We start from the raw sequence: 72089 nt of genomic DNA, 5'->3' as shown, positions 1-72089 counted from the left end.
TGCTCCGCTCAGTCGGCCTCAATGACACTGTGTTCTCCTGGTTCTCCTCTTATCTCTCAGACCGCACTTTCAGTGTATCATTTGCGGGCTCTGTTTCCTCCCCTCTTTCCCTTGCTGTTGGGGTTCCTCAGGGCTCGGTCCTAGGCCCCCTGCTCTTTTCTCTCTACACAGCCCCCATTGGACAAACCATCGCCAGATTTGGCTTCAGGTACCATCTTTATGCTGATGACACCCAATTATACACATCTTCCCGGGACATCACCCCTGCACTCATACAGAACACCAGCAACTGTCTCTCTGCTGTCTCAAATATCATGTCCTCACTCTATCTGAAACTAAATCTCTCCAAGACTGAGCTACTACTGTTTCCACCATCTAATAGATCTGTCCCTGATATATCCATTGCAGTCTCAGGCCTTACTATAACTCCTAGGCAGCAGGCCCGCTGCCTCGGGGTCATGTTTGATGCAGACCTTTCCTTCACCCCTCATACTGAATCACTCGCACGTTCATGTCACCTCCACCTCAACAACATCTCCAGAATACGCCCTTTCCTTACCAGAGATAAACTAAAGACACTTATTGTCTCTCTGATTCATTCTCGCCTTGACTACTGTAACTCCTTACTAATCGGTCTTCCCCTCACTAAACTCTCCCCTCTACAATCTATTCTGAATGCAGCGGCCAGGCTCATCTATCAGGCTAGACGCTACAGCGATGCCTCTGGTCTGTGCCAGTCACTACACTGGCTGCCTATTCATTATAGAATAAAATATAAAGTTATCACTCTCATCCACAAGGCTCTCCATAATGCCGCACCTCCATACATTTTCTCCCTCATCTCTGTCTACCGCCCAACCCGTGCTCTCCGCTCACTCAATGACCTAACACTTACATCCTCTATTATCAGAACCTCCCACGCTCGTATACAAGACTTCTCCTGAGTTGCACCACTTCTCTGGAATGCTCTACCCCGGACAATCAGATTAACTCCCAATTTCTACAGTTTCAAACGCAAACTAAAGACGCATCTTTTCAGACAGGCCTATCACAATGTCTAACGTACACCCTTAACCCTCCTCTGTCCCCGCTCCCACACTTCCCCACATGATATGATGTCATCTAAGGATAACTTTATCTGTCCAAGCTCCATCCACATGTTATAGGACACGACTGTCGACTGCTCATAAAGTCTTATGTTTATGCAATGACAGTCACCTCTATTACAAAAGTGTCTGACCTCTGCATAAGCAATGCCGCCCCTGCTACCTCTTGTGTCACCCCCTCTACCTTATAGATTGTAAGCTCTTGCGAGCAGGGCCCTCAGTCCCATTGTGTGAAATGATTTTCTTTGTAATGTAACTTTCTGTCTGGATTTGAACCCTACAAATTGTACAGTGCTGCGGAATATGTTGGCGCTATATAAATAAAATTTATTATTATTATATATTATAGAGCAGATTAATGTCACTGAAAAGGGAATACCTAAAGGGCCTAAAGGAGACATGCAGGATCCCCATCTCTATGTTTCAATGTAGCCATCTATGCAACATACAGTGAAGGTTCCTGAAGGTGCACAAAACATTTCCTTATCTTATAATGATATGGCAAACGGTTACTACTACTAGACTTACCGTGGTCTTAAAGAGGACCTTTCATCAGATCGGGCACAAGCAGTTCCAAATACTGCTGGAAAGCTGACAGTGTGCTGAATTCAGCGCACTATCGGCTTTCCCGATCTGTGCCCGGTGTAAAGCGCTATCGGTCCCGGTACCGTAGGGCTTTACAGTCAGAAGGGCGTTTCTGACACTTAGCCAGGGACACCCTTCTGCCCAGCAGCGCCTATCGCGCTGTACTGTGTGAGCGGGGAGTAACGCCCCATCCCTCTGCTCACAGTGCTCGTCTATAGACGAGTATTATCAAGAGCGGGAGGGGGGAGTTACTCCCCGCTCCACAGTACAGCGCGATAGGCACTGCTGGGCAGAAGGGCGTCCCTGGCTAAGTGTCAGAAACGCCCTTCTGACCGTAAAGCACTACGGTACCGGGACCGATAGCGCTTTACACCGGGCACAGATCGGGAAAGCCGATAGTGCGCTGAATTCAGCGCACTGTCAGCTTTCCAGCAGTATATAGAACTGCATGTGCCCAGTCTGATGAAAGGTCCTCTTTAAGATCCCAATCTATATGTATGATATATGATAGTTTCTTCATAAATAACTGTAAAGGAGGTTACATCCCGGAGCGACAGCCTCAGTGAGCAAGTTGGAGTCTATATAACTAATGCAGGATCCCTTGAGCACATGATTTGTGAGGCATCTGATTGTGAAGACAATATTCCTGTCCCAGAAATTTCATAGAACTGAACACCCCTATAGAGTGCCGCTTCTCAGTTTTTGTATCTTCAACATGTTGTTCAGCTGTATATAACTAATTTGTAATGCAAGGTAATATATGAGCAATGCCACCATTGCAAATACATTTCTTGGAGAAAAAAAAAGTCACTGGTAAAGCCTTATACGAATGTGCAAGCCTGCATGTATTTCACTCATATTCCAACTGCCATACACATGGTTACATGTCCCTTATCAGCCAATAGAAGCTCACAGGTGCTTAGTCTCCACATGCACACAGCTTTACTCCAGATTTCTATAACAACCCAGCCATTTTTCTTCACTGCTGTAGTTCAACTTTAAAGGCGCAGGGCACTATTGATGAGACTGTTATGCAAGTCCGCATACACAAAGCTATAATCCAGGTTTCCATAACAACCGATCGCAGATTTTTCAACGATATCCAAACTGAGATACACATGATCACATGACACTTATGGACCAATGAAAACCAGCAGGCTCTTCAGTCTTCACATGCACACAGCTTTACACCAGGTGTCCATAGCAACCAAACTATTCTCATGGGGCCCCTACATAAACAAAAAATGTAATTTACCTGTGCGAAGACGAGTCCTTCTGCTAGTATGTATATAAAACTGGAATATTTTTGCTTTAAATCCTGAAATAGTAAGTAGGCACTTCTCGGTAGTATAAAGCAGATCCTCATCCACACTATCATCTTGAATGTATGGGTTATGGACAAAGAGTCAAAGGATTAAGTTTAGCTTTTTTTTAATCTTCTTTTTTCTACTTTTTTCAATCTTCTGTACTTTTTCGTATTTTTTTTAAATATATGGAATAAAAGTTAATTCTTAATTGAACATCGTTGCTAACCCGTTACTGCTACACAATTTGGATATTTAATATGAGGGGGCAGGGATTCTAAACTCATGTCCAAATAATTGTATAAGGGCACAGACACAGCTTTGGTAGTAATTTTAGTAAACTGAGGTGTTATGGATCCAGTCTCTAACCACTCTCATGTTTGCAGTCAAGTTGTAAGCAAGAATATTTGAAAAGTTAATTACACCATTCAATGTTGTCTACTTTCAAAGGTAAAAAGCCATTCAGAGTGGTGACCCCTCAAAATATATATACGGTAAATAGTTAACCTAAGTGACATTGCTTGGCCACAGGGAGATCATAGTAACAGCATCATGAACAATAGTTTACCAAACTCAGACATTTTAATAAATTATAAAGTATGGTGTCATATAAGAATAGTTTGTTCCAGGGAGTGTGTATACTGCTACATGTTGGCCTAGTATAGTTGTGTGGGGAGCCTGGTGACACCATTTAAATTGGAATGGAACAGTCCTTAAAGGTTTATTAGGATCCTTTAACAATAGTGCTCCTGTTTCCTCAGAATTGAGTGTGTAACCAGACAGCTGACCTATGTCAGTCAGATCATCCATCAGAAGTTGTAAAGAGGTTTTGGGGTCTGAAACCACCAGCAGCAGATTATCTGCAAATGCAGCCAGTCTGAACTCTCTAGTGATTACTGCGATTCCTCTAAAACTAGAAATGGAGTGCAGATAATAAAGGGTCCAAGGAAAGGATAAACAGAAGACGAGGGAATAGACATCCCTGTCTGGTGACATTGGATATGTTCAATGTGGAAAATTCCTACGATTGAGTGTTATAACTGATTAGCAGGGTATTTAAACACTGGAAAACCTATTAAAGGTTCGGTGAGCCTGAGGCATCCAGGCCAAACAGTAGGGAGGCCAGACTAGAAGGGGCCTGAGCCACCACTGTGGCTGCAATGGCTTGTCGTTTCTCCTGCATGAAGCCCACCTGTGTCGGATGTAGGATATAAGGCTAGATATTTCGCTACTGTGTGGCCCGGATTTTCATCCTGAGTTTATAATTGTGGTTCAGCAATGTGATGGGACAATATTATTTCAGCTTATTGGGAACTTTGTTGGGTTTCCAGCAGGAGAATGGTCCTAAAGTCAGTAAATAAATCTGCTAAAATGCCATCATGGCAGGTCTTATTGTGAAGATTGGTAAAAATCTGAATTATATCAATTATCAGGATTTTATATTCTTCCTAGGGTAGACCATCAGGACCTGGCATTTTGCTATTGTGGGCCACTCTTATGGCCGGCAATGCCATTCTTAACTTTATCTTTTGTGATAGGTGTTTCTAAGATCACTGTTCATCTTTAACATTTGTACAGAAAGGGAAGTCTAGGGGGCGTTGATTTTATCTGCAATTTGCATTTTAGGCTTGAAAAAGCGTCTGTTTGGACGCAAAACAGCTGTTGCCATTTTTCTGCCAATATGCTGTCACTCCCTCCCTGAATTTTATCCATGCACCCAATAAAGGATCTACTTTTATCTAGAAGATTGTACTGATTGGTGAGTGCCCACCCCTACATTTTCTTTTCCTTCATATGATTTAAACTATTACATGCTCTCTCATAATTACTTAAAATATTGCTCACATCATCTTGAAATTTTGTCCGATTTATTTTTTTTAAGGTTTCATTTATTTTTCACCTATTCTCATTACCAAGTGCTGCTTTCCAGGTAAAAAACAAAAAACAAAACAAATTAAGCCAGGTAAGCAATACAGAGTACAGGGTAACATAGAGAGATCAAGACAAAAAAATGGGGATATACAGTAATGTGAATATATCTGAGAATTAGCCACTGCATGATCAAATGTATAGGGACATTTGCTACTCAGGTGTAACAACTGATAAAGTGGGATGCATTTATTAATTATTTGAAGCCAATGCTCAAGAGATGGTATATCTGGAGATTTCCATGCCATAATGATGAGTATAACTAAAGAATATCTTGTCATAGAAGCCATCCACAATATAATTCAGTATAGTAAGGAGGCAAACCTGTGGAGTAAGTATCCGAGGGAAACTACAGTGCTCTTATACAAAGCACAGGACAGTTGACCAAAAGTGAGAAACCTTAGGACAGGATCTTACAGTGTATGAAGCTTACCAATTTAGCCTGACATTGGAAACCATTGGAGGAAACCACTCTATGTAGCCTAACAGGTGTATAGTAGATGCAGTGGAGTAAGTGGGATGGATCAAAAAATGTCTAGTAATCACCACAGTATCAAAAAAGGAGAACTTGACCTCTCCGAAATCTTTACCTGTTAGTTCAGGGATATCTCATTCGTCCAGTTTATGTTTTAAGTAGTTTTGGAAGTCCTCTGGCTTTGACAGATACATGGGGAATATCCACAAGCACAATCTAATTTGTGTGGGAAGAATATCTAGAGTTAAAAAGGTTATCAACTAGAGATGAGCGAACAGTGTTCTATCGAACACATGTTCGATCGGATATCAGGGTGTTCGCCATGTTCGAATCGAATCGAACACCGCGTGGTAAAGTGCGCCAAAATTCGATTCCCCTCCCACCTTCCCTGGTGCCTTTTTTGCACCAATAACAGCGCAGGGGAGGTGGGACAGGAACTACGACACCGGGGGCATTGAAAAAAAATTGGAAAAAGTCATTTGCTGCCAAAATCAGGTGACCTCCATTTTAGACGAATAGTGGATTTCAAATCCGGGTCATATGAGAATGTGAACTTTGTGACTATGAGACAGGGATAGCTGTACAGGCAGGGATGGCTAGGGATAACCTTTATTTAGGGGGGAATGTCATTAAAAATAACTTTTTGGGGCTCTATCGGGTGTGTAATTGTGATTTTTATGAGATAAACTTTTTCCCATAGGGATGCATTGGCCAGCGCTGATTGGCCGAATTCCATACTTTGGCCAATCAGCGCTGGCTCTGCTGGAGGAGGCGGAGTCTAAGATCGCTCCACACCAGTCTCCATTCTGGTCCGACCTTAGACTCCGCCTTCTCCAGCAGAGCCAGCGCTGATTGGCCGAATTCCGTACTCTGGCCAATCAGTGCTGGCCAATGCATTCTATTGGCGTGATGAAGCAGTGCTGAATGTGTGTGTTTAGCTCAACTACACCGGTGGAGTAGTTGAGCTAAGCACACAGATTCAGCTCTGCTTCAATCAGCGCTGGCCAATGCATTCTATTAGCTTGATGAAGCAGAGTGTGCACAAGGGTTCAAGCGCACCCTGGGCTCTGATGTAGCAGAGCCGAGGCTGCACAAGGGTTCAAGCGCACCCTCGGCTCTGATGTAGCAGAGCCGAGGGTGCACTTGAACCCTTGTGCACCCTCGGCTCTGCTACATCAGAGCCAAGGGTGCGCTTGAACCCTTGTGCACCCTCGGCTCTGCTACATCAGAGCCGAGGGTGCGCTTGAACCCTTGTGCAGCCTCGGCTCTGCTACATCAGAGCCGAGGGGGCGCTTGAACCCTTGTGCACACTCTGCTTCATCAAGCTAATAGAATGCATTGGCCAGCGCTGATTGAAGCAGAGCTGAATCTGTGTGCTTAGCTCAACTACTCCACCGGTGTAGTTGAGCTAAACACACACATTCAGCACTGCTTCATCACGCCAATAGAATGCATTGGCCAGCACTGATTGGCCAGAGTACGGAATTCGTCCAATCAGCGCTGGCTCTGCTGGAGGAGGCGGAGTCTAAGGTCGGACCTGAATGGAGACTGGTGTGGAGCGATCTTAGACTCCGCCTCCCCCAGCAGAGCCAGCGCTGATTGGTCAAGTTCCGTACTCTGGCCAATCAGCGCTGGCCAATGCATTCTATTAGCCCGATGAAGTAGAGCTGAATGTGTGTGCTAAGCACACACATTCAGCTCTACTTCATCGGGCTAATAGAATGCATTGGCCAATCAGCGCTGGCCAATGCATTCTATTAGCGTGAACTGAGTTTGCACAGGGGTTCTAGTGCACCCTCGGCTCTGCTACATCAGATTGCTACATCTGATGTAGCAGTGCCGAGTGTGCATCAGATGTGTAGTTGAGCAGAACTGGCTCAGCACTGCTAAGTCTCTGCATTCGCATAGGAATGCATTGGCCAGCCTTCGGCCAATCAGCGCTGGCTCTGCCGGAGGAGGCGGAGTCTAAGGTCGGACCTGAATGGAGACTGGTGTGGAGCGATCTTAGACTCCGCCTCCTCCAGCAGAGCCAGCGCTGATTGGTCGAGTTCCGTACTCTGGCCAATCAGCACTGGCCAATGCATTTCTATGGGGAAAAGTTAGCTTGCGAAAATCGCAAACTGACAGGGATTTCCATGAAATAAGTGACTTTTATGCCCCCAGACATGCTTCCCCTGCTGCCCCAGTGTCATTCCAGGGTGTTGGTATCATTTCCTGGGGTGTCATAGTGGACTTGGTGACCCTCCAGACACGGATTTGGGTTTCCCCCTTAAAGAGTATATGTTCCCCATAGACTATAATGGGGTTCGAAACCCGTTCGAACACTCGAACAGTGAGCGGCTGTTCGAATCGAATTTCGAACCTCGAACATTTTAGTGTTCGCTCATCTCTATTATCAACCTTTCTAATACTGACTGGCCCATCCTTAGGAAACGCCATCAATTTTAGATAAGTGGGAGGGAGGTGCAGACAGCTGAGACCTCTATAGATTAGTGGTTTCGGGAAAGCGATCAGTAATATTTACATGCTGGCAGCACTGCCCCATACATTTAAACTGATACTCCAATACAATACCTAAAGCCTATCATTACACATTGTATGAGTTCCACTGTCCCAGAATAGGTAATCTGTTAATAATAAATATATTTAACCTATATGGTGAATACCACAAATACAAAATGCACAAGAAAATGGACAAATGCAATTTATTTATTTTTTTAAAATCTACCACATTCTGAATTTTTATTCCAGTATATCATGCACAATATTGAATGATACCATTACAAATTACAATTTGTCCTGCAAAAAACAGAGGTCTGTGAACGGAATAATATAAATGTTTTTGCAGGGAGTAAAAGAATGAAACATGGCTGCAGCAGGAAGGCATTAAAGTGATTATCCAAGGGAAAAAAAAAGTAGACATTTCTATTGCCACACCTACTACCATGGAAGACACTGTGAATAAGCACTGGAGCTCCAAGCATGCAAACAATGCCAGAAGCTGTGGACACATAAAACCATTGAACTGTGGGGGTCCTGGTAGTTAGTCAACCACTGATATAAAATTGATGACTTGCTGTGAGGATAGGTCATCAATTTTATGGACATGGATACATGGATAATCCATTTAACAGTGTCCTATATGACTATCCTAGTATATGATGTGGGTGCAGCTGCCAGGGGTTAATTCACTCCACTCACTCAATTTTGCACTTACCCTTCACTCAGGCTGCAAACTGACTGTAAATCACACCCCAACACAGTCCATGCACCCCAGATATACCCTAGATTTTACTACTACTGACTTTTAATGGGCTCAGTAGAAACCCCACTCACATATGCACAAATCTCTCTAACAGATGCAAACACAAACAAAAAGGAAATGGGTTCATAGAGCATACATCAATCACCATGAAGTTGAATAATTTAATTCCCAAAGGTTTTAGTGCTATATATAAAAAAAAGAAATAAGGGTATCAAAACAAGCAAAACAGTTTTCAAAATATAAGGGAGAAAAGACAGAAAAACCTTGTAAATTATAGTCCTTTTGTTTCCGTAATGCTTGGAGGTGCTCAGAAGGGCTGGGCACACTCAGCATTTTGCTGGCTTCCAAAGCATGACAAAGTTCTCAAAGAGTCCACAGTTTTTGTAAAGGTGAACTTCCTGTCTCATACTCGGCCATACCCACTGCTAGGGTCCCTTCCTCTTACTTTTTTGAGGTGGCGATGAATGCTTCTATTCCTCATCAGGGAAAGCTGGGGAATGAATAATTCACTTCTGCCTGGGAAATCTGAATACCTGCAGGCCTCCGAGATCAACTCTGATCACAACCCACCCCCCCAACCCCCTTTTGTGTGAATGATTCCTGATAGTGTCAGAGTGTCGTTAAGCAATAAAATTGGCCTATCCTGATCCTGTACTACTTCAAAGAGCGTGCTGCCAGAATGGGTTATAAAACGTCAGGGGATCCGATCTATAGATAACAGAAAGGAAATGCCTCACTCATGACCATTCTCAGACATTACATATATACACACACACACACACATTGATGGAACATACACAATATTATTATATCACTAAAGATACATACAAGTATAGTGCCCATTCACCACAAACAGATTAGCAAATAACCACAATGCTGTTAATGACTTAGTTTACTGAAACTTTATTTCTTTTTTATTAGCTCGTACTCAATTAGCCACAACTTTCTATATAAAGGACACAAATAAATAGAAATCTGCATGTTCCACAGCACTGTACAGATATACAGATACAGTGATGGGAAATACAAAGTACACTACCTTTGAATTCTATAGTTTTACGTATCCAGACTTAATTGAAAAAATAAAAAACATTTGATCTATAGAAAGTTTAAAAATTAGGCAAATGTAACTTCACAACACCATCCAACATATTCCCCTTTTTACTTTTTTTTAAACAAAAATTAAGCCAAAATCGAATTGTCACATGTGAAAAACTAAGTGCATCCTATGAATCAATCTTTTTCAGCTACTCTGTTCTACATTTGCTGGTGTATGTGGGTTCATTGTCCTTTTGCATGACCTAGTTTCAGCCAAGCTTTAGCCATTGGGTAGATGGCCTCACATTTGGCTAGAATACTTTGGTATACGGAGAGGTTCATGATCGACTCAAGTACATTGTCTAAATTATCATTGCTCCTCCACTATGATTGACACATGGTACACTTGGTACAAGGTGTTTGTGCTAATATTCTGTGTTTGTTTTTTGCCAAAAGTGGCATTGTGCATTATGGCCAAAGATCTCCACTTTGATCTTGTCTGTCCAAAAGATATTGGGTCCAATTTCTTAAGTCCAGAACTTGGTTTTGTGACTTTTTCCTGCCTAGAAAACTGTGTCCAAAGCTTGACAAATCAGCCCTACTTTTCAAGAAGTCTTGTGGTTTCTTCAGATGCAACTCTGCAAACTTAAGTCATACTGCCAAGTCATACTGTTTTTAGAAAGAATGTGCATGTGCATGTGCATATGTGGGAGTTACCCGACTATCATCTTTTTCTCACAGGTGCTTTAGCATTCAGTATTAAATCAAGTATTAAATCATTTTTTCCTAGCTGCAACAGAAATGGATTCTCCATACATTGACTTCCTGGTGAGCCTGTAACAGACTTCTGTTTGTATACAGCAGTCCAGCTGAAGAAGCAGACCTGCAGAGGAAGGAAGCAGCAACCAACCTCTGACACAGGAGATGTCTGAGACAACCTCCAACTCCCTGTGGGTACTAGATAACCTACAGTCACACTGTGGAAACTAAATAGCAGGTAAGCATCATGTATAGGTACATACACAAATCATACTTCAGGTCATTGCTAGACTGGCACTTTAACTACTTAAGGACCAACAATATGTAAAATATACATCCCTCACTAAGAGGCTTTAAACCTTTGCATGGCATTTTGCACCATAGCCATATACAGCAGGCAGTTTCTATTATTGGAGACCACTTTATTCATAGACAATTAGCCCCTTAAATGGTGGTCAAGTGCAACTATGGCATCTGAGATGTTATTTTCATGTTCAGTCTTCTGTTTGGTTAGGGAATACCAATCCCACGGGGAGATCAATGGACCCATTCCATTGTTATGGCAGGATCCTTCTGATGCCAATGCTATATGGTTTCTCAGACCTGTGTGTGGCAGGCCCAATAGTAACACAAGGATTTTACCATAGAATGCAATGCTGTAGTAATGCAGTCTATGGTATATGCAATCTAATGATTAGTAGTTCAAGTCCACTATGGTGGCTAAAGAATAAGCAAATGAATATTTTAAAAAAGTTTGAAAAACACAAAAATATAAAAATTCTTATCAACCCCCTTTTCCTAGATTATATATAAAATTTAATGAACCAAAATAAACATAAACAAATTGGGTATCCCCACATCTGAAATTGCTAATATTAAAATATAAAAATATGTATTCCATTCACTAAACACTGCAACGGGAAAGGAAATCAAAATGGCTGAATCTTGCCCAGCAAAAAAACTATTCAACAAAAATTAGCAAAACATCACACATTCTCCAAAACAGTACCACTAAAAACTAGATCTTGTCCTGCAAAAAAAGAGACGATACACAGTTTTGTACACAGAACTATAGAAAAGTTATAAACAAAACCCATAAATATGATATAATTTTGATATTGTTGTGATGGCAGTGACCTCAAGAATATATGCAATGTGATATTTTCACCGGACAGTGCACACCTTTAAAGCAAAACCAGAAAGAAAACTGGTCATCTATGTTTTTCCTCCCAAATTTACCACATTGTGATTTTTTTCAGCTTCTCATGGCATTGCACAGAATGATAAATAGTGCCATTAGAAAGTACAATTTGTCCTGCAAAAAATAAGCCATCATACAACTCTGTGAATGGAAAAATAAAAAAAAAGTTATGGCTTTTGGAAGAAGGAGGTAAGACAAAAACACAAAACTGAAAAATGTCATGGTCCTGAAACAGGTAAAGGGAGTCTGTCATCAGGAAATTTTAGATAGGCACCAATTTCCTTGAAAAGAGCATTTTCAGAAACATTTCAGAGCCTCCAAGGGCTCTGTATTCAGGTTTGGCACGCCCCATGGAACTTAAACCTGAGTTGCATGTTTATAAGAATGACTTTTCAAGGACATAGTGCATCTACAGGCCTATCTAAAAGTATGATGGTGCTTAGCAAAATATCTGCTACAATGCACTGTGGCTGGGTTGATATTGAGTTTCCTAGTAACAGGCTACCTGTATGGCACCAGTTTAAGATACATGTCATGGCCACTCTTCCAAAGATAATCTTGGGCACAGTCGCTTTTTGTTGAAGCAGTCACAAGATTTTCCTTTGTTGCAGAATAATTAATACTGCTACGTAATCCGTATGGGGGAGTCCGCATGGACTACCGAACGCATTTGCAGTGAAAGCACACAGAACCCCATAGACCATAATGGGATCCATGTGCTTGCCATGAGATCTCCACAGGGAACATACGGACAGGAAAGTACTTCACAATCTACTTTTCTGTCCGCATGACTCGTGCAGACACCACATGGACCTCATTATAGTCTATGGGGTCCGTGTGCTGTCATAAGCTCACCGCTTGCCAATGCATTCGATATTCTGTTCGGGGGGGGGTCCTCATGCAAACTCCCCGCACTGATTACCAAACGCAGATGTGAACCAAGGGTTAGAAGAGCACTACATAAATCAATGACAACTGTGAAGTGTGCTGCATAACGGTGTTAGTATTACAGGGTGGTTGAAGACATAAAGTAACAAGCAATGATTATCCATGCTGCTGTATGCTTGTAAATTATTCAGTATTCATTGTTTTTTTTTATTTTCTGCATTCTTGTGGAAATGCTTTTGCTGTATATCCCACAAAAAAGCAAAGCATAACATAATAAACCTGTCAACAGTAAGACTTGAAGTATACTAGAAATTTGCCTGCACCATTTAAATTGCCTACAGGAAAGACATACCAGTGGAAAAAGATGTGGCAATATTCACAATGTCAAACAGCTACTAATATTACCAAACCTATAACAACCTGCAAGGCCACACTACTATTAGCAATACAAAAAAGTCCCAGATTCAGTGGCAGAGCTGCGGTGTGTGTTTAAAAGCCTCTTCTTTCCTTATGTAACGTACAATCTCAGTTTACATATACCATGCAACGACAAACAAGATCACAGGAAAAGCTGATACTGTGATTTGAACCAGGTTTACCCTGGGAATGTTCTTAATCTCTGAAACTCCTCAGTCTACTCTAATTATAATTCCACACTCCATGCACAGCCTTTAAATATAGACAATGATACTTTATACTGTCCGCAATCCATACAAAGAGCAGCCCTCCTGCAGAATATTCTTACTCAATGTGCTTGCATTGATTTGCTATAGTTGCTTTCTTTTACATGTACTCTATTGAGCGTGTATAACTTTGTTGCCTATATAAAAAGTCTACATTGTTATAGTTCTATAGAATGTGAATGGTGAATGTATTGGGTTCCATTTTATGCTTTGAAAGTTGCTGTTTCTTTTCGCTCCCTGTAATGGTATAGATCTTGATATTTTCAAGGATTCTGTAATGTATCTGGTCGGAATGCTGCTGCTCAGTCCTCACAGCTGAAAGCATAAAACATGCTCATAGCTCCCTCTCATGATGACTGAGATTTGCACAAGTTTTTTTTTCTTCCTCTTCTTCGTGCTTTCAGCTGCTGAGTGGTTAGATCTAATTGCTTCAGTGAGGTCACCAAAAGGTATTTATCGAAAAGCATTGAACAACAACAGGCTTAACACAGACACACAGAGAAAACCCCTCTTGCACGTTGATTTATGGAAACAATTAGGATTGTACTACAGTTCTTTCTGGGTTGAGAAATCTTGTTGCTACAGACTCATGTTGCAGAAAGCAGGCAGCAGAAATGGAATACACATATATCCAGCTGTTATCATCGAGAACAAGTAAGTTATCTCTGCTATTTCAGGAGGAATTAGTCTTGTGGACTTGCAGAACTTTACCTCCACAATACAAGGGGATACACACTGCTTTAGGTAGCAGAATGCAATGTACTTTTAGGTGAATGTCTCTGTAACACAGTACATAGTGAGCAGAGTATTCTTGACAGCTCAGCTCAGCACAGCTCACATGCTGCTGTCCATAAGGCATGTCTGGGAGAGAGTTCCCAGCTCTTCACTGTGCTATGTATTACAGTATTTTCCTGCATGAACAAAATCACATTAGCACTAAAGCCAAGTAAGATAACTCAATGACACACATGTAGAAATTGTTTAATTACTTTTTATCTATTTCCTGATTTATTTAGCCTGTATCAGAGTATTTAGAAAGAAAACTTTTAGCAGTCTAGATTAGGACTGTGAATACTACCTATAAACTTTATCATATCTTTACAGTTCTGTTACATTTGCATTCAACAGTATGTCCAAGTGGTCTTGAATATTATTCCCAAGGTCATCCCATTCTCATCTTCTGAGGATACTGTGGAGAAAGATCAGTTTTGTAAAGTCCACAGTTTATGGCAAAGACACAAGACAGCACTACAAGTCTGGAGTTATACTGAGTTGTTTCCGCTACACTTATAGCAAGGTGTACGACCAGTTCTTGGACCTAGAAAAACAGATCCACCTGAGATTTACGTTTCATTATGATGTTCATGAACACCCAGATCACTGCACTATAATGCGCAAATGGATACTAACTTGGATCCTGCCAACTTTGCTCTACATACCATATCTTTACACTTTATTTCTCTTGGGCACGCTCTCACTAGCCTGCAATGACATGACTACAGAGCAAACGGCTGCAAATGTGAACTGTTCCAGCCTTGAGCGGCACACCAGAAGTTATGAATTTATGAAAGGGAGTGATGTAAGAATAAGAAAACTTTTTTGTCGAACGCAGTGGTATCTGTTGATTGATAAGCGTGGTAATGTGAAGGGCACACAGGATCCAAACAACAGCTACAGTAAGTATTCACCACTTTTTTACCATTTGTAATACTGTAATACTGTGAAGTTGGGTCTGCTGTAAAGTTGGACAATAGGATAATGGCACTGTGATTGGTCATGAGTCGTACATAATCTAAGGTAGATCAGGTTTGAGTTTCATTCTCATAGGAAGACATTTGGAATTCATTTACAACTTAAGACAATACAATGCAGACTGGCCGCAATCATTTTGCAGGTCTTTTTCTTTAATTTGGTAATAACTGTCTAATGTGGTTAAACCTGACAAAAAGGGAAGTAATGTCTATAGGAATAAATCAATGTTCTAGCTAATAGTTTTGGAATGTACTTTTTAATATACATTATTGTGCAATATGCAGATGGATGAGAATATGAAAATTGACAATGTAATATAAAGTTCAATACTGTTTCCAATATGTATTTATAGCATTGGGATAGCTTGTGGTTTTAGCAGAGACCTGTCTAGAAGAGAACATAACGCAATTATATCCCATTTGTTTTGGAAAAGACCATATGTGACGGCAAAAGATTCAATATAGGATATTTACAATTATGCACATAAGACAGACGACTTTTTCCAATGCAGATTTGACCATAAACCTGCAGGGAAACCCACATGTCGCAGGTTTTGCTTCAATTTGTGCTGGTGATTTGCTGCAGATTTCACCTTATGCATGAAAAGGTTGACATTCACTGTTAACGGTTAAAACTTCAATGCATGCTCATACATCTGTCAGGAATTCTTGAGCTATGTGTGCATGGTGTCTTGGAAAGCCTGTTCACATGTATTGTACTGTGAACTGCAATGAATTAATCCGTGGCAATTCTGTTATGTCTGAGTGGCTTTACAGTCAAACAGTCACATATGAAATACATACCCTAACTCAAGAGGTAGGAAGGCAGATACAACTGAAGCATGCAAGTAAAGGTATTGTGCTTTCTATACGTCTAGCCTTGTCTTTTTCATATGTCAATATGTAACTATATAGTTTGAATTAGGGAAACTGAATATATTGTAGTATACTGTCAAAGGATGTCTTTTACTAATGTACCAATGTTAATAATCCTATATACTAGAATGTTTTGCATTGAAGGGCAGGTGCAGCAAAAGTACCGACTCTCGGTGTCTCACGCCATTTTAATAGTATTATTATGTTTATGTAACAAAGCCATGAGACGTGTATTTTCTCACCAACAGTGATATATCTAAGGGAGTTAACAAAATGATTAATAGAATAGGTCACTTAAAGGAAAAGATGACGCATCTATAATGTAACCGAGTAAAAAAAACTCTAAAGGTATAATTTAGAATTATGAATAGGGTAATAAATACTGGAGTCACTAACTGGGTATTTAAAAGCAGTGTAACACATCAAATGCAACCAGACAGGAGGGATACTGGGTGTGTAAAGTAATGCATCATCCAGAAAAATAGAGAATACGAGAAGACTTGTTTCTATTCAAGATGTCAGGACACTTTAAAGTCAATTACTATAGAAGGTGTCTGGCGAGACAAGAAAATCTGAAACCATCAGATACGATGACACAGGAGTGCATATCTGCTTTAACCATAGCAACTTATCAGCAGTAAGCCTCTAACTGTCTGGAATGTGTAGCGTGACATAACATCAATGGCTACAGGTGGCCAAACATCTAACATATAATAAGACTATAAATGAACATGCATGTATAGGTTACTGACATGTTACAATTAAAAAAATTACATCATATTGTCACTTTTTCTTTGATTAATTTTACAAATGAGAAAGGTGTATTGAAAAGTGGAGTTTATGATGCAGTAGTGGTTTGTTAATATGTAACATGTATGCAACGTGATCTCTACATGGTCAAACTGTGTTGTACATAAAATTTAGTTTAGTTCAGCCTTATAGATTTTGTCCCCCAATCGAAACAATGTCAACCTAGACAATAGAAAAGGATTTAATTGAAATTTGTACCATCAAAGTTGCCTTTTTGTCTGAAAATGATCATTTTCATAACTGTGACTATAGAACCAAGGGTTGTGTTTTGATAAGATAGAAGAAAAAGTTCTGCTAGAATTATCCCAGTCCTACAATAATATATCAGCCTTGTCATTGGTCAAGCTAAGGCCAACATCTATGCATTTAATCAACCTTCAGCCATTTCAAAGCACAGCTGAACTTCTAGACAAGGTATATAAGCAATTTTCAAAGTATTTGTATTCACTATGGTACCAACCTGGTGACACACCTTATGTAAAGACCCAACCAAGTCATATGGTAAAGTGGTAAGCACATCAAATACTCATATTTTATAAAATATATATTCTATTAACACTCTACTGCACAGAGAATCTACTGGAAGAAAAGCATGAGCAGGGAGCTGTTACTTCAGTTCTTCCTTGGGAGTTGTATGTGGCCAGAGCCGCTATAACATCTTCCTTCACCAATCATTCATCTGCAATTTGTCTCTGCAGAAAACTTTTGGGAGTATGTACTGCAAAGTGTACACCCTTCATGTGCTTATTATTGTAACAAAGATAGACATCAGTGCAGAATATGTTTAATAAAAGTGTTTAAACTTTGGTCCCTACGCCTTAGGGGATGCTATACAGAGGCACTACAATTAAAGGTCTCAGTGTAGCTAAGTATTACATGGTCACTCATCATTGAATGAGCGGCATGTAATGCCCCATTTCCTGTTGTGTATCTCTAAATAACAGCTTATTGTGGAGGTTCCAGCAAGGTACTAATATTGTAATCAAAGGAAAAAATGAGACCATAATAACTAAATATACATTTTCTTGAAATGAACCTTCACGAATGCAAAAAGTGGACACCAACCACAAACATGCACATTACCTATATCTATACAGGGTCTCAAACAGTGGTTGTCCAGTACTTTTACTGATCATAAACGATCTAATTGTATTATAAAATACACAGGGTAATACATATCTGTTCCTCACTTTATAGATTTATATAGCATGGAGTTCTAACTATTTATTTTGAAATATTTTTTACATGTCACTTTTTAAGTTTAGAATCAAAAATCACTTGTTAGGGTGTCCTGAACGCTAGACAAAACCAAGGTAGATTTTATGTTGGCGAAACACATTGCTGCTACTGTGGTGTAAAGGTTACAGCAGAATTAATGCCACACAACCCACTGGAATGTGCTTTTCTTGGCAGTCAAAGCAAAAGAGTATTTGCAAGGAAGTATCCTACATCACCGCTGGTGGTTTAAAGGCAGTGCAAACTGATAGAAAAGGCAAAGTCATGAAAAACATTTGTCAGAAACCATGTCCAAGAATTTAAAGTTGTCAATTCCTAGTTACCTTTCTTTTTTTAGTATTATAAACTATTTATAATAGTCTAAATTTAATTTGAGCTTTTTTCTTTATATAGTATATACTCAGTATTTTTAGTGCTGCAGATATTAAATAGTTAATGGGATATAGGCTGGTCTAGCTTATGGATTTTAGAGCTGATTTCCCCACGCAACTAGCCTGGGTTTTAATCCACAGCCAAACGGCATGCACTGTGCTCAATACCCGAAGTACTAGACACTTTGCACTGCAGGATTTTTTTCTGTATTGTGTTGAAATCCCATCTACTACACTTGTACTGTACTTCACAGCAGGTTAACCGATGGCGATTTCACAGCGGATAACCCACTGTGAACTCACAGCATATGCTCTTAGCCTAAAAGGGACCTGTCAACATGTATGACATATCTGTTTTAGGAAATGCTTGTGCTACCTATAGTATAACACCTCTGGAGCAGCTTTTATATATTGTAGTTTTGTGTTGTACTGCTCCTGTGTTATCACTAGTGTATAAATAGTTTAGACATTTCAGATTTCATTGACAACTGGGTGTAACCAATTGAGGGTGTGTTCAGACACACTTATTTTATCATGGGAATGGTAACACCCAGTTGTCAATTTATTCAGAATTTATTTCTAGGAGAAATAAAAAACAATGAATGGCACAACACAGAGATATAAGAATAGATGGTATTTCATTGGGAATGCAATTATTTACTACACCTGCCATTACAGATCAGAAGTTCTCTTTAAAGCTTAAGGACAATGTTAAGAAAGACACTAAAGAAACGCTTGTCTAGACCAAATTAGTTTGAAGATTCTTTACTACCATTACTAACACACTTTTCTCTAAAATGTCTACATCTTGCAAACTGACAGGACCCCTTTATTTACATAAAATAATTAGTTATCCAAATGTGACACATGAAATACTGCAAAATGACAATAGTTCCACAAGATAGAAAGGAAAATGGTATTTTGGTTGGTAGTCAAAATAAAAAAGTAAATATTGCGAAATTTGTAGGGTTCCAAACAGACTCTTCTTATGTCCTATTTAATAAAATTTATACATTATCCAACAATATAATCTGAATTGATAAATTATTTGAAGTGATGAAAATTATTTATCTATGTTGAATGGATTGTCTCATGAAACCAACCCATGTCCATAAGCCATATTATTGCCTACAGAAATCAAAAAGGTTCCATGTCCATGACTTCCCTCTATGATCCAGAACTTACTAAAGTATCACCTGCTATGGTGGACTCAAGCTATCTCTTATGGATGACTAGCTGGCCAGAACTTCCATCGGCCTAACCAATTATTTTATGCCAGGGATGGCAGGAACATGGACATTCAGCTGTTCACCCCAGCAGCTGCATTTTGAGAAGGTTATATCATCTAGATGCAAATTCAAATCATAGGTTTTTCCAGTGTTTGGTTAATCTACACTACAGTTATGGCTTGTCTATGGCTTGGAACAATGTTATATCAGTAGGGTTTCATAGTGAAATGAGTTTATTTAGTACTAAGCAAGGCAATTAACATTACTGTTGTATCTTGCTATTGCTGAAGGGAACAAGCCTTAGGCAATGGATTCCTCTAAACCTTGAAAATGCATAATTAGTAACCTAATTACAAGCTTGAGACGGAATCTCCTTGTAATGAATTTCTAATTGTTCCATTTTACCATGCTCGGAGCTAATGCAGGGTGACAAGAGGGACATTACATTTTGGCAACACATGAGAATGAAATCAAAATACAGTAGGAAAACATCTGGTCACCTTTCCTCTTAAAAATGGTACTTGAACATCTAGGATCAGATACTTTTACAATTTTTCAGCTTAAAAAATCTTCTAGTGTAAAAAGGTAAAATAAATTGCTCTTTATAATTCCTTATTATCTTGTCTTCAAGAATTCTATTAAAGTAGAACATATTCTTTATGGAGGTTTTATTTTAATTGCAAGAAAGAACTAGAATAACTGGGGCTAGTAGAATGCTTAAAAATAGCAATAGCTGTAAATGAGGTTTACAATATAAAAGGCGATCCAGAAACCTTGTCACACTACAGAGTCAATTTTTCATGTATTACATCCAGCTGCACTAACTTCCCTGGGTAGAGCCCCTAAGCCAGGGTTGTAGCTATTAGGGGTGCAGAGGTAGCAGTTGGACCTTGTGGAAGCCCCAAAGCTCCCTCTGTCCCATAAAATATACTAGTATTCTCAATGGCATAAGGTAGGTAAGGACCTCATTACAGCCTTTGCAATGGGGCTCAGGACCTTCAAGTTACATCCATGCCCCTAGCAAATCTTACCAGGAATCAGAGGAGAGAAATACTAAATGATATATAGGGTCCATAATAAATATATTCATTTAAACATATTAAGCAATGCAATACTTGTCTCCATCCACAATGGTCCATAATATCCATATTGGATGACTGGGATGTCCATAGGGACTTCACAACCATATGCTCCAGGATACAGTCCCTTATGCAAGGTTAAAGAGAACCTGTCACCAGGTATAAAACACCCAATAACATACATGGCCTGAGCATTCTGGCGTCTTGTTTATCCAAATCTGTTCAACCATACTATAGATATAAGTCCTTTTAATGCTTATACAAATTAGGGTATAATAGCCAAGCGGTCAGTAACACGGTCATTTCTCTGTGTGCGATATGTCATGAACTGTTACCGCCCTCTTGGCCAGTATACCCTAATTTACCTTAATGCTAGAAATTTATAATGGATGAAGGAAATTGGATGATCAAAAAACCAAAATGCTCAGGGTGACAGCACTTATCAGATGATTTATGTCATTGGGCTCTTCAGGCCTGGTGACAGGTCCTCTTTAAGTGATTCTGAATAGTAGTTTCCCTAATCCTCCCTTCTTTTTTGTTACTTCCTTTTACGCCAACCCCTTTCTCACACCCTCTCACTTACCGTACTCATATGTCCTGTTCTTATAAATGTTGATGATGTAGACTCTCAGGGGATGTGGATCTTCATACTGATAAGAGACAAAGCTGTCCTCATTCTACATGCTGGATTAACATTTATATTGGTTTATCACTTAATATGCTATCACTATTTTTGTGTTAGTTTATATTTACTTATATAATAAATAAAAATGGATTTGCTATAATATCTACATTTGGAATCACTAATAAATGCAAGCAGGTTTTATAACATATTAATTCATACAGTGAATTTACAAGCTGATAGTCTACTATTCCTCAATTTAGATTTCATTGTTACAAACATGACTGGGACTAGATCCCATGTGTCTCGTCACCATTTTATAAGACAGCAGGTCCTCTAACGTAATATTGAGGCAATAGTGTTACAACCACCCTGTAAAATTAGCAAGTAGTTTTGGTCACACATGTGCTACTCAGCTACGAAGAGGAAATCCATTTCTAATACTGTTCAAGTAGACAGAAGACCCCACACACTGGTAGAAATATGATATAATTCCCCTAACCAGTGTTCATTTAGCAGACCCATAGAAGATTAATCATAGGAATAACATTTGCAGCCATTCTCCATATCCACTGACCCTTTAAAGAAAACATCACACATCCAACAGAACGGCATCATTATGCTTCCTAAATAGTCTAGCTGCCAGTAGCTGCCTCTCATCTATACATGACAGATATAAATAGCACATCATTTAGGCTAATGCATCAGTAGGAAATGTAAACATTTACCTATAAATACTCTATCATTTTGCCAAATAAATAAATTAGGTTACATAATAGCCTAAGGGTTATTGCTAACCACAGACGTGGGAAAATTGCTTGGAACAAACAAACCATTATAGCCGCAAAATAGCAGCATTTTGGTTATTACTTCCTGACAAATCAGTACGTTTAGTGAAACCTTTAGGTAATAAGAAATAGACTGTCTTTTTATCACACAATGGCGTTATAAAGAATTCCCAAGAGAAATGCTATTTCATTAAATCTACAACCCTATTTTATAACTAGTAAAATGAATATGTTTTTCTGTTGTCATAATCAACATAATTCTAGATGGACATTTTGTTCCTTCCAAGTCCATGTCCAGAGCTTCTGGCACAGGATCCGGCAGAAATCCCAGCTGAAAAAGTCCCGCAAGCCTAACTTGTTTTTCCAGCCATGTCTGAAAAGATAAGCCAAAGGACCTTATTATAGTGAATACTGTCTGTCATTAGATGGACCATTCTTATGGTCCTGCAATGGATTACAAGAACATAGGAAACATTGTAGATTTCAATGTAGCCTCACATTCTGCCGTTTCTTTAAACCCATTACAGTGTAATGTTAGACAATCTAATGACGTGCCTAATCTGACTGAATAAATAACAACCATAATGACCGGGAGAAAAAAGTGGGTAAGCAAATAGCCACAGAAAAATAAACTAAACCTAGGAACAGTTTAATAAATGAGCAAAGCCTGCAATCACCAGTCTGGAAATGCTTTCCTTCACGTATGTAGGAATAATGATTTTGTGACAAAAATGAGTCAAACCACTAAATAGCTGTGAATAACCACGTCATCTGGAATTTCAGCACAAAGCAAGGAAGTTAAAACATTTTGTTTTGGGATAAAATTTATTTAAGAAACATCAAACTGTCAGAGACTGGACTAAAGAAATTACTTTGGAACTTGGAGTCACATTTGTATGGTATTTTTAAAGATAAAGTTGTGTACTATCGTCCATATAGTTAGACAAACAGAATTATCAATTTCTTAGTAATTAGTTTAACATATAATACATTTCAATCAATAGGACAAGAATAGGTTAAGGTTCCATCACATTGCGGTTTTTCTCGAAGCGCTTTTCATAGAAAGTCCACTGAGGTTTCCTATTCTACTTCTAGAGAAACTGCCGGTGTTTCCATAGTTATAATTGACATGCTGCCATTTCCAAAACTATTTCTAAATTGCAGTGTCTACACTGCACATATTTTTCTGCAAAGTGGGAATGAGATTTGTTAGAATCCTATCCACTTTGTTGCGACTGTAAAACAACGTGGTTTTTTCCCCAAAGTGTTTTCACCATGGGCAAACCAATGTTTAACGCCATGTGGGCACTGGTCTTAAAAACACAGCCCACTTGTAATATAGCTGAATGCCATAGGTCTGATAGCTATAACCTGTAGAATTTAATGGACATCTCTGAGTGAAGCTGCTATACAATTCCAACACCACCTGTGTTACAACAACAGCTATATATGCAGGTAAAATTAATATATATATTTTACAGTGAAATTTTTGAGTTGTAAAGTCAACAAAATTGCATGTATAAATGGTCTTCCAGAAAATGACCAGTAGTATATGATAGGACTGTCTCCGAAAATCTATTCTGGATAATTTTTCCCACAGTGGGGGTGTTTTGGAGAGGTTACACTGTGCACAGACATATTTTCTGGAGTCTGGTTTGGAGCCTGACCAATGACATTGGCCATGAGATTTTTTGGCATGTGCTTCCCCTGGATACTCTGGTTCTTCCCAAACTGCAAACAAAAACTTACTTATGAAGCAAATCTGTAACCCAACTATACTGCCTTCTGCAAGGACAGTATGTTACAGGTTTTTTGGCATATTTGCCCAAAAGAGATAATTTGGCTAATCATAGTAGACACACAAAATACAGCGGACTCTTCCTCCAAATACAGCAGACAAACAAAATACAAAGCTCCTCTCATGAATACAGTAGACTTCTATGAACCCACTGTATTATCTGATCACTCTTATTAGCCAACCATGTGTATCACTGTGTGAGCAATTAAAACATAACTTTTATTAGACATTGCATTAAAAATAGACCTATTAGTGAATAGTGAGTCCAGGATACTTCATGATAAAGGTGTGGACTAAAACTAACACCTCTTCAAAATGCTGTGAGAAAAAGGCAGTCCAGTATACCTCAATTTATTTTATCTTCAGAGAGATAACTAGTCTGAAGTATTAAGTATATACTATGGCCACAATAAGTGTCAATGGGGTCCACACCAAGAGCATGCTGTAAACAGATCCCAATAAACGGATAAACACAGCTAAAACATGCTGCACTGGCAAGTTAGATAACCAATATCAAAATGTTGGTAGAAATTCCCCTGGGACGATAATTAGTGCTAGGGTCTCTACTGCGCGGTTGCATGCGCAGTAGCATGCTGCTACTACTACTACTGCGCATGCACCCGCGCCATTTTTTATCAATGGCAGTTCGCGAGCGTCGGAGGAAGACGGGACCCGAGGACATCGCTGGAAGAGGAGGCGTGGCTGATGATGTGGGACCCTGAATGCCCGCCACCGTACATGATAGAGAAGATTAACATATTATTTTTCAGGGTTTTATTTTAAAACTGGGGGGTAGTTTAATATAACTTTAGCGGTGCCTGAATAGCCTTTTTAAAGGCTATTCACGCATATGAGGGGCTCTATCAGCATAATTTTGCTGATAGAGCCCCTTTAATGTGTGACACCAAAATTTTACCACATTTTTTGTCAGAAACCAAGCCAACAAATAAGGTATGCTATGTTTATCAAACAACATCAGCCATTTTGATCAGTCTGGAGCAGTAAAGGCTAGTTTAAATGTGCACGCTCTAAAATTTGGATAGTCTAAAATCTATAAAATGTAATTGTCTCTATAATGTGTTCTCACATACAGGGCAACATATTCAGGTGACAGATTCACTGGCCATGCATAATGTAGAGCTGTTGGACGAACACTCATTCGGCCTTCAACTATCTTGTTCAACTTTCCTATACAAAGGCAAGCTGAGTTCGGCCAAGCAAAGCATGTGCACTGAACTGGGAGAGTAGAGATCCAGCATCAGCTATGGATTATATATGTGTTCTCTAAAGGAAGAGAAGAGAATGTCAGTGCCAGATTCCTCTGGGCTTGGCAGGTGAAATGTGGCAGAAATGGGACAGAATTTTGGGTGACCCCCATATTAGATGGTTGACCAAACCCAATGATATTGACAGGTTGTCGGAAACACATCTAATTTGTATGGCAAACTTAAATCTGGAAATTAGATTGTAAAACAACTGGAGATAGGAAGTGATATAAATGCAGTATAACAATATGAAATATTAAAGAATTTAAAAAGATATATAAATTGTCATGTCTATTTTTGGCTCCAGCTGTTGTAAATGTTAATTGCAAGGGAGAAATTTATCCAGGTTAGGTTGTGAAAAAATGAATCATAACTAATACATTCTCCAACCAAAGAACCGACAGACCCCATGAACGTCAGATTGTTTGGAGGGGTTACATTTAATAAGCCTGATGTTACATCTGCAGACAGGACTTTATTGCCTATAGTTAGCTTCTAACAAACAGAAGCCATAAACTTCCAGGAATATATCAGATGCCACACAAAGCTAATAGTTTACTCTCTGTTATTAAGAAGATTTCCAGACAGGCATACATCATTTGTACAGTACTTGTGCTATTGAGTGGTGGGAATCCCTGTCTATGTTTTTAATGTCTTTGTCTTGTTGTGTTTGGAAGGGAGGGATATGGCAAGCCTTGGATAATTACATTACATATAGCTGCAGGCAAAGAAGCTTTTGTAAATCGTAGTGTTCTATAGGATCAAAAGAACACGTAAAATTGTACCCATTAATCAGAGCATCAGGCTAATTGATTTAGATATATTATATCTTTTTTGAATGATGTCTTATCCATCTGGTTTCTGTGAGACACTTTGAAATTCACATACCTATATAAGAACACCTGTAACATTAGACAGACTAGCCAGTAGGTATATACTACTCAATCCTCACCTAACTAGGTGTATAGAATGTGTGCTAGGTGTCGTTTCCTTGGTGAAATTTCCAGTCCCATAATTAGATTCCTCTTATTATTTTTATTATTTCATTTAAGAAGTTGATATAGTACTGGGATGACATATAACATTTATGCATCATGTGGCAGTTTTGGAAGACTTTTTTTTGCAGATAAAACATTGTGTTTAGATAAATGAATGCCTTAAGTAAAATAAAGAAAATATCTACGTTTAACTTTTTTCCTTAAAATCGAGGGGTTTAAGCATTAGTATAGGTAGCATGTAGTGCATTTTTGGGTTTGGTGCCATTCATTTTAAATGTATTATACTAGTGATATTAAGCTTTTAGGTTAAAGGGATTCTACCACTAAAACACTTTTTTTTCTAGTTACCACGTCGGAATAGCCTTTAAAAAGGCTATTCGTCTCTTATCTGTGGAAGTGCTCTCCGCCGCGCCGTTCGTTCAAAATACCGGTTTGTACCGGTATGCTAATTAGTTCTCTCGCAGCGATGGGGGCGTCCCCATCGCAGGAGCAGCGATGGGGGCGTCCCCATTGCAGCTCGAAAACCGACCGCAGCGCCGCCTCTCTGGTCTTCGGTGTCCTCCCCTTGCCTCTTCAGCGTCTGTCAGACGCCTGCGCAGTATGCTCTCTGTTCGGCGAAGCCTGCCGAACGTACTGCGCATGCGCGAAAGTGCGGTGCCCGCACTATGGCTGGGACCGCAATTTCGCGCATGCGCAGTACGTTCGGCAATCTTTGCCGAACAGAGCGTACTGCGCAGGTGTCCGACAGACGCTGAAGAAGGAAGGGGAGGACACCGAAGACCAGAGAGGCGGCGCTGCAGTCGGTTTTCGAGCTGCAATGGGGACGCCCCCATCGCTGCGAGAGAACTAATTAGCATACCGGTACAAACCGGTATTTTGAACGAACGGCGCGGCGGAGAGCACTTCCACAGGTAAGAGACGAATAGCCTTTTTAAAGGCTATTCCGACGTGGTAACTAGAAAAAAAAGTGTTTTAGTGGTAGAATCCCTTTAAGTTCCCACATAGCAGGCCACAGTAAGAAAGCGCTGCGGGAAAAACCGCAGCAACGCATCACAGCTTTACCCACATCAAACCTCTGCAGACTTTCTGCTTTCCTTATTCCTATAGGGAAGCTGTTTCTGTAGGAATAATTGACATGATGCAATTTTTGAAACCGTGCTGGTTCTGGAAATCATTGGGTGTCTTCAGCAGAGCATATTTTATCGCAAACTGGGGATGGGATTCCCATCCACTTTGCTGTGACTATAAAACGCCGCAGTATTTTCCCGCAATGTGGCACTTTGCAGGGACTGTAAAGCACTGTGTTTTTTGTTTTCACGGCCAAATCACTGGCATTTACGCCACGTGGGCCCGCGGCCTTACACACATATTTTCTCCATATGGCAGGTATAATACTTGGACAAAATGTCACAAGACATACTGCTAAATGTGTAGGATATGCCATAAAATACTTTATAGTGCAGGTCTTTATTTACAAGCTTTTTAAACATCAATAAAAGCGTTGTGTAAATATGTCCTAAATGTAAAAAAAAAAAAATCTAATGAGATACATATTATATAGTCTGTCCAAGAGCCATTGCCTCAATCGAGTCACCCCACAACTATTCTAACAGGATATATAAAGAGTGCATTACATGTTCCATTTATATTGCTGGCTGTCTTATTATTACCAGCGCCGCACCTCTAATGAGGCGACGTGAGGCGGCCGCTTCGGGCAGCGCACGGGAGGGGGGCGGCGCACAGGCAAATTTTTTTTTTTTTCTACTTTGAACCAGCGCAGGAGAGCTGCTTCTCTCTGCGCAGGTTCAGACGTCTGCGTAGGCGGCGTCACTAGGCCGCCTACGCACGCTGATACGTACTCAGACGCCTAGGTATCAGCGTGGGCAGCGTCATCACGTGATGACGCTCGCTGATACCTAGACGTCTGAGTACTTACATTGTTCCAGCAACCCCCCCCCCTGCTGTCTTTGGCTGACGATCAAAAGATGGGGGGGGCGTCTTTCGATCGTCTGCCTCAGGCAGCAGAGAGGCTAGGTTCACCACTGATTATTACTCGAGTTATTCACATATTTCATATTGGATCAGTATATCTCATAAGCATTTTCAAGACATATATCCTAAACATGGGGAAGCACAGTATAAGGCTACGGCCCCACGTTGCGGAAATGCAGCTTTTTTTGTTGTAGATTTTGTTGTGGTTTTTTGAGGCAAATTCAAAAGTGGACTGAGCGGACAGTAGAAGTATAAGCATTATATATATATATATATATATATATATATATATATATATATCCCATTCCTCTTGCAGCCATTCTTCTCAAAAAAACGCAACAAAATCTGCAACAAAAAGAAAATCTGATTCAGCAATGTGGGCCTTAGCCTATGAGAAAGATCACTGCTGGTGTTTGTGAGTTCATTGTGAATAAGGCTTAACTCTACACAGTATTACACATATGTAGATAAAGAATTATCATTTTTCTGTATAAAAGTTTCTAGCAACAATTTTTCATTCACTATAATTTGTTATTTTCATTCCTTGACCAAATAAAGTAAAGCATAATATCTGAAAAGAAATCCCTAAACATTGTGTTTTTTTTATTTTTCGCACAGTCCAGATGGGAACTGTCTCTTTGAAGTCAATTGTGTGTAGTTATACTACAAAATCATTCAATTATACGTAATTAACATTTTAAGGGTACAGTTTTAACAGATCTATATTGAATCCAGTAATTTAGAAAATAGTTGGTTTCAGCTGAACTTGCTTTGCTTCACTCTTTGAACATAACATTTCAATTCACATTGAAGAACAATGACAGGGCTATCAGTTTTCGTCACCAACTCAGATGTACTGTAATACAGGCACATATACACAATGACCATGTTATATCCTTAAAATGGCAGCTACAACAACAGTGGTAAAAAGTTCATAAACTAGATTAACAAATTTCAAAATGAAAAACTCACTCATACAAGAGAGGAGGTCTGATATCTAAAAGGTTACCATCTACCATAGACAGCTGTAGGTTAAATGCCGCTTCAGCTGTTTGCTAATCCTTCCAACTCTCCCACAGACAGTCATGCTTGGCCTGGTGCGTTCTCAACTGGGAAAGGGGAATAAGCTGCTGATAAACACCTCTGGCAAAGACAAGGATTAGAAATGCTGGATTTCATCTGTCCCTTAGCAAAGACTGAGCTCCATAACAAACTTTTGACTTGGGCTCCTCCGCCTCCATACGACATAGTGCCCCCTTTCCTGGTGCCACACAGCATAACATTCCATTTACACACACTATAATATCATGAGACATTTGTAATATCATTGAAGAGGGCCGAAGAGGTTACCATTGTTTTTTATGTTTGACCACCACCCCTTGGATTCAATTACCACAAACACGTTAAAATAAACCATTCAAGCAAGAAATGACTAACCTGTAAAAAGCCATGACAGCCCACCATCAATCTATAGATCCTTTCTGCCTCAGACTTTATAAAAAGGAGTACAGTGTTTTTTATATTTGTTACATTTTGTATTAATACAACAGAAAAATAGTGCCATGACCCATTACAGGATTTCTTAAATACATAGCTTTGCTGTACTATATGCTGGAAGATGGACTGGCACTTACTCTATAGTAAGCCATGTGCATGTGTTCAGGCCTTAGCGTGAAATCCCAGTTGCAAAAAAGGCTCCCATTGACTTCAATGGGAGCCACTCGCTTTTTTTGCCGCTAGCGGGAAAAAGAAGCAAGATGCCCCTTCTTCCCACGGATTCCATAGTGGAGACAGCCGTGGAGTCTGCGATGCGAGTCTCCCTCCTGATTAGGCCTATTCATTTGGGCCTAATCAGGAGTGGAATGCCACGACGGGATGCCAGTGCACTGTATCAGCATCCCGTCGTGGCTAGCCGCGCGGAAAGTTGACACGCGGAATTTGGTTTCTGCTGTGTGAAAATACCCTTATAACATTCTATCATACTGTATCTAAAACATAATGGAACATAATGGCTAAAGCCACCGTATTTATAACAAAGATTTATAATGGTCTAAAAGCAAACATGTCTTAGTTGCCAATAACAAACAATCACAATACAGGTTTCATTTTTTAGTAGCAGAATACAAAGTTACATTTGTAATGCAATTGGTTGCTATGGGCAACTAAAACAGTTTTGCTTTTAGGCCATTATAAATCTGTCTCGATATCTTTATTATAAATATGGTGGTTTTAGTTGGAAGAAACTGTACAAAGTAGAAAGGTATATTCAGTAAAATTAATTTCACACAAGAGAAATATACTGTAGTCCGCTGACCTCAGAAGATTTACTAGGAGACCAATGATCAGAAGCTTGTGTTAACAAAAAGCAGAGATCACAATTTGTCTAAAATTATAGAAAATGTCTAAATAAAAAAAAAAAAAGTTGACACAAAAACAAAATGAAAGAAGTATATACAAGGCCAACAATAATTGACCTGGAAAAGTAATTGTATGCCGATATGCCGGTAGATAGTGTCAGAAGACTGGTGTGCCAATAAGTTACTGGCTTTGCTTTCTTGTATCATGGTATTGTTTTGTGGTAGTACCTTAATAAAACAGCCAGAGTGCTGCTGTAAGAATTATCATTTCTTAATATATTACATTTCTTGACTTACACAACAAATTGCCATCAGGAGGAAAAACTTCTTTGCCTTTAATCTTTAAGGCTAAAGCCCCATGTAGCGGACTGCAGCTGAAAAACCCTACGGAAAAGACTGTGGTGGAAACACATCAGAGTTTCTCAGCAGCACTTGTCACAGAAAGTCCAGAGGGGAAAACTGTGTGGCCTTCCTGATTCTATTATACCTATACTACCCTCTGGTGCGGCTTCGTCTGCATGTTGTCGGCGTTGATAATCCGCCTATATTCAGCAAATTGCTGTCGTCAATGGTTTACCTGCATTTTGACAGCTCTCAAACTGTCCTGCTGCTGAACTTGTTCCTCAAGCCGTGCCTGTGATTGTTCTGGCATCTCAGCAGCTCACTGGGACGCCATATAATGAGCATGTTGCTGGCGTTGATGATCTACCTGCTTTGGCATTTCAACAGCTGTCAAGCTGGTCTGGCGCTGAAATTGTTCCTCACACCGTACCTGTGATTGTTCAGGCATCTCAGCAGCTCACTGGGATGCCATATAATGAGCATGTTGCTGGCGTTGATGATCTACCTGCTTTGGCATTTCAACAGCTGTCAAGCTGGCCTGGCGCTGAAATTGTTCCTCGCACCGTACCTGTGATTGTTCAGGCATCTCAGCAGCTCACTGGGACACCATATAATGAGTGTGTTGTGGGTGTCGATGATCCCTCTCAACTCCGCTTGAGGAGAACTCTATTGACTTCTGGCTACCTTCATAGCTCTCGCTGTTTGCGACAAATCAGATTTTCTTTTTCCTGGCATGTTTAAAATTGGCAAATTGCCAATATGGGTTAAATGTGTTTGCCCATCCAATGTGTTAGCATGTTGCCTGGAGCAGATCAGATAATATGCAAATACATGTACAGAATTGACTGAGGGTTAGCTGAGTGTTTACATAGAGAGATAACAGACCTGGCGTTATCAGAAGATGAGATAAGCTACTGCAAGAGCAGTGTAATATAGTATGTGAACATAAATTCATAAAAGTTGTGAAGCCATGTCATTTACCGGGATAAAAAGTAGCCTATCTTTTAATCGAGGTTACAGAATATCTATGTGCCAAATTTCATTCAAATCTGTTCAGCCGTTTTTGCGTGATTGAGGAACAAACATCCAAAAACACAAAGTTTCGCATTTACGATGAAAAACGGCAGTGTTTCCCTAGGTATAGTTGACATGCTGCGATTTTTTTAAATCATAGCCTTTCTGCTGCAGATTGTTTTCTGTAACGTGAGAATGGGATTAGCCAGAATCCCATCCTCTTTGTAGGCACTGTAAAACACAGCTTTTTTTGCTGAGGCTTTTCCAAATGCTGCGTGGTCACATCATGGGGCCCCTGTCTTAAAAGGGTTGTCCAGCCATTTCAAATTTTAAAAAATGCTCAGAATTGTGTAAATATAATAAAAAAAAAAATACAAGCATGCCAATCCTAATCCCCTTTACAGCAGCTTTTATCGCTTCCCAAGCCTCTCAGTGGTCTCTGTACTTCCAGATCCCTCTCAACATGGAAATGTGAATGCAACTGCTCTTTCAGCCACTGATATCGATCACTCACTTGCTAGTCTGGTACCTGGTGACCTGTTACAGCCAGTGATTGGCTCAGTAGTTACATTTGTGTCAAGAGGAACCTGGAAATACAAAATCCTGTGGGGACTCCTAAAATACTGTTATAAGTGCAATGGGGGATTGTTAAATATTATTTTGTGAAATATTTTACATCATTTTTGGCATATAATAATAATAATCATCATCATCATCATAATCATGAAAATAACCATATTGCAAATATAAAACATTTAAAAAAAATTCTAACCAGCTTAGTTATAGCTTGAGTACTCTCTAATGTTGATTAGTTGTCAATGGATGCGACCATGAATGCAGGAACCTTCTTTGCTCTTGCACTTGTCAGACACCCAGCCAAGATTTCCTTGTTGTGGACAGTTTATCTGGGAGGGACACTACATGCATGAGATATCCTGGCCACAACAAGGAAATGGCTGAATTTCTGACAGGTCCATAGAAAGTTACAGAAAAACTTTAAAACTCATCAACATTTTTAATTATTTATATCTGCAAAAATGTAAATTGTTACTTGTCTATAAATTTAAGTATGGTTATATTCATGGGAAAACCCCTTCCCATGTCCAGATAACCCATCTTTCCATAAGAACATGTACCGTATTTTACGGACTATATAAGGCGCACTGGACTATAAGGCGCATTGCCCATGAGCGCCTTATAGTCCGTCTTGGTTCATATATAAGGCGCACCGGACTATAAGCCGCAGTCCGGCGCGCATTATATGTTATTGAAAGCGGCGACAGGCAGACTTTGCCAGCGGCCGCTTAACCCCCCGCATGCCAGCCGCTTCTATTGGAAGCGCTCGGCAGGCGAGGAGGGGCTCTATCAGCAAAATCATACTGATAGAGCCCAACCGTAAAAGATATATTAAACTACCCCCCCCCCCCCCGTTTTAAAATAAAACCCTGAAACAGATGTGAAACTTACCGAGCGGTGCAGGGTGGGCGGGCATTCAGGCCTCCTCTTCCTCCGATGTTCCGTCCTCCTCCTCCGGCCCTCGCTAACTGATAATGGCCTGGGCGCATGCGCAGTAGCCGTAGTAGAAGCATTATGATATTGCGCATGCGCCCAGGCCATTATCAATTCGCGAGCGCCGGAGGAAGTGGTCAGGACATCGGAGGAAGAGGAGGCCTGAATGCCTGCCCGCCCTGCACAGCTCGGTAAGTTTCACGTTCTGTTTCAGGCCGGCGTGACAGCAGGGCTGCCGGACACTTCCCATTCATTTCTATGGGAGCCGGCATGCGAGCGCTCCCCATAGAAATGAATGGACTGCTTTTTTCCATTCATTTCTATGGGGAGCGCTCGCATGCCGGCTCCCATAGAAATGAATAGGAAGTGTCCGGCAGCCCTGCTCCGTAGTGTGAATGCACCCTTACGGTGCCTTTTATGTATGTATGGAAGCGGCACGCAGACTTTGCCGCCGCTTCCATCCATATACACTCACCGGCCACTTTATTAGGTACACCTGTCCAACTGCTCGTTAACACTTAATTTCTAATCAGCCAATCACATGGCGGCAACTCAGTGCATTTAGGCATGTAGACATGGTCAAGACAATCTCCTGCAGTTCAAACCGAGCATCAGTATGAGGAAGAAAGGTGATTTGAGTGCCTTTGAACGTGGCATGGTTGTTGGTGCCAGAAGGGCTGGTCTGAGTATTTCAGAAACTGCTGATCTACTGGGATTTTCACGCACAACCATCTCTAGGGTTTACAGAGAATGGTCCGAAAAAGAAAAAACATCCAGTGAGCGGCAGTTCTGTGGGCGGAAATGCGTTGTTGATGCCAGAGGTCAGAGGAGAATGGCCAGACTGGTTCGAGCTGATAGAAAGGCAACAGTGACTCAAATAGCCACCCGTTACAACCAAGGTAGCCAGAAGAGCATCTCTGAATGCACAGTACGTCGAACTTTGAGGCAGATGGGCTACAGCAGCAGAAGACCACACCGGGTGCCACTCCTTTCAGCTAAGAACAGGAAACTGAGGCTACAATTTGCACAAGCTCATCGAAATTGGACAATTGAAGATTGGAAAAACGTTGCCTGGTCTGATGAGTCTCGATTTCTGCTGCGACATTCGGATGGTAGGGTCAGAATTTGGCGTCAACAACATGAAACCATGGATCCATCCTGCCTTGTATCAACGGTTCAGGCTGGTGGTGGTGGTGTCATGGTGTGGGGAATATTTTCTTGGCACTCTTTGGGCCCCTTGGTACCAATTGAGCATCACTGCAACGCCAAAGCCTACCTGAGTATTGTTGCTGACCATGTCCATCCCTTTATGACCACAATGTACCCAACATCTGATGGCTACTTTCAGCAGGATAATGCGCCATGTCATAAAGCTGGAATCATCTCAGACTGGTTTCTTGAACATGACAATGAGTTCACTGCACTCCAATGGCCTCCACAGTCACCAGATCTCAATCCAATAGAGCATCTTTGGGATGTGGTGGAACGGGAGATTCGCATCATGGATGTGCAGCCGACAAATCTGCGGCAACTGTGTGATGCCATCATGTCAATATGGACCAAAATCTCTGAGGAATGCTTCCAGCACCTTGTTGAATCTATGCCACGAAGAATTGAGGCAGTTCTGAAGGCAAAAGGGGGTCCAACCTCTTACTAGCATGGTGTACCTAATAAAGTGGCCGGTAAGTGTATAAGGCGCACCGGACTATAAGCCGCACTTACGATTTCTGAGGAAATCGTAGGTTTTTATGTGCGCCTTATAGTCCGGAAAATACAGTAACTAAATCAAGGGGAAGCACAGAATCCAGTCAGTGACGTTTCTTTTCATTTTGTCCTAGTGTTAGCCTCTTTTAAGCACATGTTAATGTTAATTGAATGTTACAGGGCCTTGAATTTTTTGCCATCAGTTTTTTCTTAATTAACAAATTAGATCTTTGGTGTATTGATGGCATTAACATTTACCACTTTGGGGCAACAGCAAGGCCCTCATTGCTCCAAAGAGCTCATTTGAATACTGACAGAAGGGGAGATATTTTGTCAACACAGTTTGAGTCAGATGACTAACCTATCTATCTGCAGAGCTGTGTTGTTATGCAGCTTTCTGGAGACAGACTCCCTTTAAGCCATAATTAAAAAACATTAAAAATAAAATAAAAAACTTTAGAAATAAAAAAAAAACTGAATAGAGTGCCCTTAGTTTTCACAAATTTTCAGTTTTTCAGTACAATGCACTCCCCACTTATCTACTTGTCTAAAGGAGCTATAGTAAGCTAGAATTTTGTAATAGCGTAGTAGCATCTTTGTATAATGTGCTTATTCAGGCACACATACATTGCGCTAACCATGATCTTGGACATCCATGGACACAATTAGAGAATTTGTTTAATTATTAGTTATCATTAACTATTAGTCAATAGTGGGGAAACGATGAATTAAAATACAGTTCCATATTTTTGTTTTGAAGGGGGCAAAAGCATAACAGTGAATACAAAAGAACTTTATTACAAGAAAATATATTTCAAAATAAAGTAGGCAGACAGCTATTTATCCCTGCCACTTATTAACAACGTGAAGGTGATTGTCAGGCATTGGGACCTGAAAGACTGAGGCCCTGTCTGTTTAAAACATGGTCACCCATGGACCCCGTAGACTATAACCAATATAAAACCTCCTTGCAGGACTTTTCTCTCCACCGATTTTAAGCAGAATCTGCAGCAGAGTTTCTTTTGGTTGAGGGAACAGGACCACCATGCTCATGATCAGTGGGGGTCCCAGCGATTGGATCCCCACCACTCAGCGAGATATCCTATCCTATTCATATGCGATAACAAAGCTCGCCAGAACCACTTTAATCTTGGAAAGAAGCATCCATTGCATGTGTCTAAATATAGTAATATAAATTGACTAAAGCTATGTTGTGAAAAGTAAAATGAATACGGTTACATAACCAAATATTGGTAGCTACCTCCTAAGTAAAGTTGTAGAAAAAAAGAAAAGCGAAAATCAAAAAGATCAGTTCAACGCAAAGTGGGTTTATCCTCCTTTTAAGGCTGAAAGTATCACATGCCTTGGATATGTCCTGCAAAATAGATTTGTGATTACAATGTGAAATTATATATCCTCTAAAAATGTACAGATAAACCTATGCTGGACCCAAGTAAGAGTAACCAGATTCTAAAGGTAGAAGTGGCGAATGACATGCAACTGTCTTCAGCAAGCGCTAAGCCTGAAATTGCAGATATTATTAAAAGTGAGATGGACAGCTCTCTCTTTCAGTTTTTCTACACTTCACAGATGAAAGCTAGACAATCATCATTATGAAGTATTAGCCTTCTTTCAGTACTGAAAATGGTAGTGACAAACATAACATAGGGGCAAATTATGACTTATTAACTGCTTTGGGAATAGTTTGCTCATAAAATAGGCTTTAAAAATACTTGTATACTTATAGCAATCTAAGGCTGGGTTCACACCAGCGTTGGCTCTCTGTTCATGGATCCCGTTTCCCTATCCGCATGAAATATGCGGAGAGAAATGCACTGCACGCAGCACTTTTCTCTCCGCATTTTCTGCCGGATCCCACTGAACGGATGCCATTATAGTCTATAGGGGCTGCAGATTTCCTAAGGCAACCATTTTTATATGTGGATTAGGTTTCCGTTTGGGAGTTACCAGGCCAACCCCCCAAACCAAAATCTGAAGGCTGATGTGAACCTAGCCTAAATTGAAGGGGTTTTTGCTTTACAACTACCCCTTGCTATATTGACAGCAAATGGAAGAGCTTTAAAATCACTGGTAAATAACTGCTATTGGTTGTGAAAGTTCTGGCTATTCAGACAATTTCTGTATGTAGTATTATATAGCAGTTTATGAAATGGTGGCTCACGTCAAAAATGAAGGAGTCAAGTCCATCAGATTATGGTCCACTATTTGTAGACAACACTTTCAGGCCTGGTTCACATCTGCGTTCGGGGAGTCTGCTTGGGGACTCCCCCTCCCCGAACAGAATACTGAATGCATTAAAAAGCAGTGAGCAGTGAAAGCACACAAACATCATAGACTATAAAAGGGTCCGTGTGTTTTCCATGCGGTGTCCGTACAAGTCATGCTGAGAGACAAGTACTTCAGGAATTACTTTTCTCTCCACATGACTCATGCGGACACCACATGGAAAGCACAAGGACACCATTACAGTCTATGTGGACCATGTGCTTTCACTGCTCACTGCTTATTAATATCTTCGATATTCTGTTTGGAGGGTCCCCAAGTGGACTCCCCAAACGGAATACCTAACACAGAATTGAACCGGGCTTCACATGCATTTTTCTTTGTTTACAGTCCCTGACAGAAGTTCTGTCGCTTATCCATGTTGTGGAATCAAAAGCTTATAATCTAACTTTAAGTTCATCTATTGGTTTTAGAAATGACTCATATGAAAGCTGAAACCCTCCCAAATGTGTTTTTTATTAAGAAAATCAATTGGCTTCACTGGTGAAATATTGATCATTTAATGAACACAGAAAGGTCAGATTTGGCAAGACAAAAATTTTGTTGCCTTGTCATATAATGCGCCCAATCCTAGTTTACAGCCTCGCCGTGCTTACTAATTGATCGTTTAATTAGTGGGTGTGTATAAGAAGAACTCCAGCACCCCAGACCTTCACTTGAACTGCAACTTCACCTCTGACAACATGCCAAAAATCAACCCTGCGACCAAAGCCTTGATTATCAAGAGGCTGAAGACCAGATCCACTGCAGAGGTGGCTGGCACCTTTAATGTGTCTCAGCGTCAAGTACAAAGAATTAAAAAAAGAACGTAACAGACTGGAGATGTTTTTGACAATCCCAGGTCCGGCAGACCCTGCAAGACAACTGCTCAGGAGGAACGTTTGTTGGTTAGAAAATCAAAAGCCAGCCCCTCTTCCACTGCAGCAGAGCTCCAACAGGCCTGGTCACTTAAAGTCCCTGTGTCAACTAGAACAGTTTATAGGATTCTGTCTCAGAATGGCCTCCATGGTCGAATCAGTGTCCAGAAGCCATCACTAAACAAAAGGCAATTAAAGGCCCACGACCTGCTAAACACATGGACGCTGGAAAAGTGGCATGAGGTGGATTTCTCAGATGAATCTTCAGTTGAATTACACCACAGCCACCACAAATACTGCAGGAGACCTACTGGAGCCATATGAATCCAAGATACACCCAGAAAACAGTTAAGTTTGGTGATGGAAAGATCATGGTCTGGAGTTACATTCAGTATGGGGTGTGCAAAACATTGGCAAGGTGGAAGGCAATATCAATAGCCTAATATATCAAGAAGTATTAGCTTCCTCTTACATTCCCAATAATAAAAAGGGTCAAACTTTGCCGCAGGATGGTGCTCCATCTCATACACCCATCTCTACATTAAAGTTCCTCAAGGCAAAGAAGATGAAGGTGCTCCAGGACTGGCCAGCCCAGTCACCAGACATGATCATCATTGAGCATGTTTGGGGTAGGATGAAAGAGGAAGCTTGGCAGACAAAACCAAAGAATCTTGATGAACTCTGGGAGGCATGTAAGACTCCATACTCTGCTATTCCTCATGACTTCATCAATAAATTGTATTAATCATTGTCGAAATGCATGCAGTCCTCCAAGCTCATGGAAGTCACACAAAATATTAGATATGGCTCTAATAGCACCACATCTTCATTCACCAATGTTATGAAACATATCTTTGTATTTGAACTGAATTATTGGTTTGATTTTCACATTACTTTATGTGGGCGACAAAACTTTTGTCTTGCCAAAATCTAACCTTTCTGTGTTCATTAAATGATCAATATTTCACCAGTGAAGCCAATCGATTTTCTTAATTTAAAAAAAAACACATTTGGGAGGGTTTCAGCTTTCATATGAGTCATTTCTAAACCCAATGGATGAATTTAAAGTCAGTTTATAAGCTTTTGATTCCACAACATATATAAGCGACAGAACTTCTGTCAGGGACTGTATAGCCTTGTCAAAAGGATTTTGATCTAAATCACTACTGATCATATTTCCATTGTAACTGGCATTAGAAAATGAATAAAAGGGCATCATATGGTAATATTTGAAATACAATAGGAATAGATACAGTGGTGTGTCTATTGTTTTAGACGTGCCCAGCCACACAAAAATTTTGTAATGTAATTTTTCACAAATTTTTACTTACAGTAGCAGAAGTATAATTCATCCAATACTCCATATAGCTAAACTCTATAACACACTAATGTCAATTTGTGCATCTGTATTTTCTATTAGGACATGCTAAACCAGATACAAAATTTGGAATTCAATTTTTCACTTCTAGTGACAGTAGAGTGACTCATGCAAAACTTCATGCAGTTAAATACTATAATGTACAGTTAGTGCTCCAATAACATGCATTGGTCCCAAACTTATACCTATATTGGGGGGATTTATTATGATTAGTGGCAGTCATGTGTTTCTACATGGTTAATTTTAATAATATTAATAAAACAAAGCTAAAATTCAACAATGCTATAAATATGCACATAAAACAAAAAAATATACTTGAGAGAAAAAGAAGAGGGATTACAATAGAAAAAGTCAAAATTCTAAACAGTTTTGAAGTGAAGAATTATAATGTTCTATGCTAATGGAAATAAGGAAAGCCGTCATATCTTTCTAGTAAATGTCACAGTTGCAGATTGGGATGAGAGGTGCCACCTACAATCGGAAATGGAATGGTATCAAATTCATTATTTCCTAATTTTTGTCTGCTTGTTATAGACAAGAAACTCATTTGTAGTAAATAGGAAGCAAGGTAGCATTTGACAATATCCAGTCCCCCAGTTCCCAAGTTTAAAATAGGGCTTAAGAGGTCTTTAAGAAGAGCTTTCACCATCTCCCTTAACTCCAACTATTTGCATCCTTCAATAGGTATTAACCCACTGATCCTGGTGCAGTGGGAATTTTTTTCTCCAGCCCACACCATTCCTGAGGAATTGGTTCTGGTAGTTTCAGCACCTAATATGCTAATTAGACTCTCTACTGTAAGGTGGGCAGTTTTCTGCTGGAAAAAAATTCCAGGACCACCCACCTGAAAGTAGATGGCCTAATTGGGTGCTGAAATGAACAGAAATGATTGCACAGAAACAGTGGGGGCCAGAGAAAAAAAAATCCAACCACCATTTTAGAGGTTTTTGAAAGTCTTCAAGTGTTGCTGGACTAAACAACAATATCTACATAAAACATAGAAATTTGAGTAGACTTGACATTTGAGGACGTTAGTCAAGAGAGGGAAATGTTCTCATAAGTTAAGAGCAACCTGGTGACACAGTTTAGTTGTCCTAGATATCCTGACAATATGTAGGAGTAATTATGTGGAAACACTTACAGTACTGGGCAAGGGAGTTGATCGATAGAGCTTTAATTTGATATCTCGATTTAAACTGAAAAGTGCGATATACTAGATAATAGCAAAAAAAAAAAAAAATTAAAACTTGAAGGCATAGATATGTATATAATTTTTTTTTTACTTATTGTGAATGTTATTGCTAATAGCAGCTAGTTAAGCATTGGACACAGCACAATTATTTACAATTCTATCAATTTTAAGTGAGCTGTACCACCCAAGAACAATTTCCTGAAAATGAGTGACCTTTGACTACATGGGAAAATAAATTAGTTAGAAATGATAGAGCTGATTACTTGCTATTAGCTACGCATTCTCTGTGACCAGGACATAGAACAATTGATAGCAGACTGGAGTGTGCATTTTGTATACCAGTGGTTAGACTGAGCTCTTTGCAGTGCATGAAATTCTTCACCAAAAGCAAATAGGCCCCAGCACTCCTATTGTCTGATAAAGACAAACTTCTTTGTTAGACCATATATTCTTCCTGACGCATTTCTGGGACACAGGCCTTTACTCAAAGTTAGGAGAAACTGCCCCTGGACAGTCTGAACACCTTTTCTATGCCAAAGAAATGGAGACTTGAGACATCCCAACCATGAAGTTCAATTAAGTGTCTTGAAACATTGTGTGACTCCAAATTAGCCTCAGCATAAATATATTCCCTAATACGAAATTCTGCAGTTAACCATACGGTCTTGATATTAACTGTCAGAATACCCAGAACACAATGTAGTATTTCTATTGGTTTATTTCCAATGGATGTGTGGGCAGGCTACAGTATCTATAATATATTTTACAAACTTAAATAAGATTTATATTCAAAGAGTGTTGAACAATAAGCATTGCAAGATCAAAAGGAGTCAAAAATCAACTATTAAAAAAATTAATAAAATAAAACCAAAATGAATACAATTTACTCAGAATAAGTTGTTGCAGTTTGGGGTAACATATAAAGAAAAAGTAATTGTTTGGCTCTTTGTTGGAATCCACATCTGGCTTTGCCTAGAAATTACAATAATATAGAGAACATGGTCTTCTATACCCTGAAAAGATGATGTAATTAACAAAACATGCATTTTGTAATTTCATCCAAATATTAACTTTTAAAGATAAGCATTTAAAACAAGTGTTATATGTCCCCTTTCTTTGTATATAATATTTAAATACTATACTTCACAAAGTGAATTCAGCATAACAAATACGCTGACAAATAATAAACTAAGACAATTTTGTTTCCCTTTACATTAACTTATGTGGAGAACGTGTATGTGATTAAACGTAAATATACATTCAAAATTATATTTTAGAATCCATTTAGGGCTAAGGCCCCACTTAATGGGCCACAGTGGAAAAGCACTGCGGGAAAAACCGCACTGGGAACACATTATGGTTTTTCACAGAAAGTCAGCAGAGTTTTCCTCTGCAGACTTTCTGCTTCAATTATATCTATACATGCGATTTCCAAAAACACAATGGTTTTAAAAATCGCAGCCTGGGTGTATTTTTCTGCAATGTGTGGATGGAATTAGACTGTAATACACCACGGCCTAACTGCAATGTTTATCCCATGTGGGGCTTCAGCGTAGAAGAGAATCATTTGTGCGGGCAGTGTGCAGCAAGCACATGGAGCCCATTATAGTCTATGGGGTCTGTGTGCTTTGACAGCACATCGCTTCCAATTGCGATTGTATTCCATCCGGGGGGTGTCCATGTGGACTCCTTCCAGATGGAATACAAGCGCCAGTGTGAACCAACCCTTAGTAAACAGTGAGTTTATAAAAAAAAAAAAAAAAAAAAAAAAAAGGTAAAAGCATTATTCTATACTTATTATTATTATTATTATTATTATTATTATAGAAGACTGTACATAGAGATGTGTCTATACATAGTATAACTGTAGAAGAGGAGATCAAAATACAAAAGTGTGGTAAACATATGCTCTCTTGCTTATGGATACACTTTGGTTCAAAATATTTTTCATTCCTGGACTAAAAGAATTAAAAACTCACAAATTCTAGAATGGAGAGTGTCTCAGTAGCACAACAATGTAATGATTTACAGTATGTTTTATGCATGTACAAGTATAACTAATTGTCCATCAGATATCAGATATTGGACCCTAACAGGTCTCTTGACTTGTCTGTTTTAGTAAATGAATTCTCTATCAAACAACAGATTGGGATCATCTTTCCTCCTAAGGGTGCATTCACACTGAGTAAACGCTAGCTTATTCTGAACGTAAAACACGTTCAGAATAAGCGGCGTCTAAAGCAGCTCCATTCATTTCTATGGGAGCGGGGATACGAGCGCTCCCCATAGAAATGAATGGGCTGCTTCTTTCACTCCGTGCAGTCCCATTGAAGTGAATGGGGAGTGCCGGCGTATACGGCAAGCTCTGCTCATGCCGGAGCATACACGCCGGCACTCCCCATTCACTTCAATGGGACTGCACGGAGTGAAAGAATCAGCCCATTCATTTCTATGGGGAGCGCTCGTATCCCCGCTCCCATAGAAATGAATGGAGCTGCTTTAGACGCCGCTTATTCTGAACGTGTTTTACGTTCAGAATAAGCTAGCGTTTACTCAGTGTGAATTCACCCTAACTCTGTGCTGTGCCATTCCTCTGACTGGACAGTGTTAGGTGTTATTCACACAGTCAGCGTTTGGTCAATACTTTGCCAAAATTAGGTGTGGGTTCAAAACCCAAAACAGGTGCAGATACTATACCTCTGGGTAGATTCCACCCCTGATTTTGGCTTAGGCTAAGTTAACACGATAGATTTTGGTCTGGCATTAGGTGCGGATTTCACGTCAAATTCCGGATTAAAATACCGCCTCCCATTGAATTCAATAGGAGCCGGGTATTTTGTTTTTCTGCTTCCACAAAAAAGAAGTGATGTGCCCTAACTTCCGCGGTGGAATCAGCCACAGGAGACTGCGGTGCATCATCCCTCCGGACTAGACCCATTTATTTGGGCCTAATCCAGAGTGGAATTATGTGACTGGATGTGGGTGCACTTTATGCACTGCAGCGGAATCCAGTCGTGGATAGCTGTTTTTTGCATCCCGCCTCAAATTCCGGATCATCCGCCGTATGAACTTAGCCTTACAAATAAATGGTGTGTGAAAAAGTCCTTCTGCTATACAGGAATACTCCCACTGGCAACATCCAGTTGTCAACTGATTCAGAAATTTCTAAAAGGAATAACAGAGAATACAACTATTTAATAAATCCAGATTTGCCCAGTGAGGTGATGCTAAGTAGTAAGTTACAAGTACACTGCCTGGTCTCTTGAACTAAGCAAACGGTGGCTCCCAAGAGAATAAAATATACACTGCTGGAATTATTATTAGATCAATATGTCTCATTGTCTATAAGATTAATATAAAAATGTAAATAAATAAATATATATATATATATATTTGCATATCTCACACACAACTGTTATACAGTCCTATGAAAAAGTTTGGGCACCCCTATTAATTTTAATCATTTTTAGTTCTAAATATTTTGGTGTTTGCAACAGCCATTTCAGTTTGATATATCTAATAACTGATGGACACAGTAATATTTCAGGATTGAAATGAGGTTTATTGTACTAACAGAAAATGCGCAATATGCATTAAACCAAAATTTGACCGGTGCAAAAATATGGGCACCTCAACAGAAAAGTGACATTAATATTTAGTACATCCTCCTTTTGCAAAGATAACAGCCTCTAGTCGCTTCCTGTAGCTTTTAATCAGTTCCTGGATCCTGGATGAAGGGATTTTGGACCATTTCTTTCTACAAAACAATTCAAGTTCAGTTAAGTTTGATGGTCGCCGAACATGGACAGCCCGCTCTCAAATGATCTGAAAACAAAGATTGTTCAACATAGTTGTTCAGGGGAAGGATACAAAACGTTGTCTCAGAGATTTAACCTGTCAGTTTCCACTGTGAGGAACATAGGAAATGGAAGACCACAGGGACAGTTCTTGTTAAGCCCAGAAGTGGCAGGCCAAGAAAAATATCAGAAAGGCAGAGAAGAAGAATGGTGAGAACAGTCAAGGACAATCCACAGACCACCTCCAAAGAGCTGCAGCATCATCTTGCTGCAGATGGTGTCACTGTGCATCGGTCAACTATACAGCGCACTTTGCACAAATAGAAGCTGTATGGGAGAGTGATGAGAAAGAAGCCGTTTCTGCACGTACGCCACAAATAGAGTTGCCTGAGGTATGAAAAAGCACATTTGGACAAGGCAGCTTCATTTTGGAAACAAAAATTGAGTTGTTTGGTTATAAAAAAAGGCGTTATGCATGGCGTCCAAAAAGAAACAGCATTCCAAGAAAAACACTTGCTACCCACTGTAAAATTTGGTGGAGGTTCCATCATGCTTTGGGGCTGTGTGGCCAATGCCGGCATCGGGAATCTTGTTAAAGTTGAGGGTCGCATGGATTCCACTCAGTATCAGCAGATTCTTGAGAATAATGTTCAAGAATCAGTGACGAAGTTGAAGTTACGCCGGGGATGGATATTTCAGCAAGACAATGATCCAAAACACCGCTCCAAATCCTCAGGCATTCATGCAGAGGAACAATTACAATGTTCTGGAATGGCCATCCCAGTCCCCAGACCTGAATATCATTGAACATCTGTGGGATGATTTGAAGCGGGCTGTCCATGCTCGGCGACCATCTAACTTAACTGAACTTGAATTGTTTGTCCAAAATACCTTTATCCAGGATCCAGGAACTGATTAAAAGCTACAGGAAGCGACTAGAGGCTGTTATCTTTGCAAAAGGAGGATGTACTAAATATTAATGTCACTTTTCTATTGAGGTGCCCATACTTTTGCACCGGTCAAATTTTGGTTTAATGCATATTGCGCATTTTCTGTTAGTACAATAAACCTCATTTCAATCCTGAAATATTACTGTGTCCATCAGTTATTAGATATATCAAACTGAAATGGCTGTTGCAAATACCAAAATATTTAGAACTAAAAATGATTAAGATTAATAGGGGTGCCCAAACTTTTTCATAGGACTGTATATATCTATAAGTAAATGGGAGATGATAATTTATTTAGCCACACTGTTTCTGTAAATGTGGACCTGTGGTGTAATTCAACTGTGCTACACTGTTTCTGTAGCTTTCATTTACCTGTATGGGCGTAAGTGGGGCAAAAATACAGTGATATTCACTCAAATGAAAAGGATAAAGGAATTTTTACAAGATTTGGAGGGTAAGCGCGGATCTATACTTTTTCACCTACACTTCTGTGAAGAGTCGTTTGGTCTAGTCCTGATTCTTGTGGTCTATACGTATACATATGGTTGTGATCTGCTGCTATTGATCTCCACTGTTATATGCTCGTTTGGGTGATGTGACCATATCACAACGTCATAAGGTGATTATACACCTGTTTTCATCTATGGATTTTTTCCTATGAGAAGGGATAATGTGCCAGGTACCGCATGGTACTTTCTCTGGGCTTATTTATATTCACTCAAATGAGGCCTTGAATAATCCATAATATCTTTTGCTAGGACAAAACAATCTGAATGAAACAACATTCACTGTGCTTCTAAATATATGGAGCTTTTTTTTTTTTCTTTTTTTTTTTTTAAATGTAGATTGTGAGCCCCACATAGAGCTCACAATGTACATTTTTTCCCTCTCAGTATGTCTTTTTTTTTTTTTTTTTTTTGGAATATGGGATGGAAATCCATGCAAACACGGGGAGAACATACAAACTCCTTGTAGATGGTTTTATGCCCTTGGCGGGATTTGAACACCAGGACACTAGCGCTGCAAGGCTGCAGTGCTAACCACTGAGCCACCGTGTGGCCCCCTAAATATATGGAGCTTCAAACAAGGCGGGCTGCACCCGCGTCACAGTTATGAGGAAGGTATTGTGCAGCTGTCGTAATGTTTAGCCTCCATTTGCAACTTCGGGTGCATAACCCATTATTCGACTCCTCATCAGGATTGCAGTTTGCAATATTGATCAGTGTGCCTTCATGGTGCAAAGCTACTGGATCACCAATTCATTTAGCCCTTAAGTACTATCATGGTATCATACACCTTCCAATCTTTGTCCCCCCATAATTCCACATTCCAGTATCTGATCAGAAGCTCCACCCACATACCTTTCGATCAATAGAAACAGAAAGTGTGGTGTTGATTTGGTGGAGATTTGTTCAGTGTTTTGTTAGTTATGATGACATAAAGACCTTGCCAATGCCTCAAAGACACACGATAGTAAGTATGTAACTTTTTTTTTTTTTAATGATTATGGACAAGCTGCATAACTAATTAACTCCATTAATTATTGTGTTTCCATTTATAGATTAGAAACTGTTGAGCTCTGCACCATAATGAATATACAACTTGGTCCTTCTCGGCCTAAAGCAGCCAGAAATGACTTTTATAAAATGTCTGCTTTTTATAATGCAAAGCCAAAGCAAATTATATTGTAAGGTTTCTATATGAATGTAGGAAGTCTAAGAGCAAAATAGAGAATTTTTTTTAAATTCAAAAAAAGGGGACAATAGAGGAATCTCAAAGACACCTTGATAGTACTTATGTGAGAAATCCTGACAATAGTATCTAGGGGTTAAGCAATGTTAGATGATGTTCATAATGTACTCTTTGGCCAGGACCCCATGTTGCAAAAACGCAACATTTCACATTGCTAATCCCATCCATACATTACAGGGATTCTTTCAGGATAAGGTCCCACCTATTGTGGGAAAAAAACGTGGAGGCAACGCATCACATTCTTTCTAGCAGTACTTTTTATAAAAAGTATTTCTGCTTCCATTATACTTATAAGGAAACCACCCGCTTTTGTGTATTATAATTGACATGATATGATTTCCAAAACCACAAACGCCTCCAATTTATTATTTTTTTAATGGGAGTTAGTGACAGACGCACTGAACAAAGAAGCATAGTGCCTCGTCTTGTCACAATTTCCATGGCAGAATCACTGGTGACACTGTGGCACTTGCCCTCACACCGATTCGCATTGTATGAAAAAAATCATACGCACAAATCTGTAGCAAAAATCTGAGGCTCAGCCTGATCTTTCTGCTACAGGTTCCACAGGGTCTGGTTCTAGAGAGGATTTTGAGGAAATGCCCTTAAGGTTGGAGCCCCACATAGCTAAAATGCTGCAATTTGGCCACAGTGTTTTATATTACCTGTAAAACGGATGGGATTCTGACTAATCCCATCCACACATTGCCGATTAAAATCTGCAGCAGAATGATCACATTTTTGTAAATTTCAGTGTGTCAGTTATACCTATGGAAATGCTGACATTTTCCATATAGACATAATAGAAGCAGAAAGTCCACAGAGGACAAAACTCTTGCGACTCCACTGCATTTTATTCTGCAGTGCTTTTTGGCAGCGGCTTGCTACATGGGCCACTAGCCTAAATGATGATTTAACTTGTAATCCCCTTTAAAAAAATCTTTATTTGACATGTTAATGAATTTGAGGAAAAATACCAGAAAATCTTGGATCACATTTATGAAATCTAATTAGAAACAGCCATTTTATTTATATATGTGTCTAGTGTACAAGTGAAAGAAACTTTTTGTTAAAATATTTGCCGTTATATTATTGTGCTACTGCAACATATATTTTTGTTTTGTATCCCAAAGCTTTATTAACTTGTTACGATATGTTCACATGGAGGAGTCTGGAGATGATTTTGAGGCAGTCTTTCACCTTATTCTCCGTAAACTGGTTATGTGGAACCCATGGTAGGAAGACGAGGCTGAGCCTTGGTCTTCTGCTCCAGATCTGGATGCGTGATGGCCTCATAACTGGTGCTAATTGACATGAGGGCACAGCGGTTCAGTGGTGGTTCTCTTATTGAAACTGTGGTAAGATCAGGCAGGACAATTCTTTTACAGAGGGCTGAAAGAAAATGACTCATCCATAAAAGCTTCCCATTGAAAACCACAGGAAACAGATTACGGCTGGTTTTAGGAAAAGATTTTAAAGTTTTGGACTGCCTCAAAATCATTTTTAAAATTCCTCTGGGTGAACATGCCATTACAATTCAGTTATGTTTTTTGCTGTAAATAGCTAATGGGGCGAGGTATTTCTGTATCCTTGGAGAATCCCTTTTAAACAAATGATTGCAGTAAAATCACACTGGTATGAACCCCAGTATTAGTCTTACAATACGTTGTGTTTATACTCGTTTATACTTTTTTTTTTTATTGTGCTTGAAAATGTTAAAACAAACAACCTCTTCAACAATAAGTGAAATCTCTATAGCAAAAGCACTTGCAGAATTCTTTTTAATTTCTATAGTTTTTCTTCAATGGTATTCAATGTCATCAAGAAAGTAGAACAGCTACTTAAAGGGTTTTTCTGGGCAAAACATACTTATGACCTAGGAGAGGTCTTCTTCACAAGTAAATCGGTGGAGGTGCAGGGTGCTCGTTGTGGGACCTCCACCGATTTAATTGTGAAGACCTCTCCTAAAAATAAGCTGATATCAGCATCCAAGACCCCAGTTCTATACATTGTATGGAACCAAAAATCAGACAGCTCTGCCTATTCTATAGTGACCTAAGCATAGGTAGTCAATATCATTTGCCTAGAAGACCCCTTGAATATACAGCAATTTGGACTCCTTGCTACCGCTGCCAAGTAAAGGCTATGTAGGAAAAGAAAACATATCGTACCCTTTTTGCAAATCTTAGGTCCAATAAAAAAAAACCATTTACTTTGCTTGACTTTAACTTTCGATTGTAAATTTATTGATGTGGTAATTATGTATACACTTGGAAGGTTTAGTGAAATCTAACAAGAACATACAAGACAGGAGGATATATTATTTGTACTAAAATGATTAACAGTATACACAAAATAGGATTAAAACAGTTGCACAGTAAGGGAATAATTGTTTATCTTTACATTCATAAATCATGGCAAATCCTATCTGCTTTTAATGCCCAGAAAGGTCAAGCAGATGTATTATCTTACTTAAAACACCCTATTCAGTGGTCTGTTCTGCATCACGTACACATACTAGGATTTCTGCTTTTCCTTCAAGGTGATATTGCTAGACTTTTGGTAATCACTTTCTCACAGTCTCTTCTATTCAATATATTGCCGCAACATTTCTGTATGGATGTTAACATATATATTTTTGGTAATGCATAGCATATTAGTGACAGTAGTACTAGGTAATGTAATACCACTGCAACACTGCACCGATCAGTCAGGTCAGCCAATAGATATTACTGAGTAATATTATGGGAAAAAGCTTGTGATTTTTACAATTATAGGAATGTTGTATAATGAAAAAAAAATACTAATGCAACTTTAAGAGTGTATTTACACCAGTTTACCTATTTAACTACAATACATTCAAAAATATAGCGTTCAGTTTTTCCCAAAAGCGGCTATAAGTAGTCCATTTTCAACCATAACAACAAAGTGTTCCAACTACTCATAATTAGAGATGAGCGAGTACTATTCGAAATGGTAGTTTCGAATAGCACGCTCCCATAGGAATGAATGGCAGCGGCCGGCCCACAGGGGGTTAAGTGGCAGGACGCCGTCCCCGTCTGTGTCCATTCATTCCTATGGGAGCATGCTATTCGAAACTACCATTTCGAATAGTACTCGCTCATCTCTACTCCTAATGTAAAAATGTAACTTTTATTAAATTGCATAAACACCCATAAACTAAAGCAGAGCTTCTCAATCTATTAGGGAGATATCTAGAGTTAGTAACTCCTATATGTACACTGTTTACTGCACAGTGTCTAGTATAATAGTAATAGAGTTCTGTTCCGTGAACTATGCTGCAGATAGAATATAAACAAATACAAAAACTCTTCAGGTTTGTAACCCATGACAGAATATTTAGTTTCATCGGCTATAAAGATTAATGGAAAGAATAAAGATTATGAGGTCTGGCAGTTCACCAGCAAAATAATAGCAGCTTATCTTGTCCAGCAATTCACAAAAGTCTCACAGAGAAGATTAGTTTTATTTCCCTAAGGCCAGCTTTATAGGCTTTCATTTTTCACAGTGATGATAGTAAATGCTACATATTAGTAATAAAATATATTTTAAATATGATATTTTACAGAGTATTGACACATCAACTTTTCAATTAAAGAGGACCTTTCACCATATCTGGGCACATGCAGTGTTATATACTGCCAGAAAGCTGACAGTGCGCTGAATTCAGCGCACTGTCGACTTTCCCGATCCGTGCCCGGTGTAAAGCGCTATCGGTCCCGGTACCGTAGCGCTTTACAGTCAGAAGGGCGTTTCTGACCATTAGCCAGAGACGTCCTTCTGCCTCGCGGCGCCAATCGCGCTGTGCTGTGGAGCGGGGAGGAACGCCCCCTCCCTCTCCTGATAATGCTAGTCTACGGACAAGCTGTGTGAGCAGAGGGAGGGGGCGTTCCTCCCGGCTCCACAGCACAGCGCGATTGGCGCCGCGAGGCAGAAGGACGTCTCTGGCTAATGGTCAGAAACGCCCTTCTGACTGTAAAGCGCTACGGTACCGGGACCGATAGCGCTTTACACCGGGCACGGATCGGGAAAGCCGACAGTGCGCTGAATTTAGCGCACTGTCAGCTTTCTGGCAGTATATAACACTGCATGTGCCCGGATATGGTGAAAGGTCCTCTTTAAAGAGGTTGTCCAGGCAAAATTGAATAACCCCCTTTAACTTATAAATCAGCTGGGGCAGTGAAAAAAAATTTAAAAATACATATTCACCTGTCCCTGATGCTCCTGTGTTCTCCCACAATGTCCTGATTCTTCTACTCCTGCAGATCCAACCTGGTCTCTTCCTGAATTCCGCTGAAGCTGCTGATTGGCCTCAGCAGTCACATGGCTGCTGAGGCCAATCAGTGGCCTCAGCAGGCCTCAGGATGAGACCTGGGATGTCACAGGAAGTGACATCACCTGCCCTTCTCTAATTGGCCTCAGCAGTCACATGACCAAAGATGCCAATGAGCGGCTTTAGTGGAACTCCGGAAGAGGCGAGTATGCTTGTTTTATTTTTCTCACTGCCACCAGAGGTGATTTAAAAGTTAAAGGGGCTCTATCATTGGGAAAAGTCATTTTTAACTAAGCACATCCTTGCATAGTCTAGACTTAGAAAGTCTATTTCACACCTACCTTTTGTATGTAAATCGCCTCAGTGGTATTTGAATGAGCCAATTTTTATTCATATGCTAATTAGCTTCCCTGGAAGTCTCATCGTGCACCCTCTGTGCGCTATTCTTTCCTATGTATGTGTACAGCATAGGCTGCTGCTGATGACTTCCTGCTTCCTGTTTGCACACACAGATAGGAGAGAATAGCAGAGAGACAGTGCTGCTGGGAACTTCCTGTACTGGCTGGAAGCTAATTAGCATATGAATAAAAATGGGCTTATTCAAAACCCTTGAGGCAATTTACAAACAAAAGGTATGCGTGGAATAGCGTTTCTAAAGGCCATGCAAGTATGGGCTTCATTAAAAATGAATTTTCCCAATGAACCCCTTTAAAGTGTTGCATTTTTGCCTGGACAATCCCTTTAATGGTGATTTTTCACACTGCATTTCAATACATCTGCCATTTAACAAAATTGGTAAATCAGGTTCACATTTCACAACTGTACTGTCACACACATTACACAACTACTGTCATAATCACTTTTTATTGTGTTTACACCTACAACACTCAAAAACATGTGCAAGACTCTATGGTCTTATAAGTTTTTTCTTTTCATCCTGTTGTATATAGAGCATACTGCATATGGGAAAATATCTCTAAAGCAGCCATTGAAGTCTGGCAAAAGTACTGGTATCTTCCTGTGTATGACAGAGGCCTTTGAACTCTGTCAGGTGCCAAGCCTTATATGCGACTGTTACCTCAACACCTCCTATAACTATATAATCACAGGAGCCCCCCTAATGTATATTCACATGTGGTAGATTTGCTGCAGAAATATCTGTGACTGTTCCGTTCATATGAACAAAGCTTAAAGAAATCCATGTACTTGCAACCAAAACAACCCAATTCATATAACTAGAACTGATATTTAGTGGCAGACATTTCTGTGACAATTCTGCTGCCTGTGAAAATAATCATTTTTTTCTTAGCTTAGTGCATGTGTGGTAAATAACTAGTATTTTGTTCCTTTGATTTTAGAAGCTTTTTAGGGCCCCTTCACATGGAGTTTACGCTCCGTGTATTCTGTCGGACATGAACTGTGTATACAGTAAGTTTGGAGACCGAAACATATTTGTTTTAATAAAATCCAAACCTTTTATACTACAATATCATATTCTGTGGGAAAAACTGTAGATAGTAAAAACTATATAACCAGGGTAGCTTAGGAGCCAAATGAAGGGTCTTTTCTGAATGGTTCCAGTTACCCAACCCTATTACAAGAGTCCAGGATTTAGTATGACAGTCCTCGTTCCCTGGCATCATTCTGGATTAAAACACTGATAACCTTTTCTGTCAAAGTTTTCTTCTTCATTGCTGACCTACACTAATTATTGGAAATGGCTGAAAGGTCAAACCATTCTCAGTACACCATATGGACCTAGCACGGGTGCATTATGCTTTACAGCATACTTTCAATTATAAAACAACTTCTCATGAATTAATAGTACCTGTGACTATGAAAAAAACTTTGTTGTATATGTTATGAAAGAAATAATGTTTTCATCTCCACTTATCAGGCCGAGTTACATTTTACATAGAAGTCTATGTTAAGAGAAAGGGGGAGGAGCAGGCTACTTGAAAAGACACATAACTGCACCTGATGAGCTCTTTGACAGCATGGAAGAGTTTATCTAAAAGATAATATTTACACTAAGACTCCACCATTGCACAAAATGAGGTAATAAATCAATTGACAGCCTCCTACTCCCTTTCCCCTCTCCATAGACTTCTGTATGAGAGCTGTATATGTAGATGGATTTAAGATTTGTAAAGTTAAGGAGCAGGAAATACCATACAAGTATGGTTTAAGTCCTACTATATGGAAAAACAGGGGAAGTCATTTGCATCTCTAGCTCTGGGTACGTCTTAGAAACAGACAAAGGGTTTGGAATAAGTTTATAAAAGGTTTCTGAAAATGAGGGGTTCACGTGGAGATTCATCCTAATAGTGAAGTTTGCAGTTGGGAAGGAGTTTTCTCTCTCAATCACTGCTGTCAGATTAAATGATGAACTTGACGTATCTGCTTTTTTTCAACTGTATTAACTACATGATTGTGTAAAAATATACACTGTATTCCTTTAATGCAAATACAGTAACTTGTAATTTGTCTTGTATTTTACAGGTATTCTGGAGATCAGAACAGTAACAGTTGGTGGGATAGTGGCAATCAAAGGAGTGCAAAGTGAATATTTTCTAGCCATGAACAAATCTGGGAAACTGTATGGAAAGGTAACACACAAATATATACTATATACATCTTCCTGGAAAGACAATACAAATGTTCCTTTTTAACATTTGCTGAACCTAGCAAAAAATTCTAGATAGCAAAAGCAGAGCAGAAAACAGGTGATAGGAATTCCTTTCTTGCCCATATGCACCCTGTTATTAACTTATGTACCTCTATTTAATTGCTCATTCCTAGCTATGCACAATTTATTCGGTAATTACACGAACCACCAAGGTGCTGGTTTTTGTGGATCTATATGCTCATCTGTAGATGTAGATCTGTAAATCTGAGCTCAGCAATACTGTAATTTTCATTTGCTGAAACTCCTTCCACTTCAAGCACATTTCAATTTTTATTTTTATATTTCCTCCTTCCAACCCCTATAATTTTTTTTTATTTTTCCGTTCACAGAGCCATATGAGGGCTTAATGGTTGTATTGTTTGTAATGGTACCTTTTAATATTCTGCACTTTATACTGGGAAGCTGGAAAAATCAGAATGGGGTGGAACTTGAGAAAAACTGCATATGTGCGGCTTTATTATGGGCTTTGTTTTTTACGGGGTTCATTATACAGAAAAAATGACATGTCACCTGTATTTTGTTGGTCGGTATGATTCCAGGGACACCAAATTTATATAGTTTTTTTTTGGGGGGGGGGGGTTAGATTTTAACTCCTTCAAAAGTTCACCCATATTTTTTTTTTCTTCCATGTACAGGGCAGTATAAGGCATAATTTTTATTTATGCCATTTTGTGGAATGTCTGATGTTTTGATCAGTTTTTATTATCTCAGTTCATGGGAGGTGAAAAAAACATCAGTTTGGCACTTGATTTTTTTTTCACTGTATTGGGAAAAATATTTTTATATGTCTGTATGTACTGGGCGTTTTCGGATGCGGGAATGTATAATTTATTTCCTTCTTTGTTTTAAACATCTTTTTAACTAGTTTATTAGCCCCATGGGGAGCTTGAATCTGCATTGCTGTCTATTGGAGATTCACTACATAGCTATTGAGGCTGGTCATAGACCAATAGCTATATTCCTATGACAGGCCTGGGAGACTTCACGAGGCTCCTGCCTGTCATAGGAACAAGATAGTTCTGGTAATCTCACTGTGTAGGATCCATGTTGCAACTTTAAAAGGTACAGGGCCGATGTAGGTCAATTTACAATGTAGATTTTTTTTGTGCATCATGTGGATATGATTTGTTTATAGCTTAAAGTAAATATATAACATACATTGCAAAAAAAAAGTTGCAGAGTTGTTGGGATCTAATCAAATGTTCTACATGTGAATGCCATGATGATAAATAAATATAAATAAATATATATACAGTACAGACCAAAAGTTTGGACACACATTCTCATTTTCTCATTCTCATTTTCTGTATTTTCATGACTATGAATATTGTACATTCACACTGAAGGCATCAAAACTATGAATTAACACATGTGGAATTACCGTATATACTCGAGTATAAGCCGAATTTTTCAGCCCAGTTTTTGTGCTGAAAAAGTCTCCCTCGGCTTATACTCGAGTCAGCAAAAAAAAAAAAAAAAATTATTTTTTTTTGAGGGTGAGGGGGGTCTATGACCAGCCACAATATCAATGCATGGAATCTCCCATAAAATAGTGCAAAAAAAATAAAATAAATAAAGTTCTTAATCCCTCCTTTCCCTAGAATACATACAAAAGTAGAAAATGACTGTGAAACACATACACATTAGGTATCCCTGTGTCTGAAAGTGCCTGGTCTACTGAATATAGGGTATCTGCAGTGCTCCTGTTCCGTCGGGAAGGAGTTAATAGGAGCACTGCAGATACCCTATATTCAGCCAGACTGAATTTAAAGTGGGGGAAGACAAAACAGTCCTCAAGCTCAGGGAAGGGGCAGACAGACAACCAAAACACCCCCTCCCCTTCCCCTTTCCCAGCATCTACTGCACCCAAAAACGCTGACCATTTTAATTTTTGAAATTTTCCAGTAGCTGCTGCATTTCCCCCTCGGCTTATACTCGAGTCAATAAGTTTTCCCAGTTTTTTGTGGTAAAATTAGGGGGGTCGGCTTATATTCGGGTCGGCTTATACTCGAGTATATACGGTATATACTTAACAAAAAAGATGGTTTGGGGTGAGCTGGACCGCAGAGTGAAGGCAAAAGGGCCAACAAGTGCTAAGCATCTCTGGGAATTCCTTCAACACTGTTGGAAGACCATTTCAGGTGACTACCTCTTGAAGCTTATCAAGTGAATGCCAAGAGTGTGCAAAGCAGTAATCAAAGCAAAAGGAGGCTACTTTGAACAACCTATAATATAAGACGTATTTTCAGTTGATTCACATTTTTTTGTTAAGCATATAATTCCACATGTGGTAATTCATAGTTTTGATGCCTTGAGTGGGAATCTACAATTTTCATAGTCCTGAAAATACAGAAAACTCTTTGAATGAGAAGGTGTGTTCAAACTTTTTGTCTGTACTGTGTATATATATATATATATATATATATATATATATATATATATATATATATAGATATAGATATATATATATATATATATTTATTTTTTAACGTGACTAAAATATTAGAACAAAAGAATACGTTTACTGGAATACGCTGTACAACTGAAAGGAAGTTCAAGTACCCTGTCTCCAGATGGGATACAAGATAAAGAATATAGTTTCCTTATGGTATCCTGCCCACAGATTTTGCTGCTGGGCCTGTCTATCATGCATATTTCGGGTTGCTGAAGCTGGGGTCCTAGAAATGCATCATAGGTGAAGGGTGTCATGACACCAAATTTCCTTCTACAAAGTGCCTAGAATTGGACCAGGCAGAGAGAGTGAGATGTGCAATGAAGGTGCCACCTATGTCTGGATGGATGACAAGAAAGATGTGGTAGTTGCTTGTGCTTGTTGATAAATCAAACAATCCTCTCTATCAATGGTCTGGGCTCTCTGGTGCCTCTTCACCATTTGTGCATGCCCTAACATAACGACTGCTCCGGACAGTAGTTATGTTGGTCACAACCGCCTAGATGGCAGGAAATTTCTCAAAATAACTGTCCTGCTTATCTCATTCCAATGTACCCCAGTCTGTCAACTAGGAAAAATGTCTTCAAGTGCATTGTAGAGATATGTCTGGCAGTCAACAATGTCTCACGAGGAGGTACAGTACCTAAAAAAGTAGCCTCTCAGAACCTTTTTGTACAGCAGTGAGGGAAGCATTTTACACCCTCTTTTGGCTGGACCCATTGTAATGTATCTGTCTGCTTTGAGACTGCGTGACAAGTTTTGCATCAATCCCATATTTCTATGTGGTTGTATTTTTTTTTTTGTCAATGAGTAAAATTATAATTTCAAAGTTTTCTAAAGCGCTTCACCAGTGGACAAAAGTCAATGCCAAAATTATTGCTTAATTCAGATAAGCATGAAGAAAGAGAATGTTTTTTCCAAAGCAACAGACCAGCCAGAGGAGAGCATGTGCAGCATGTCATCACTACAGTCACATCTCCATACAGGCTACTATTTAGATGCGTTACATGCACAGAGATCTAGTGAGTTTTTTTGCATCTACCTATCAGACGCTTACGAATTCTACTGCCTAGCTAACACTAAAAGTTTATGTATTTCAATAAAGGATAATTACTGTAACAATCATGAAAGTAAGTTACATAAAAGATTAAAAATATTCTCTTCTCTTTTTACTTTGCAGAAATTTTGCAATGAAGACTGCAACTTTAGGGAGTTAATCCAGGAGAATAAATACAACACATATGCATCAGCAAAGTGGACCCATAACGGAAAGGAGATGTTTGTTGCATTGAGTAATAAAGGGTCCCCAATAAAAGGAAAGAAATCAAAGAAAGAAAACAGAAGCTCTCACTTCCTTCCAATTCAAACATCCTAACCATGAATTATCAGTTCCAGCAGAATATTTTTTTACCTTAATTATAATATTAATAATTATATTAATAAAAACATACAAAGGACAACAGAAAAAGCTGGATCTACTACTGAAAAATCCTAACAAGCTGGACTTGCATATGTATGTGGAGATAAAAGACTTCAACCAAAAACGAAACGGAGGAAAAAATTTTAATAACTTACCCTAGACAAAATAGCTAAATACGAGTTGTACAAATTCTAAAGAGATATACAAACATATGTTAGTAATAATCCAGGGGTACTATTTTTGCTAAATTATCCAACCCCAAAGAAGGAGGATTGACTTGATCATCTGATGATTTATATTTAAAATGAAAATCTGCTTGTCAAATATGGCTGCTAAAAACATGATTTATTTTTTTATTTTTAAAAGCAGATAATAGTGTTATGTAAAATATGTCGGACCATGAGGCTGCTGGAATGATGTCAGATTTTCAAGTCAATTCTGCATGTAGACACTGAGTGGTACCTAAGCAATTCATAGTGAAATAACTATATGCACACTATAATATAAAACAAATTATAGTTTTACCTTTGTGACTATGGCATTCACAAATATATTCATCCAAAGAGGATATCACACCATTGTCAACAACTCCTCTCGGTCATGAATGCCAGATGCTGCTCATATTCTAAGCCAACAGTACTACAACACATTACTCACTTGTCTATGTGCAGTTTGGTCTACATATGAAAACATCATTTTTTTTTGCAATACTGACCTAATAAAAGTATTTCAGTTCTAAAACATTCTCCTTCTTAAATAGTTGTTTATATTAGGTGCCGTTTGGTTTATTGGTGGATAGTAGAAGATAAACCAAGTTTGTAGAGAATATATAGTGCTGTAAACAACACATAATGTAGCTTACTATAACATTGGCTTCTGCAAATGCTGCCCATTTCTCTTGCTGTCTATAGGACCACCGCACTGTAGAAGTGTCTACTAGCTTGCAAGTGATACAAGCAGCTTATCAACATGGCCGTTTACAAAGGGTCATGTGACTCAGCACATCCAATAGCTGCCTACATAAACTAACACTGTGGATGATTTGAGAGATAAGTACATGTGACCCTCAATTTGCGGCCATACCTGAACTTCACTTTTAGCACTTGCAAGCTCAGCAATCAGTGTGGTGATCCTATGGAGAGCGTAGGGAATAGTCAGCATCTGAAGGACCTAATGTTGTAATAGGCTACATTATGTGCTGCTTAAAGGGGCTCTATCATTGGGAATAGTTATTTTTAGCTAAGCACATACTTGCATAGCCTTTAGAAAGGCTATTCCACACCTACCTTTTGTATGTAAATTGCCTCAGTAGTTTTTGAATAAGTCTGTTTATATTTATATGCTAATTAGCCTTCTCCGTACACCCGGAAATGTCTGCTATTCTCTATGTGTGTGAGAGCAGAGAGGTTGCTGTGCTGATGACCCATCTCTCTGCTCTCATAGCAGATAAAGACACAGAGAAGGCTAATTAGCATATTAATAAAAACGGGCTTATTCAAAAACTACTGAGGCAACTTAAATACAAAAGGTAGATGTAAAATAGCCTTTCTAAAGGCTATGCAAGCATGAGCTTAGCTAAAAATTACTTTTCCCAATGATAGAGCCCCTTTAAGCTCTGCAAACTGGCCAACCCTTTTAATTTGATCCAAATGAAAAGTAAAATAGCAATGAATATCTTTGAAATTGACTGCCATGGTTTTGAGATTTTTTTTGTTGATACCATTTCATTGTATGTGTGTCAATACCTGACCCATCTATATTGGAAGACTATGAATAGGAGTACAGTATAATTCAAGCTGTACTTGAATGTATCGTATGATAAAGCTGGCATTATTAGGTCTTGACAGAAAACATAATTGCCCTATTTATCAGACAGACAATTGTAAGCCTAGTGAGATATTTTTTTGAAAGAAGCTGTTTAGACGAGACCTCTGATCATACCAAAAGCTGAAAAAAGTAATACTCACCTTACTGAACCCCTGCTACTCCCATTCTGCTGCTTAACATGCCCTGCTGGCTTCTGCTTCCAAATAGCAATTCCACCCAGCACGTGAGTGACAGAATGGCCATTTTCTGAGTCCAAGAAGAATCAGTAAGCTGATAGCCACGGGGACACAGAAAGCAGTGGAATGGGATTTGTGGAGGATCGGTCAGGAAAGTATCACTTTTGTTATGTTATGCCATTCTGAGCCTTTTTTTTTATAAATCTTACCACTGCTTAAAGTAGTGTGACGTAGCCCAAGCTAGTAAACAGTATTTATTGTGTAGCAGTGTAAATATCTAAATAGCAACTTAGACCTGGCATAGACCCTTTACCTTTCAAAGCATATGTCTCTATCTGCCTTACTGAACAGAAGAGTCAAAGTTTCCAATGTGCAATATATTTTCAGAAGAGGCTTTATCAGATGTTTGTAATTAATTGGAGTTAACAAATTTCACTACAGATTAAGCTAAAGAAAACAGTTCATACCAATAGTCTCCTCTAACAACAAGGAAATAAGATATAGCTTACTATGTCATCATTCTCCTAAATACAGTCATGGTTTATTTCATGTTTGCTGTACAATTGTACTGTGCAATGTAATATCAATGTTCCTAAGATTTCATGAACATAAATTAACTCCATACATTTCCAAACCTATTGATTAAGGCACTATTTGCATTCCTTCTTAACCTTACTAGGAACAGCATAATATACCACCACAAAACCCAGAGCCCCTTTACACAGAAAAACTGATACTCAACATCTGAAGACTATATTGATAGGCTACCTATAAGGCTGAGTTCACACAAAGTTTTTTGGTCAGGAATCCGCCTCAAAATCAGCCTCCAAAAAAAAGTAAGTCTCCCTATAGAACTCCATTGGGAGGCTTTTTTTGGAGGCTGATTTTGAGGCGGATTCTATTGGGATTCTATTGGGAAGATTTTTTTTTGGAGGTGGATTCCTGACCAAATTCCTGACCAAAAAAACTCTGTGTGAACTCAGCCTCACTCTCCTTTACTGTATATATATATATATATATATATATATATATATATGGTAGCCAACTGCTTTAAACCTAAAGGTCAGATTTACATTCTTCAATTTTGCTAAAATTGAATTTGCAACCCAATTATTGCGTAACATTTGAACATTCACACAAACATTTAGGATGGAAAGATTCTTCTATAACATTGATTTCATCCTAAAATTAGAATATTACACAGGCAATCATCACATTAGGTCCTATCTAACAAGGTAGTGCACCAGATTAACTGCAATTTTTAGAAAAACAATTAAGTTTTGAATAACTTCTGGTCGTTTACGTGAAATTCTATCAAACTGCCTGCAATATCGTATTGTCCCTAAGCAATTTCTTTAATTCAAACTTAGTGGTATTTGTGTAATATTACATAAAAGACAACCGAGTATTAAACAAAATCTGTCCATGCAAAGAGTTGACGGTCATAAACCCATCTTCTCAAGTACTGATGCATTAATAGGGCATATGGAAAAGGGTTTATTTATGAGAAATTTCTTATAAGAAAATGAGAAATTTCTTATAAGAGATGTAAGCAAATACTGTATACATTGCTAAGATTCATAAGATTAGACTCACTCAAAATCATTTTCAAGATGACCAAACAAGTAGAACATCCATAAGATATCAACATATATCAACAATCTCTATCACACTGGGTTTGCCTGGACTGACCTCAGAGGATACAATGTCGGTGTTGTAAAAAATGTCCCTTATGTATACATTCCAGCATTATTTCTTCTAAAAAAAATCCCCGAAAACCTTGTGCCTAATCCAACAAGACTTGCCTGATAAAGGTTCCCTACATTTCAGTGAGCCCACAAACCTTACAGCACAGGACCCAAAAATGTTGATGTTGTAGAATTGCTATAGTTTCAGAAAATCTAGTATTCCTGTATTCAGTGCTGCCATAAAAATAAATGTATAATTGTTTGGCAACCACAAAAATGATGTTATTTGAACAGCAGCTTATCATAAAATTGGGTAATTAAAATATGTAATGAACTAATTTTAGAAGTTGAACTATCGCTACATTTTGGTCATATTCATGTACATAAGTGTGGATAATTTATCTTTCAATTTTCAGAAAATATAACTGAAGTTTAGATGACTTGTTTTATATGTAATATAAAACTATACTTTGTTTAATTGTTCCTAGAACATATAGCTTTCAACAGTTATTAATGCATTTCCTGGTTCATAACATCAAACTATATTATAGCTGTATTTGAACATTATTGTTTTAAGTTATTTAAACTGATGTTATTTATATAAAAAAAGAACTTATTAAGCAGTATCTGTCTCATATGCTTTTAATTCTACAAAATAACAAAACATAACAGGAAAGTTTGGCAAAGCTGCAATTTCTTCTCCCAAGTGACTAGACGCCATGTCTAGTACACAACACTGCTGCCAGCACATACACTGGATGGCAGACAAAAATGAAAGCCTCCGGCAATGATGGATGTCTCAGAAGGAACAATACAAATATGCAAAATATCATGCGTCCCATATTAGTCTTAATCAAAACACTAAAAATGTAAAGTAAAATAAAATATTAAAAATCAATATATCTTATTACAGTTAGTATTTAGGACAAAAAACACAGACATTGTTTATATTTAAAATAATTTAGTGCAAAAATCAGCATGTTGCTTTATGTGAATTCAATGTCAAAAGGATATTGTTAAGTCTGAGTTCACATCTGTGCCCGGTCTCCATTTAGGAATTCAGTCCTCAAAGTCACTTGAAAAATACCAAGAGAAAAGCCCTAAAAGCAGTGCTATTCTGTACTAAGAAGAGAGGATGGGGGGGACAAACCACCATAGAAACACTTTGATAATCATGGTTGCGAAGACATAGTTGAAGTCACAGACTTGATAATAATCTTTCATTGTCAGTATAACTATACAGTTATTCATTATTCAATTAAAGTCTGTCGAAAATGCAAGGACATGGGCAGGCAGTGTGGCCAGTGCAAGCAGCTGAAGCAACACACAGCTGTAATGTATATCATACTGTGCAGGGTATAGAAAAGTGCTGCAACGTAGGTATGATTTAAAAAAATGTGTTTATAGTCCAAACTTATTCTGTGCCAGGGAAGCAACCCAAAAACATACAGCCAATATCATTAAAAACTTAAGAAGAAATCTTAAGAAGAACAAAAAGTAATGGAAGTGATAATATGGCCCTCCTGAACTCAACATCATCGAGTCTGGCTGGGATTACATGAAGAGACAGAAGGATGTTTACAAGTCTACATCCACAGAAGACCTGGGCTTGGTTCTCCAAGGTATTTGGAACAACCTCTCTGCTGAGTTCCTTTACAAACTGTATGCAAGTATAACTAGAAGAAATTATGCTGTTTTGCTGGCAAAGGTTGGAGACACCAAATATTGATTTGATTTGACTTTGCATTTTGTTAATTCACAAAAATAAACTATTAATACTCATTCTTTGAAAGCATTCTAACTTTGAGAATTTTTTCCACTCCTGCCTAAAACATTTGTGCAGTTTAGAAATTTTGCTTAGCCTTTAAATTGTACATTTTAATCAGATGTTAGAAAAGCCTTCACTTTACTGCTTATTCATTGTGCTCTTTAACCCCTTCACAACGGTGGTATTTTAAAATTTTCGGTTTTGACATTCACTGTTCACGGAGCCACATTAAGGTCGAATGTTTGTGGGACAAATTGTTCTTCATAATGGTACCATTTATTATTTGGACAATGTACTGGGAGGATGGAAAAAAATTCAGAATTGGGTAGACTTGAAGAAAAAGTGCATTTGTGTGACTTTCTTACGGACAACGTTTTTACGATGTTCATTCTGCAGCGAAAGTGAGATGTCACCTGTATTCTAGGTTTCAGTACAATTCCAGGAATACCAAATTTATATAAATTTATTAACATTTAAACTGCGTAATTTACCTGGACACACAGGTACACAGCTTTTATTAACATTTTAACATCTAAAACGTTGCAAAAAAACCTTTTTTTTAAAAATTTTTTTTGTTAGAGTCACCATATTTTTACACCCATAACTTTTCTATATCTCTGGGTACAGGGAAGCATAGGGCATTTTTTTTTGCAGGGCCCCGTATACATTTTAGTTATACCATTTAGAGGAATGTCTATTGCTTTAGTCACTTTTTATTTAAAAAAAAAAAGCAAAACAGCATACAAAACGGTGGTTCAGCATTTTTTGATTCCCCCCCGCCGCTATGGTGTTATCCATGTATATACCTAATGTCTATGTGTTTCACAGCATTTAAATACTTTTACATGTGTTCTAGGGAAAGAAGGGGTGATATGAATTTAGAATTTTTTTTTCATTTTTTTTTTTTGTTTGTTTTATTTCTTGCGTTTATTAGATCTTCTAGGGGTCTTGAACCCCAGGGGGGTCTGATCACTAATGCGGGCCGAAGCAAAAAAAGTGCTGTGGGAAAAACGGCGGTGAACACATTGCAATTTTCCAACACACAGTTTGTATCAATTCCTTGTGGTTTTCTAGATCTTTGCTTGCTGTCATTCATTCTTCTTACTTCCAGTGGATAAAAATCAGTTCATGGTCATGTGATGGACACACAGGGGCACAGCTTCTTACAGTCACAGCACAGTAATCAGTCATATGTCTTAGTGAGCTGTTCACCTATTTGTCCAACACATGACCATGGACTGTCCATACTTGGATGTAAATAAGAGGCAGGAGAGCCTTTAAACATGTAAGTGTATACCCACTATTCGAAGGACACTTATTTTTACTATGAGAAAATAAGTTTAGAATTTTAACAGTTCACTACAGTGCTGGATCCTACTATTGACTGGTTCTTTATAACCCTGCTGTTCAAGACGTTTGTCCAAGTACCGGAGCCGAGGCTATAAAGGTGTACACACATGCCATCCCAAATTATACTAAAGGGAGGGTGAGCTGTAGTAATTTTCCTAAGATTGCAAAGTTTCATTTTATACTCTCAGGCTAGAGAGAACCTAGAGAATTAATATGTGTCCAATATTAAGCTGTTTAACCCCTTCCTGACATCCGCTGTAATATTACAACGAATGTCATGAATTTAAATATGGCAGCCGCTCAGGAGATGAACTGCCGCCATAGGTGCTGGGTCTTTGCTGTATTATACAACAAAGACCCTGCACTAATTCCTGTAATCAGTTCCACAGTAATCAGTAACACAGCCATTATGGGGAGAATCTCTGGCACCCCGAACAAGATCTGGAGCGGTTGCCATAACAGCCGAGAGTCTATCGAAGGCTCCCAGGCTAGTCATACAAATGCCAATATTTTGCAATGTATTAGCATTGTAATGCATTGCATTAGTGATCAGATCCCCTGGAGCTCAAGACTCTTAGAGGGCCTAATAAATACAATATTTAAAAAAAAAAAAAAAAAATTTGAATCATTCCCCTTTCCCTAAACTACATACAAAAGTTATAAAAAATACATTGAAACACATACACACTAGGTATCCCTGTATCAGAAAACGCTGGTCTACAAAGTTAGAAAAATATTTTTCCCATACAATGAACAGTGTAGAGGGAAAGAAAAATGCCAAACCGCCACTAATAAAAAGTGATCAAAGCAGTAGACATTTCTCAAAATGGTATAACTAAAAATTACATCTGGCCCCGCAAAAAAGATGCCCTATGCATCCTCATATATGGAAATACATGAAATAAAAAAAAGTTACAAGTGTCTGAATATGGCACTTAAGGAAAATTTTATATTTTTTTGCAAGGCTTTGTATTCTTGTTAAGGGGTTAAAATTTAAATAAAACTATATAAATTTGGTAACCATGGTATCAAAACATAGAATACAGGTGACATGTCATTTTGGCTGCACAGTGAACACTGTAAAAACAAAGCCCGTAAGCAAGTCGCACAAATGTACTTTTCTCCAATTTCACCTCATTCTGCATTTTTTTCCAGCTTTCCAGTACATTGTACAGAATAATAAATGGTGCCAGTATGAAGAAAAATTTGTCCTGCAAACATTAAGCCTTCATAGGGCTCTGTGAACAATAAACAAATACAAACAAAAAAAGTTATGGGATTTGGAAGGCAGGGAGTCATCACCATCATTTGGTCTAGTTAGGGTATATGGACACAAAAATGCAGCAAAACCAATATACAATTTACAGCAAATTGCCTGAGTTTTGTGGAGAGTACAGGTGAAGCAGTAATTCTTCCTAAGGATTAAATGGTCAAACATAGACAAGTGAACAGGAACAGAGAGTAACAGGAGGAGTATCATGCAACTAATCACGAACACCAGATGTCAGAGAAATACAGATCTATTTGGATGATATGTTTTGGAAAACAACTATTCCCTTTATCAGATCCATTAAAGCAAGATATATTTGTCGCTGGACACCGGCATCCATCCACAAGAGTAGCTTGCTTCTCGTAATTGACCTGAGGAAAGAAACATTATCCAAAACATGTCATCCAAATAAATCCATATTTCTCTGACATCTGGTCTTTGTGATTAGCAGCACGAGACTTCTCCTGTTCCATTTTGATCTCTCTTATCCCTTTTGGATACAGGGTAATAGAGAACAATGCAGTTAATCTATATTATATACCTCCTCCCAAATTTCAGTAATGTGCCTATTATAGCACAAGCTCAGGCGAGCATATTTTGCCCTATATTTAATTTTCATGTTATATATTACTAGGCCATTGTATACTGCATTCAATTTAATTGCAAACTTAGACTAGGCAGTTTTAAAGAGAATGTGTCGGCAGGAAACGGCCTATTATTTAAATCACATTGTTATGTTAAAGGGATCCTATTATCCAGATGACATTTTTTCTAAGTACCACATCGGAATAACCTTAAGAAAGGCTTTTAATCTCCTACCTTTCATTGTCTTCTCGGCGCCGCCGTTCGCCTACAATGCCGGTTTTTCTCAGTTATCAAATTAGCTCTCGCAGCACTGGGGGCGGGCCCCAGCGCTCAAACAGCACTGGGGGCGTCCCCAATGCTGAGAGAGAACTCCCCAGCACCACCTCCATATTCTTTAGGAACGACCTCTTCATCCTCTTCTTCCGGCGGTGTCTTCTTACTTCTAGGCCTCGGGCAGAGCAGACTGCGCATGCCCACAGGTCCCGAGAAAATGGACGCTCAAAATACTGTGCAAGTGGCCATTTTCTCATAGCCTATGGGCATGCACAGTCTGCTCTGCCCGAGGCCTAGAAGTAAGAAGACACCGCCAGAAGAAGAGGATGAAGAGGATGCTGCTGACAAAGATGGAGGCGGCACTGGAGAGAGTTCTCTCGCAGCATTGGGGATGCCCCAGTGCTGTTTGAGCACTGGGGACCGCTCCCAGTGCTGAAAGAAAGCTAATTTGCATACCGAGAAAAAACAGGATTGTAGGCGAACGGCGGCGCAGAGAAGACAACAAAATGTGTTCTTTCTTAAGACTATTCCGTCGTGGTACTTAGAAAAAATGTCGTCTGAATGATAGGATCCCTTTAAATGTATTTATGTAAAGAATGTTCGGTGATATTGGTTTTCATTTTTCAAATTAATATTTTCAAAAAATCCTAAAAGAAATCTAGTAATTATAAGTTTTGCCTATTTGTTTCCTCTAGAAGGACCAGGGACATGGACACAATGGTCTGGAGCAGACTCTATTCACTTGCATGGGAGAGTTTTCTAGACATGCTCTGTGAGCTGGATAGAGGTGGGGAGTAGATAAGCTGTATTGTGACAGGTGGATTCTATGTCTTATCTTCATATCCATAATAGCTAAGAGTAATAGTGTGCTGGTAAGTGAGGTGCTGCTGCAAAGAAATCTACAGAAAGTAGGAAGTCTCAACATATAATACAGCCTAGCGGATAAAGTCTTAACTGCAGGATTTTTAGGACTATTTATTATATGTAATAACATGGAAATAAATTTAAGAACCTCATCAAAAAATCTTTTAAAATATGTTTAACATAAAATTTGATTATACAAATAAGAAATTTTCTGTCATCACATTCCCTTTAAAACGTGCCAGATTTACCGCAGTGGTTAATACTGGATGAAAAATTTGGTGCATCATTAGACTTTCTATTCGTTTCAATTGGAAATCTATGCCAATTGAGACTACCATTTTTCAGAGAGAGTGTGTGCCTGATTTATTGCGAGCCTGGAGCCTCTTACTAATTCACGTCTTGTGCCAGTCAGGGACTTTATTCAGACTGGCATAGGAAACTATCTTAAAAAAGACATGTTAAGCCATTTTACATAGTTTCTCTCAAATCTTTATAGCACTATTGCAGAAACGTTTCATTACAACTGAGGCTTGTAAACGTTGTATTCTGTACAGAATTGTAAATGTGAGCAGCAAATATATGGAACTAATGAATTGACTGGATTAGAGAAATATGAAAAACCTCATTTTACTTTTGATATATCTATGATGATAGGAGTGCATAAAATATCAATAAATTCATTGAATGGCTGTTTCCTGGACATGTTTGAAATATTAGACGATCCTTTAACCACTTAGTCACATAAAAATAGTAAAAAACTTCCTGAAAATGTCAAACTTCATATATATATATACACACACAGTACAGACCAAAAGTTTGGAAACACCTCATTCAAAGAGTTTTCTGTATTTTCAGGACTATGAAAATTATAGATTCGCACTGAAGGCATCAAAACTATGAAGTAACACATGTGGAATAGAGATGAGCGAACAGTGTTCTATCGAACTCATGTTCGATCGGATATTAGGCTGTTCGGCATGTTCAAATCGAATCGAACACCGCGTGGTAAAGTGCTCCATTACTCGATTCCCCTCCCACCTTCCCTGGCGCCTTTTTTGCTCCAATAACAGCGCAGGGTAGGTGGGACAGGAACTACGACACCGGTGACGTTGAAAAAAGTAGGCAAAACCCATTGGCCGCCGAAAACATGTGACCCCTAATTTAAAAGAACAGCGACGCCCAGCTTCGCGTCATTCTGAGCTTGCAATTCACCGGGGACGGAGGTTTCCGTCCAGTTAGCTAGGGGTTAGATTCTGGGTAGGCAGGGACAGGCTAGGATAGGAAGGAGAAGACAACCAACAGCTCTTATAAGAGCTAAATTCCAGGGAGAAGCTTGTCAGTGTAACGTGGCACTGACGGGCTCAATCGCCGCATCCCAGCTTTCCCAGGATCCTGAATGGAACACACTGACAGTGTATTCCCGTATACCCCATATATACCCCCGATACCCGTTCCAACGGTGTGCCCCCCCACCTTCACCCCAGAAATACCCTGCAAGTCCCCTAGCAATAGAATTGGGGCTATATACACCCACTATTTTTGCTACTGCCATATAGTGCCATTGTCTCACTGGGAATTCAAAGAATATATTGGGGTTACATATAACTTCAATTCCAGGGAGAAGCTTGTCAGTGTAACGTGGCACTGACGGGCTCAATCGCCGCAACCCAGCTTTCCCAGGATCCTGAATGGAACACACTGACAGTGTATTCCCGTATACCCCATATATACACCCCAAATCCCCGTTCCAACGGTGTGCCCCCCCACCTTCACCTCAGAAATACCCTGCAAGTCCCCTAGCAATAGAATTGGGGCTATATACACCCACAATTTTTGCTACTGGTATATAGTGCCATTGTCTGACTGGGAATTCAAAGAATATATTGGGGTTACGTGCACCCACAATTTTTGCTACTGGTATATAGTGCCATTGTCTCACTGGGAATTCAAAGAATATATTGGGGTTACGTGCACCCACAATTTTTGCTACTGGTATATAGTGCCAGTTTGTGACTGGGAATTCAAAGAATATATGGGGGTTACGTGCACCCACAATTTTTGCTACTGCTATATAGTGCCATTGTCTCACTGGGAATTCAAAGAATATATGGGGGTTACGTGCACCCACAATTTTTGCTACTGCTATATAGTGCCATTGTCTCACTGGGAATTCAAAGAATATATGGGGGTTACGTGCACCCACAATTTTTGCTACTGCTATACAGTGCCATTGTCTCACTGGGAATTCAAAGAATATATGGGGGTTACGTGCACCCACAATTTTTGCTACTGGTATATAGTGCCATTGTCTCACTGGGAATTCAAAGAATATATGGGGGTTATGTGCACCCACAATTTTTGCTACTGGTATATAGTGCCAGTTTCTGACTGGGAATTCAAAGAATATATGGGGGTTACGTGCACCCACAATTTTTGCTACTGCTATATAGTTCCAGTTTCTGACTGGTAATTCAAAGAATATATTGGGGTTACGTGCACCCACAATTTTTGCTACTGGTATATAGTGCCATTGTCTCACTGGGAATTCAAAGAATATATGGGGGTTATGTGCACCCACAATTTTTGCTACTGCTATATAGTTCCAGTTTCTGACTGGTAATTCAAAGAATATATTGGGGTTACATGCACCCACAATTTTTGCTACTGGTATATAGTGCCATTGTCTCACTGGGAATTCAAAGAATATATTGGGGTTATGTGCACCCACAATTTTTGCTACTGGTATATAGTGCCTTAGGCTGACTGGGAATTCAAAGAATATATTGGGGTTACGTGCACCCACAATTTTTGCTACTGGTATATAGTGCCATTGTCTCACTGGGAATTCAAAGAATATATGGGGGTTACGTGCACCCACAATTTTTGCTACTGCTATATAGTTCCAGTTTCTGACTGGTAATTCAAAGAATATATTGGGGTTACGTGCACCCACAATTTTTGCTACTGGTATATAGTGCCATTGTCTCACTGGGAATTCAAAGAATATATGGGGGTTATGTGCACCCACAATTTTTGCTACTGCTATATAGTTCCAGTTTCTGACTGGTAATTCAAAGAATATATTGGGGTTACGTGCACCCACAATTTTTGCTACTGGTATATAGTGCCATTGTCTCACTGGGAATTCAAAGAATATATTGGGGTTATGTGCACCCACAATTTTTGCTACTGGTATATAGTGCCATTGTCTGACTGGGAATTCAAAGAATATATTGGGGTTACGTGCACCCACAATTTTTGCTACTGGTATATAGTGCCATTGTCTCACTGGGAATTCAAAGAATATATTGGGGTTATGTGCACCCACAATTTTTGCTACTGGTATAAAGTGCCAGTTTCTGACTGGGAATTCAAAGAATATATTGGGGTTACGTGCACCCACAATTTTTGCTACTGGTATATAGTGCCATTGTCTCACTGGGAATTCAAAGAATATATTGGGGTTATGTGCACCCACAATTTTTGCTACTGGTATATAGTGCCAGTTTCTCACTGGGAATTCAAAGAATATATGGGGGTTACGTGCACCCACAATTTTTGCTACTGCTATATAGTGCCATTGTCTCACTGGGAATTCAAAGAATATATGGGGGTTACGTGCACCCACAATTTTTGCTACTGCTATACAGTGCCATTGTCTCACTGGGAATTCAAAGAATATATGGGGGTTACGTGCACCCACAATTTTTGCTACTGGTATATAGTGCCATTGTCTCACTGGGAATTCAAAGAATATATGGGGGTTATGTGCACCCACAATTTTTGCTACTGGTATATAGTGCCAGTTTCTGACTGGGAATTCAAAGAATATATGGGGGTTACGTGCACCCACAATTTTTGCTACTGCTATATAGTTCCAGTTTCTGATTGGTAATTCAAAGAATATATTGGGGTTACGTGCACCCACAATTTTTGCTACTGGTATATAGTGCCATTGTCTCACTGGGAATTCAAAGAATATATGGGGGTTATGTGCACCCACAATTTTTGCTACTGCTATATAGTTCCAGTTTCTGACTGGTAATTCAAAGAATATATTGGGGTTACATGCACCCACAATTTTTGCTACTGGTATATAGTGCCATTGTCTCACTGGGAATTCAAAGAATATATGGGGGTTATGTGCACCCACAATTTTTGCTACTGGTATATAGTGCCTTAGGCTGACTGGGAATTCAAAGAATATATTGGGGTTACGTGCACCCACA

The 72089-nt window shown here is 39.1% G+C and overlaps 1 protein-coding gene across 1 annotated transcript; it reads left to right on the top strand.

The window, feature by feature from the left end:
• Positions 1 to 13709: 13709 nt before the first annotated feature.
• Positions 13710 to 58014, top strand: FGF7 (fibroblast growth factor 7). The gene is made up of 4 exons (XM_075273420.1): positions 13710 to 13887; positions 14362 to 14909; positions 54001 to 54107; positions 57820 to 58014. The coding sequence occupies exons 2-4, from the start codon at positions 14624 to 14626 to the stop codon at positions 58012 to 58014; spliced, it is 588 nt and encodes a 195-aa protein (XP_075129521.1). The 5' UTR covers positions 13710 to 13887; positions 14362 to 14623.
• The last annotated feature ends 14075 nt before the right edge of the window (positions 58015 to 72089 follow it).

Source organism: Leptodactylus fuscus, chromosome 5 (assembly GCF_031893055.1).
Source record: "Leptodactylus fuscus isolate aLepFus1 chromosome 5, aLepFus1.hap2, whole genome shotgun sequence".
NCBI classification, from domain to species: Eukaryota; Metazoa; Chordata; class Amphibia; order Anura; family Leptodactylidae; genus Leptodactylus; species Leptodactylus fuscus.
The sequence above is the reverse complement of the archived record's forward strand: the minus strand, read 5'-3'. Positions and strand labels throughout refer to the sequence as shown.

Bases quoted from the DNA above. Each gene is read 5' to 3' on its own strand.
- FGF7 (XM_075273420.1), top strand. From the start codon at position 14,624: ATGCGCAAATGGATACTAACTTGGATCCTGCCAACTTTGCTCTACATA. The intron at 14,910-54,000 runs GTAAGTATTCAC...TGTATTTTACAG, and splicing joins GGATCCAAACAACAGCTACA to GTATTCTGGAGATCAGAACA. The intron at 54,108-57,819 runs GTAACACACAAA...TTTACTTTGCAG, and splicing joins CTGGGAAACTGTATGGAAAG to AAATTTTGCAATGAAGACTG.